The sequence below is a fragment of the Dermacentor albipictus genome, chromosome 2 (assembly GCF_038994185.2).
Source record: "Dermacentor albipictus isolate Rhodes 1998 colony chromosome 2, USDA_Dalb.pri_finalv2, whole genome shotgun sequence".
NCBI classification, from domain to species: domain Eukaryota; kingdom Metazoa; phylum Arthropoda; class Arachnida; order Ixodida; family Ixodidae; genus Dermacentor; species Dermacentor albipictus.
Genome location: NC_091822.1, coordinates 71,325,929 through 71,394,675, shown reverse-complemented (window position 1 = coordinate 71,394,675; position 68,747 = coordinate 71,325,929). Strand labels below are relative to the sequence as shown.

Sequence of the window (68,747 nt, the reverse complement as noted above, 5' to 3'; positions counted from 1 at the left end):
TAACTGCAGCCGCATTTTTTTACTGTGTTTCGTTCATAGGCAACGCCATCAAGGCTGGGGAGAATTCCCTGACCACTAATAAAACTTCGGTTGGGGCTAGTCGATACATGGTATTTTAAAGGTGAAAAATTCAGCGTAAAATCCCGGACAACCCACAAAGAAGAGACGAGACAAGCTTATGCGCGTTGATTTTTATATATTAAGTATATTATATATTATATTGTAAGGGTACTTAAATGCGTTGTCGCAAAAAGAATAAAGCAGTTGTCAGTCAGCCCCAGTGCTTGTCTCGTCTCTTCTTTGTGAATTGTCCTGGGTATTGCGCTGAATGTATCACCATCTCTCACTACTGGCGCTCTTGCCAAATAAAAATTTACTGCGCTACGTGTGAAAAAACAATATGGATAAGTATGAAGTTTTCACATTCGACGATAAGTCTCAGATCCCTTAGGCTGGCAATATAAGTTGCAACTTACATGGGAGGCTTCACAGCTCTGAACATGCATTTACCACAGAACGAGTGGAGCGGCACGTTGTTGCCGACTCGACGACACAGCGGGCTGTTAGTGCACGCGATTGAAGCTCGGTACGTCCGCATAGTGGAAGAATAAATGTGGATAAATTACACGATTTGACGTAACCTTACGTCTACGTGTAACTGTTTATTTCATTGTAGAATATTCATTTCATCGAAAGCTGCAGAGTTCAAAAGAAGGGCGCTGAGAAACGTGCGGAATGAGACCGCGAAGCTTGCTAGGTGTGCCAGCGAACCAGGAAACGGAAATTGCTATACGTAATGCTTACAGCAAAAAAGCACACCAAAGCGCCACAAAAACGCTCGAAACAACGCAATCAATCTCGTGCAGGTGGCTCACATTGAGTTGTCACTGCAGCATTACTACCGCTATAAAAAGAAGTTGCTGCTATATTGCTGTGCGAAATCGCAAGGTATTGTGAAAAATCTTTAAATTGCCATAGTTGGCCAGATTTCGTAAGAAAGAAAAACAACTATGTCGATCCTGCATACTGTTCGAACCAAACCTCTGCGAAGCATTTGCAGCTAGCTAGCTACTCAGCAGCGACTTGGATTATGGAAAGCGTTAGTAGACGATTCAACGTCTTTGTACAAGGCTAGGAACTGCGTGTGTGACGCAAGCGTGTACGTGTGTCGACAGCTGCAGAAGGATAAAGGCGGCGATGACAATACTACAACTAACAATGCAAAAGGACACGTTAGCCCATGATGTCATTGTGTGATCATGCTATCGTTTTCGTACTATCACCGTCGCCGTCTTCACTACGCATCGATGTTAGACTTACGGCGATAGCACGACGAGTGATTTATTTGTGTACTTCAGCGAATAAAAGTAACAACCTGTTCGTGCTCCCGCCTGTGGGAATCGAGAAGGCGGAAGAATGTCGCACTTCGTCTGTGTAGGGATAGGTGCTACGGTAAAAAAAAAAAAACGACTGAGGGATGTAGGCCGATGCTAAATGCTTGGACTCTTAGAAGTATTGTAAGAAGCCGACAAACACTCACACGAAGGACAACATATGGGAAATTACTTGTGCTTAATGAATGAAATAAAGAAACGATAAATAAAGGGAAATGAAGTGAATGAAAAATCTACTTGCCGCAGGAAGAGAATCTGAATTCTGGCGCTGGCTAACACTTCCAGAGTTCTACAGGGAAACATAAATGTCCAAGAAAGTGGACGAGGAAAAGGCGCCACGGTAGCTCAATTGGTCCAGCATCACACGCGAAATGCGAAGGTTGTAGGATCGTTCCCCACCTGCGGCAAGGTGTTTTTTCATGCACTTTCCTTTCCATTTATTTATCGTTTCTTCATTTCATTTATTAAGCAGAAGTAATTTCCCATATGTTGTCCTTCGTGTCAGTGTTTGTCGGCTTCTTACGATATGAATAATGAAAATCGGGCCCCTCGGTTAACCTCCTTTCTTCTCGTTTATTACATAACGAGGGTCTCGAATCCGGCAACATTCATGCCTTCAGGTAGCATGTGTGGTTTTATTGACCGGTCATGACGCCTGCGGAACAAAGGATGTTTCACGTCCGACGCCAAGGTCTGTGAATGGTGGCACTGGCTAAAACTCCCGGGGTTCTACAAGGAAACATACTTACCCAAGGACGGCCTCGTGAAGGTCCTCCTGAAGGAGTGGGCTGAGAGGATAGAGAAGGACCACTTCAAGCAGTTGCTCCCCCCACCCTCTCTTCTATCGCCCCCTTCCCTTTAAACAGGAATAAATAAAGCTTTTCATCATCATCATCATCATACTCACCCAAGTAAGTGGACGGGGAAATGGCGCCGCGGTAGCTCAATGAGTAGGGCATCGAACGCGAAAGGCGAAGGTTGTGGGAACGTTCTCCATCTGCGGCAATTTTTTTTTCATCCACTTTCATTTCCATTTATTTATCGTTTCTTTATTTGATTTATTAACCCCAAGTTTTTTCCCCTATGTTGTGCTTAGTGTCAGTGTTTGTTAGCGTCTTACGATATGACTAATAAAAATCGGGCGTCTCGGTTAACACCCCGACTCTTAGAAAGCGTATCACAGCGCCGGATAGCACGAGGGAGGATACAAAGGATCTGTCACGCTCTCGCATTATAAGCAACTTGTTGCAATTCGTAGTGACCAGCATGAGAGGCAGTGGAAAGTATCTGACCGAACGGAAATTGTCGCACGCGCAAGAGCTCTCGTTCGTGGTACGCGACGTCCCGCGATGGCCAATTTCTCTCGATGATCTATTGGTAGCTCGAACGTATAATCTATACATTCGAGTGTAGCGTAATGCTTAGAGCATCTGGTTGTTGTGTTTGTGGGGAGAAGTGGAGGGGGGGGGGGGGAATGTTGCTTCTCACCGACCAATAACTGAATTTATTTTAGTTGAATCTTCTAACACTGCGAGAAATGAACCGCTACGTCTCGGCGATGAGGATGAAATGCTTCCCAATAAGAACTGCCATTTGTCAGGCATGCTTTGTTCACATTGTCAACATCTATACTCCACACCTCAAGTGCTCACATCAGCCGATCTTATGGACTGCTCTGAACTGGCAGCATGATGTAGATTTAAGCAATGCTTAATAAAGAAAACATCGTGTAGCTAATGTTCCGCAACGACTTCATTGTCAGGTTACACTTGGACTTACAAATAGTAATTGTAAAATATAATTACATAATAATTTTCTTTTTTACCTTTAACGTTGCTGATTACGTCGAAGACGAGTGGAGGTAAACTGATTCTGCAGGTAAATAAACCTCTAAATAAATAAGTGCGCTTGCTCTCGGCATATATGCCATCATCTAGCGCTGATAACACCAAAATTTAATCGCTTTTTCATGCCTGCTAACGGTGTCAGATATGTAGTGCTTTTTAAAGAAGCATCTAATTCTGTAAATATTAGCGAAAATACCTTTATGGCTTATGAAAAAAACATCAAAAGCAACTGGAAGGCTATTTTTTTCTGACAACCCAATTTAGTTCTAAGGTTAATTAAATGGATCGAAAACATATGCGGCAAATCACGTGCAAGAAAAATCGACAAACGGAGCGTAGAGCCACACACCGCATTTGTTGTACCCTCTGTCCCAGGTATGTTTTTTTTCGCTTCACTTGTCATATGTCGTAGCGAAAAGGCCAAATTTCAACGCTTTGCTAGAGGTAAAAATTTTTAGCGAAATAAATATTCTTGTTCTAGGCTTCCGCACAGCTGACTCTGTTCATCTGCTGTACCACGTACTTGCAACGCGACTGTGAAGTGTTCTGTGAAGGAACAGCAGGAGTGATTTGCAGAATTTATAATGTTAAGCACATAACATTACGAGTTTCAGCGCTAAAATTGCGGACGGCATGTAGGCTACCATGAAATGATTGTGTAGAGGGTGCGACGAGGTAAAGCAACACGCAAAAAAAACTAAGGTAAGCATAACACCTTCATGTTCTCGTTTTTAAGACTCCCAAATTAAACGAAATGGATTCAGTCAACGGACGCTTAACGTTTGGAAGTGATTACGCTATAGCAAATGAGGCCCTTGCCTTACCCCACACATTCATTTCCACGTTCTGTAATAGGGACGGACACAATGATTCATAGCACTTAATTCCTGGCTTTGTGCAAGCTTTAAAACACTTCAAACGCTTGCGTACCAAAAACAAAAGAGGCGGCAAACTTCGCGGCGATAAATTAATAGAGCCGCCAACTTTTCCCAGCGCGAGCCACCTAACATGGCTGCTGTTTCGCCGGTTGCTTCCGTCTATCCACCATGGCGGTGCGATTCACCGTTCGTCGGTTTAACTCATTGTCTAGTTCACCGGTTTAAGGCGCGCCTCTGAAATAAAGTCATTGACGTATTTGTTCCGCGTGGACACTTTGACACCTACACCAATGCAGTGACAAAGCTGCTGGAGATATGGGCACACTGCTAATAGCTGCATGTGTTCAATGAGATTGTGTAATTGTGGCGGCTCTGACTCCGCATCATACTGCGACGTAGATGCATCAAGGTGCTGTTTGTGCGATGTAACACATACTGCTACGAATAGTAACTGACCCGCGCGAGGAGGACGTGAGATACAGATGCTTGAGGTTTCGAAGAAACGCCCTTCTACCCATGCGGAAGCAATAGCCGCGATTAAGGATCGTGGTGTCGGCAACGCAGGTATTTTAAGAAGTTTGTCAAAGGTATAACCAATAGGTTACCTGCCAAATTCAACAGCCTCCTCCAATCGCACTCTGCTGCTGCCCACACTGCAACTAGTATGTTTGAGCAACTTTCAAACGAATTAAACTTACGCAGTCACGTGGAGGTTGAGTCTCACACCTCTGTGTGTTCTCCACTATTAGCATGTATGGTATCCAGCCACTCACTTGTACACGTGAGGCTTGGAACTATCAGCAATAGACATTAGAGTTCTCCACTTTCTCCCACTCACTCTCCCAATGAAATCTTGCAATCTCAATTACCATTGCCTCAGCAAAATCCTTCAATCGAATTGTCACGCTCTATCTTTCGGTTGCATTGACCTTGTTTTATCTAGTGCACAAACTTATTCTAGATGATCGTAGACATCAAAAGCCATGGTTTTCGTCACTTCAAAGATTTCCTATTGATAATTTTTAAACATTTCGTTTAGATCGCTCAGGTAGGGGCCGCGGGCTGCTAGCTTTGGTTTCAACAAAAATGTATCATAGCTGTTACTTTTGAACATGTGCGTTCGGAATGTGAAACTTGAGGATCATATTTTTCATTGCCTCGTTGCGCTGCGTGTACAGTGGGTAATGCCTAATTCCCAAAAGAAGTTAAGTGCACTGATCACTTGGTCTCGCTGTTCCGATATTGTTCCAATTCAATGCTGCTGGCAGTAGATTTTAATTCGCATGGCTGTTCTTCGGGAATGAAAACGGATATTTGAAGAAAAAGGTTTTGAAGTGGGGTCCATGAAAAGAATTTCCAATGTCCCAGTTCAGTTCGAATTTTTTTTCTACATGGGCGCTCGTACTATGGGCACTTCTACGTGACTTTCTCTTGTTCTCAGATGTCTATTTCATTCTGGGACACCTTTGAGAATGGAACAAATACCGTTCGCTTACCCATTACCTTTTTAAGTATTGCTTTCACGTCAGGCTCCTATTGTACGGCAAAGACGGTTCATTAATAGTATACTATAATAAATCAGCTATACAATCATGGTTATCATCGTTGACTACTTCCGTTGAGCAATGGCGGGCGGACTCAGTGGTATCGCTTTTAGATCCTGCTATTCAGCCCGCTGAGTTTACGGTATTGTCTGGCAGCTCCCCGCCAATGTCATCTTGGTGGAATGAAGCATGTACTCAAGATAACAGGCGCGGAAAAGCACCGTGGAAAGGTGTCCAGCATGCTGATCAATAAAAAACTAAATGAAAGTTTGTTTCTCTGCGGCTGTGTTTAAACGAACTGTGGCAATAGCTAAAGTTGAAGAAAAAAAAAGCGGACTGCACTCATTTTCGTCAGAACCTGAAAGAATATCGGCACTTTCTAGGTTTTTGCGAAGCCAAAATCTTTCCAACAGTCCATGGGATCACATTCCGCTCTTTCATCCCTCAACAAAGCAGCAGGCTCAATAGATGTTATCGCGAAGAGGCTTGAAGCGCGCTTTTTCTTGCACTTTGTAAAAATCGGCAAGCCGTAATTGTCGGATGTGATTTTAACTACACAAGAATCGGCTCCTGGACCAGGCCACATTCAAACTTCAATGAATAATCTGCTGTTTAAGTATTTCCGCATTCAACTTTACACTACAATATACATAGATTCCATACACTTCTAAAATTGCGAAAATTGTGTATTTACTTAAAGACACGTCAGATATGTCTCGGACAACATTCGGCCAATTTCCCTTTCGTAAAATTGAGTGAAAATAATTGAAAATGTTGTTTACCTCAGGCTCAATAAATTTGCTTCTTCTCAGGATATTGCGTGCTTGAGACAATTGGATTTAGACCTCAATGTGCCGTATGGTAAGCTCCCGTTGATTTAGAAAGCCGCATACGACTGGCAGGACTATAAGGAGATGTCTCAGCAATGATAACTTTAGATTTTCCAACAGCCTATGGCTGTGTCGAACATAAAATTTTGTTTGAAAATTAGCCAGCTGTGCTGCTCGAGACAGTATAGTGGTCTGGATACAAGCGTTCCTTTGTAGTAGACAGTTCTTTGGTTTCTAGGCTGCGGCTACATCGGGCATATATAAACAGACAAGAGGCGGACCACAGAGAATAGGTCTTTATGTGCCTTTGTTTAATATTTCGTTAACCTTCTATCCCAGTTCATCAGAATGTGCAATTCTATCTCTATGCTGATGACAGTGAATTTGTCTCCTATCTATACAGTCATTCAATACATTATGACAAATTTTACAATCATATTAGTCGGAACTTGAGTCTTGGCTGGACGAATTGTCTTCAGCCTGAACGTCAATAAATGCTCCTTGTGTTTCCATTACCAAATCGCGTTTTTATTGGTCTTCCTTACCAAAATGAGACGATACCACAAATTACCGCTTCGAAGTACCGTACTTGAATGTTACCATGATGGTAAGTTAACTGACCAGCAGGAAATCGAAGCAAACGCTAGTGAAGGAGTGAAGTCAATGGAGTTGTTGCGCCAGCTAGTTCAGTAATAAAATCACAGCTATGAGTAGGGCTACGCTAGTGATGATTCATAATCCTTACATCTGTCCTGTTCTCGAATTCAGCTGTGTTCTTTTTCTGGCGATGTGCAGCATGCAAGGTAACACCATTAACACTACTGGAAAAGCAAGCGCTGCGTCTTTGTATTGAGCTGCCAAGTCATATGTCTAATATTGTAATTTATCTGGAGGCTAAAGTTATTCCGCTTGAAACCAGATTCAAGCAAATTATTGTCCCGACTTTCTTGAAGTTTTGCAATGCACCTCTCTTCCGTTATGTTCCGTTTTCATCGAGTTTTCTGATGAAGTTTTCAGAACATTTTAGTCGCATTATAGACAGCCACAAGTTTTTTTCAGGTGCTGCTATAAAAACTTTACCTTTTTCTACAGTGTCTGATTTCTCCAAAAATAAATTTATCAAAATTGAAACTGATCTTTGATTATAATTTTTCCAAAACACGCAATACTTCTTCCAAAGCGTATACTTGCAGATGACCTTCAAGGTTATCTTAGCGAATTCTGTCTCGCCTGGTTATTTCTATGGATGGAACACAAAGTTTAGAGAAAGCCGGAGCTTGCATCTTCCCAAATTTGCTTAACTGGTCTTTTGCTCTCCGTCTTGTTGATTACAACGCCGTATTTCTTCCAGAATTTCGAGCAGTTATTCTGGCCAGAAAAATATTTGGTGCACAGAAATGTAAACTAATAATCGCTAGGTACACTTTCGCTCTATGCACATTTATCATCTAAGAATAGGTCACACCTACCAAGTGTATTTTCGCCTCTTGCCTGGAGAGTTTGTGAGCAGAATGATTTGTTTTGTTCCACGAACACTGAAATCCTTTTCAATGAATCAACTCACTCACTCGTATCATCGTCAGTAAATGGTCCGGTATTAAGTGCTCTTCCTGATTTGTATTATATAAGAGCTAGATTTGAACGCATTTATGCCTACATTGCAGCGAATCAACGCTACTTTCCGTAGATGAAGTTTGGTATCTAAGATCTGCGTGGAACACGAGCAAATGCATTTCACGACAATGCGAAGTGACGTTATCAAGCTTCTGCTGTAAACTCCTCACCTAATTTCCCACATTCGTGGATCTCGTTTATCGATAACTAGCTTCTGCTAGGTTTGTAGAGAACGAGAAACTATTGCCAATTTCTTTCTTTATTGCCGCCGCTTCTCCTCCCTCCGCCAAATGTTCCTTACATTTCTGACTGGCAATCTTCGTTAAGCCCATAAAACAACAAGCGTTTTTTTTTCCTTTGATGCATAGAAATTGGCACAAGCCATGGGTCGGTGATTACTGGTGTTCAAAATTTTATTAAGGCGTCGGCAACGTTATCTGCTTGAATACCCACCATGAAGCACCTTATTTAGTCTTTTTTTCTAAAATTTATTTTTTGGCCCTCTCAAAATTTGTCTTATCTTCTAGTTGCCTAATGCTTCATTTGCAATGTTTGCTTTTACTCCTTTTGGCATTTTGTTGAGTTTATTTGCAATCAATCCAGTGTGTCGAATTCCCTTCGTGGGTACAAGCCATGTTTTGAGGCAACAGCAATATGAACCTCGGCGGAAGAATCGCCCTATAGCTGCGATTCACTAGTTCCAATAAGGTATAGTACGAGGCGGCTGACATGGCTGATGTCCTAGAGATGTGAAGGCGCTGTGGCGTTGAGGGGAGACGTGTGACCGGGGTCACCTTTCAGAGAGCACGGCCAGGGTCGTCGTGTCACGAGAGGAGCTTCTCCGAAAGATCAACACGCAGAGATGAAGACCAAACGAGGACATGAGCAGCTGCTTCGTAAGCCACGTCATGATAGCACTGGCCGTATGGCATTTCTGGTGCGTCTGCGAAAAGGGGATAGGAAGGCGGACAATCTGGCGTGCTTGGTACACTGCGGCGTTGTCACCATGAATGTACTGTGTCGGCGATTTGAGTGTGGCGGAAAGCAGAGTCTCTAAAGGCAATGCAGGCCCACGGCGGAATTTTACGTTCAGTGATAGCTGTCTCCATAGCTGAGCCAATGTTTTGTTTTTCTGTTCAAATGAAGGTCCTTGCACAGAAAGTGCACAATTGCCAAGCATGAAATTGGTAGCAGTGCTGCTTGATTTTGCTTATCCATTGTGATGGTTTTGTGCGTAAGAAAAAACGGTGAAAAGTACTTTAGACTCACCTTTATATTTGTCAAAGTAGGCAACAAGCACAGCAAAATACAACAAAGTCAACACACCAAACTCGAAAACTCGCCCACGTGCTCATGGATAAAGAGGGCTGACCTGACCTGCACAGCTGTATTCGGCGACAACCATACCCTCTATAAGGAGGACCATTATTGGACAACGCAGCATAGCATACATGGTCAGTCCTCATGCACCTTTCTGGCAGCTACTCATTGATTGCGGATCGCAGCCTAGTATTGTAGGACTGTTATTGAAAATTTGGTGCTTGAACCAGTTGAGCCGGACACCATACGGGTGATTAACGTAACTTGAGCAGGATTTTAAGACCAGCTTTAAAGAAAGCAGTAAACCACGGCTCGGTGAAATGAACTACTAATTGCTTGCTTTCATGTGGTACTCTCCTGAGTATTTTTTTTTCATTCCGCAGAGTAATCCGAATAACTAAGTTGAACCACGAAAAATATTTCACGTTTACGTGAAGACCAAGTGAGTTTCGTTGTGATGTAGAAGAGGTTCACAGAGAACCAATCCAGCTTTTGTGATAACGTGCCTCGTGCATGCAGTTTCTTTTTTCGTCATTCGCAGAAAGACCCCGAAATATGAAGAAAAAAATCACATGAATGCGCTGATACGCTGACGTACTGCAGCGCCCTCAACCGAGTTTCGAGCCAATGAGCGTGGCTATCGGTTATTAAAGAAACGCACCGCCACCCTTGATACGCGATTGTCACGCTTTGTTCACTGTAACCGCGCCGTTTTAGAACGTTATCGCAGTTGTCCTTCATTCGTTCCGCCGCTCCCCGCAGTCCCCGGCAAAGGATGGCTTCCCCCTCGGAGCACAACAAATTTAAGTCTAAGGATCTGCTCCCCGCATGCACTCAACCCAAAAGCCGGCTACCATTGCCTTCTGCGAACTTTCTGGTTTGGGCAGGCGCGCGCGCTTATATTGATACTGAGCCTTTCATTAGTCGTACAGGATAAGCCAGAGATTTCTTTCTGGCCACGAATTGAAGAGACTGTACAAGAAATCGGATGTGCATTTCTTTTTTTTCTCCTTTTATGATGGCCATGTGCATGTGCGCTAGCAACGTCATACGTTTGTTTTGTACAAACATGTAACTTGTCTAAACGCACCCTGCACTCTGCAAGATGGCACTGTAACTCATCCATTTTCACACGAGTGTGTGAAAATACCGATACCAGCAACTATGAAAAAGAATCATTTTTAAAACGAAACGACCCATCCATGCATCTTCCCTGAAAGGAAATCAGATGAGGCACAGCAGCGGGAGCACGTCACCATATCTATGCATAAAGTGCAGTAATCCTGCCAAAACCTTGCAGAAGCTGACTGAAGTTGCAGTGGAATATTTTTAAAGAAGGCTGATAAATTGCTGACGCAAAAGCAGTGAGACCGTAGAATAGTGTTTAAGACGATATAAGGTTTGATAATTTGTTAGAGTACTGCAGCACCTTCGAGAAAAAAATTTACAATTTTAGTCATGAAGCTACCGGTATATTTCTCCTTTGTAAGGCCAATGCAGTTGGAACCTTTCAGGGAATTGAATTATGAAAACCATAAGAACATTTGTTTATATTATTTACCATTTGCCGTAATATTAGTGTTACGCCAACCGCCATAACTCCGAAATGTAGGTATGAAACAAATGACACTTGGCAGGTGCGTAATGGGGACAATAAATTATGCTACCAACCGCTATGCTAGCTATTTTGTGCAGCGAAAGTGCGTTATCACCAAACCACAAAAAAAGTGTAAGTCGCGGCAGATTTTTTGCCCAGGACAATTGCCCATAGTACGAAAAGTCAAAGCTAAGTTTTTGGTTATTCCGCTTCATTGCACAGGTTAATGTAGAAAGATACATCACGAAATATTTCATGCAAGTATATTCATTGCAAATCAAGTCATCACTGCTGGCGCAACTATAAGGTGAAAAAAAAAATAAACTGCATTTTCAGAAAAGCGGTTAATTGTGAACCTAAGCTAATGTCTAGGCATTGATAACCCTCTAGTGAAAGATTTTGGTGACTCGAAAAAAATGCTTTTAAGAGCGTTCATAAGGTACTAAAATAAATAAACATTGCCTAATATTTAAAGCAAGCGATACTTCTGATCATTGCTCATGCTTTGAAATAAAAATACTTATCTTTCTATTTTGCATGCTAGCAAGCAGTGTTAGAAAGACATTCATTACTTTTCAGTAGCTTAAGATGGAAACTGATTTATTTTTGCATAATATTCTCAAATAACCAGAGAGCTTAAGATAGTAAATGGCGAAAAACACCATATTTTTTTTTCAGAAATTCTCTTTTTGAAGGTAGTCCCATAGCTTTACGCTAGCCATGGGTTTCGAGTGCCGATAATAAGGGCACAAGAAAGGTAAGTAGGAACGATGGACACTAGGAGACACGCACACTTCTGTGAACAAGCGAATGTGTGAAAAAGAGTCTGAATAAACGAAACATACACGCACGTATGTTCCGCTCATATTCGCCCAACAAGGCACATATCGGCATATAATGAAGCCACACGTAAGTTACACTTATACTGCATTCTTCACAACCGGCGGTACTAAAAAAAATGGAATGATGGAACCAATCACAATACGTTAACCTAACATATTCGTTTTATTCGTTTTGTATTCGTTATTCGTGCCAAGAGAAAGGCTTCGAGGTTGTCGAAGTAAACAGGGAAGTGAGAAGTTGTGGTGGTTTTAAACGAGACGGGATCCACTTCAATTACAGGCTGGCACAAGAAGTGAGCTGGCGACTTGGTGGTCGCGCAGTTGCTTTTTTAGGGGGCCCGCGGGCGCTCAGGAGGTCAGAGTAGATAGTAATGAAGAAGGTTCCCTAGGGGAGCATCAGAAGATCATCGCTCTCGATAACAGAAAAAGGAGGAAAGCGAGAAAAAGAGCTCGCCATGCAATAGGCAACATAAACATGCAGGGCGGCAGAAGAAAGGAAAAGTGGGCAGAGATTGAGGAGCAGTTGCATAGATAATAAATAGGGGTGTATGCGGTTACAGAAACGCACCTTAGAGACTCAGAAGAGCCACCAGTTATTGAGAATTATGTTTGGGAAGGGTGCAACAGAACTAAGTCGTAAAGAGAGGGCGGGGGAGTCGGAATGCTCATCCATCAGGGAGCCAAATGGAAAAGAGTAAATTCACAATGTCAAGAGCATCTTTGGTTATCAGGTACAATGAGTAGGAAAGAAACGTGGCTAGGCGTTACGTATTTGTGTACCGCACACAGAGAATTGCACAGAGAAGAACTGCACAAAAATTGCACAGAGAAGAATAAAGAGTTAGTGGAATGCATAAGCGCTGATATTAAGGGTTTCGGGAATGGTGCTGAAATTGCCCTATTAGGCGACATGAATGCCCACATACAGGATTTAAATGGCTATACCGACAATGATGGGAAGTCAATGCTAGAGCTTTGGGAGCAACATAACCTCGTTATCGTGAATACAGGGCCTATGAGTGAAGGAAAGATCACGTGGGAACTGGGAAACCGCCAATCGACCGTTGATTGCTTTCTGATGACAGAAGGAATTCATGATAAGTTGAGAGAAATGGTGATCGACGAGGAATGGTTTAGCAACATAGGGAATGACCATAAACGCATCATATTGAAAGTGGGATATGTAGTTGGGAAAGAGAGCAAACAGAGCAAAATTGGCAGTCCAACTTTGAACGCTGAACAAATAGCAAATATAGTTGCTAGAGTGCAGGAAGAACTTGGCAAATGGCCAAGTAAAGAGTGGGAATATAGTGAGCTTCTAAGCGTAATAACGACTGAAATACGGAAAGAAAAGCAACATGTTCGTTGGAAAGGAAAAAAGAAACCGAAAAGCTGGTGGTACAAGGAGATACGAGAAGCGATCGCTGAACGACGGAGCTCATCTCGAGAGCACAGGCAGGCAAACAAGGCGCAGTTGCCGCAGGATGAAGTAACAAATAAATAGGAAATATACCGGTAGAAAAAGTCTATGGTTGAAATACTGGTGCAAGCAAAATTAAAAGGTGAACGTGAATGTTGGCTGTCAGAAATACGTGAGAAAAATAAGGCCGCACCAAGAATATTTTGGAACCATGTAAATTATTAGGCAGCACGTCAACAACAATACAATTAAATATCCCAGACGAAGATGAAAACAGAGTTGAAGGGGAAGCGGCAATAAATTGCTTCCGAAAAGTAACAGCCGAATCTTTCCAAGGCAATGATGAGGTTGTATTTGAAGAAAAATAGAGCATGAAAGAGACCCAAGTGGTAAAGGAGCTGGTGCTGACAAATTTAGACTGGAAGAAAGCGGAAGATAAAATTCCTAAGGGCACAGCCACAGGGGTAGACGAGGTTCTGGTTAGGCTGATAAATGAACTAGTACCAAAAAGTAAGGAAGCTCTGTTGAAAGCAGTGGAAAAAACTTTAAAGGATAGACGAATACCAGGCAGTTGGCGACAAAGCAGAATGAATTTAACTTATAAAGATAAGGGGGAGAAAGACAGAATTGACTCGTATAGACCGTTGACCATTACATCGGTAATATACAGGCTAGCAATGCAGGCAATCAAATTAAAGCTTCAAGCATGGGCAGAGAATAAAGGCATTTTCGGAGAGCTTCAGAATGGCTTCAGAATAGGCAGGCGTTTGGATGATAACTTGTTTGTGCTTACTCAGTTCTTACTCAGTGTACTGAAATATCAAAAGCAGGAACTAGACCGTTGTATGTGGCCTTGTTAGACATTACAGGAGCCTACGACAACGTAGACTGCAACATTTTTGGGGATATTCTGGAAGGGGAAGGCTTAAGTAACGATTGTCTACAGCTTTTGAGAGAGATTTACCTAGAAAATACAGTTTGCGTTGAATGGGAAGATATGAGGAGCGAGGAGAAATTTCGTATCAACAAGGGACTGAGGCAGGGGTGCCATTTATCTCCGCTGCTGTTTATGATGTACATGGTGAGGATGGAGACGGCGCTAGAAGGAAGCAATGTTGGGTTTAATCTATCATACAAACAGGCGGGTACAGTAGTAGAGCAGCAACTCCCTGGTTTATTTTATGCTTGCGACATTGTGTTGCTAGCTAACAAGCAAAGTGATTTGCAACGTCTGGTTAATATCTGTGGACAGGAAGGCAACAATTTATTTTTGAAATTTTGTGTTAAAAAAGCAGGTGTTATGCTATTAAATGAAAACAATGAACAGACAGTGGAGATACAGGGCGAAGAAATAGCTTGGTATATGGATAAACGAATGCAATTTATATTAGTATGTATGTTAAATTAGTATGTATGTTAAATTAGTATGTATGCTAAATTAGTATGTTTTCACGATCCACTGAAATCTATTCCTTTCATCACTCCACTGTTTCTTCATTCTCCTCTGTGTAACAATTGCTCTTGCTCTCCTATTCCATACCTCTCAAGTGTCAATTATCTCGGTGTTCATTTCGATTCTAACATGTCCTGGAACACTCACTTGGCTAACGTTTGTGAAAGGCTGCGCAAAATAGCCTGCCTACTGCATTCTATTAAAGCACTATGCCCAATTTACGTAAGGAAAACAATAGCACATGCATTAGCGTACAGTGTGCTAAGATATGGAATCTGTTCTTTCTATTTCTGTTCAGTGTTTTGGCGCAATAAAGTTGATTCTTTACTAAAATCCATAATTCGGGCGGTGATGTATGGTGTGCACATTACTAACAATTCCAGTCTTTTTTCATGCTCGCACATGCCCTCGTTCAGGCTGTTATTCAAAGAAACTGTAATCCTTTTGTATATATGGAACAATGAGTTCTGCCTCCCTTATGTCCCCGCCAGAGCATTACGTACACGTGACCGCTTTACCTTACCAAGAGTAAGGACAAGATATGGCAAACGTGTCCGTGCCTTCTATGTACCTGATGTATTAAATGACCTGCCAGATAAAGTTTTATCTTCCAGCACACGGAAAGAAGTGTATATTTTGATTTGTATGTGTAATTTGGTTTCTTTTCTTCCTTTCTTTCTTTCTTTCTTTCTTTCTTTCTTTAGTTTTATTTTTGAGTTTTGTACATAACTGATTTACTGTGCCGCTCCCTGGCTTGCTCCATTCTGCCGAGCACTGCCCCACAAGCCCATTGTTGGCTTGGGCAGGCTCGTATTTGTATGTAATTTTCGAAATAAATAAATCATTTATATATAGATATATGGAAACACAGAAAAAAATGATAACAGTAAAAGGGAGGAGAAATGCAGCCATAATGAAGCACAGACCGCCATGGGGATACAATAGGTACGAGGTCCTCCGAGGTATGTGGAAAGGTGTAATGGTTCCAGGGCTTACTTTTGTAAATGCGGTTGTAAATCAAGGATACAATCAGGACTCGACGGGAACCAAAGGTCAGTGGGTCGCCTGGCATTGGGCGCTCACGGGAAGGCTACAAATGAAGCTATGCAAGGTGATATCGGCTGGACTAGTTTTGAAGTGAGGGAAGCTCGCAGTAAAATTGAGTATGAAGAACGGCTGAGGAATACGGAAGAAAGTAAATGGGCTAGGAGAGTGTTCAGGTATCTGGCAGAAAAAACGTTGATTCGCAGTGGAGGATAAGAACTAGGGAGCTTACCAGCAAGTATTCGACCTGTAGGATGGGCAACACAGCAACAATGAAGGGTGAAGCGGAAAGTCTGAGTGGCTGAAATAATCTCATGGATGGCGGCAATGAAAAAAGTAACTAGCCATGAGTAACTACATAAGAGCAAAAAACGAAATCAGGAAAGATACCATTTATGATAACTCCAAGGGAAGCTCATTACTTTTCAAGTTGAGATCGGGATGCCTTAGAGCACGCACCTATAAAGCGAGATATAAGAAGGAAGAAGAAGCATGTGCTTGCTGCGGTAAGGCAAGCGAAACGACGGAGTATGTTTTATTAGAATGTGAAGATGTCTACCCAGTGGGCGATTTAGACACCACTGGCCTCCTTGAAGACCTTGGGTTTAACGGGAGCAGTGGTAAAGCAAACATGTCCGCATAAGGCATAAGTAAGAGGCGATTGGAGGATTGGTGGAAGAAAAGTAGGGAAACTACAAAAGACGGAAACCTACAAGAGCACAGTGCGCAATAGGGGATCAGAAAATTTGGTCGTCGTAGTTCATAATGTTTTTTTTTTTTTTATTCTTTAACCTTAGGCGGTATAATAGCAAGAGCTTGGTGGCGCAACTCACCGCCCAGTTCCAAAGGGGATGCTCATAACATCCATCCATCCATCTAGACAGAATTACGTATTTTGTTATCTGAACATCCGTATTTTTTTTGCGAGGAAAACTATGCACGCTGTCTGAATGAGCGCTTGTACTCACAGAGTTTCATACAACGATATTTTATTGAACAGGCGAACTAGGCGAATTGTGAGGAGACGTAAAAGTGTCAGAGCTAGCCTTCTACCAAAAGATGCAATATAAGATCGTGTATTTAAATATATGGTTTCGCACATTCTACCCCGGTCACAGTTAGACGTGCATGCGGGCCTTTCATGGTCATCATATGCGCAGATATGTGCAGTTCGTACTAGATTATATGCTGTTGAGTTGGAAAAGCTACATATGAATATGTATTTACAATATTTTCAAGAGAGACAACAATGCATAAACAAGATGGCTCTCGAAACCCATCCCTCCTCTACGCATCAAATCTTCTGACTGGCAACACTCTTGGTTGCGCCGGCGCATAACCCCCACCAGTAAGGACACCATCTCGGTGCTAACTATAAGAGAGGTGAACTCGCGGTCACGTAACACTTCATGAGAGACTCATGCACAGCGTCCGTGGGGACGAGTCCAGTGGAGCGATGTCGTAGTTGACATCGCCAAGCTGACGCAATATCGTGTAGGGCCCTGTGTAGCACGACCACAGCTTTTTAGTCAAGCCGACGCGGCGACATGATGTTCATAGCTGGACAACGAATCCAGGACTAAATCAAACGTGCCGATGTTGGCTGTCGTACCGGGTTTTCCGCGCGGCCTTAGACTCAGTGAGCCAGAAGCCGGCAATCTGGTGTATCATGCGAGCCCCGGCAAAGATACTTTGAGCGTCTTCAAAAGAAGTGTTCGTCGAGGAAAGAAGTTGTGTGTCTCGAAAGGCAAATAAAGGTGGTGGCCCAACAGAAGCTAAAAGGGTGAAAAGTCACCAGTCTAGTGACGGGAGGAAATATAGGAGAATGTCACGAAGGGTAACGTGCTGTCCCAAGCAGTATGGCAGTAATAAACATAAATAGGCAGCATTTCAGTCAACGAGCGATTGAGTCGCTCCGTCAGTCAGTATTGTCTGCAGGTGGTAGGCGCTAGAAGGCTTGCGCTCGGCAGCACAGGAGTAAACTAGGTCTTCAACTACTCGAGACAAGAATGTGCAGCCACGATCAGCGAGAAGCTGCAAGGGTAGGCCTTGATGGACGTCATGACGTCATGTAAAACGAAGTCTGCAAACTCAGTTGCACAGCTTGTGCGCAAAGTTGGCACAAAGCTGGCATGTGCGCAAGCCGGCGTACGGGATAACGTAATCAGTCGCGACAGCGACCCACTTATTTCCAGATTACGATGTCGGAATAGGGCCGAGCAGTTCGAAATCGACGGGAAAGAATGGTTCCGAGGGCACATCGATGAGGTCAAAGCGTCCCACGGGTAGCACAGCAGGTTGTTCGCGGTGCTGAAAGAGCGCACAGGCTGCAACATTGGTGTACAAGCCTGGTTAGTACACTCTTAGCTAATGCCGGCTTAAAACAGGAGATCAAGATTTTAACGCGTATAAATGACTCACTTCAAGTGGCCTACTGAGCATGCGGCCTATCTGATGCGGACCCCAATTAGACGGCCCTACCCGTTGAAGAGAAGCGGCACTGTGCGGGGATTTCAGATCAGATCTGTCTGGCATTAGCTAAAATATTGTACGGCCGAACGGGCATCTCCCATGAAAAATACTTTTCTTTTATTGAGAGGTACCACCCAGGGTCGTCTTCCACGAGGTTTCGCACATATAGCTTAGAGCCACATTATAAGAAATTGGTAACTCTCATCACACAAACATGGTAACACATCACACAAACATACGCACACTGGGAATCTTGCCCGGGCACGCCGCGCGAGAGCCGAACACTCTTAACGACTACACATCACCACGCTGACAAGGAGGATTCGCATAGATATCCGTACATACATTTGTGCTTCCAAGGCTGCCGTTCTATGCCGATTGCTCACCGTCGACGATCGCTTGTGGTAACATATAGTTTGTGTAACTGTTGCACATCCTCACGCGGTGTGGGATTGCAAAAGATGTACGTAAATGAGTAGAAGTATACGACTACCGCTTTCAAAAGCTCCCATCTGCGGCGGAAATGCTAAAAGGCGTAAGCTTACGCAGCATGGCAGCTCAACGAAAAGGAAAACTGCTTCCTCAGGCGAATGTTTTCTTCAATGTTTTGTCTTTATTCGCTATGCGGCGGATTGTTCGCTGCAGTCGCTGTTTAACCGCGAACTTGGCTTTGTCTGATAAATTGTTAACCTCGCTCACAAGGTTCAGTGAAATATGATCCGCCGCCAACGTGAACACATGCAGCTATGGGTAACTGCACTTGCTTCGAAGTTGCGACGCCTCGACGGCATAACAGCAATACGGCTCCCCTATTCTCAGACGTCGGATAAGATGCCGGCACGTTTCAGTTTATTGAACCGGCAAATATTTCTATTCACTTCCGCTGGCCGCAACAGGGATGCGCCGTCTGTAAGACGGACAGATACAGCTTTCGTGAGTACAACAAAGATACCCTCCAACTATGCTTTTTATTCCGATGCGTTGTGTTTATTGATTTAGTGTTTATTCTGAAGCAGCAAGGCTTGGTAGTATCTCCATCCGCGAGCCTGCCATAACAGTATTGCAAATATTGGAAGCATTACTGCTTTGCACACGCCAGCTTGCCCTCATATCTTTAGCTGCCGGGCACATGTCAAGTTCCGAATTGCTACCGGGGCCATACCTGCAATGCCGTCGAGGTTAAAAGAACGAAGGGAGGAAAGAAATCGGGGCATGGTAGGAGAATTGGTATTGTGGCACTTAGCATCCGGAGGCTGCTGTGGATTACGAGGGATGCAGTAATGGAGAGCTCCTGAATAATTGTAACCACCTGGGGTTATTTAACGCGCCCAGAAAGAATAATACAACTCTTTTTACATTTCCGTCCGAATTCTGCAAGCGGGGCCGAAGCGCTAAAGCCAACAGGTTAGCGCGGCGATTGCAGTCAAAAGAACAATTCAACTGTTTGAAAATGGCGTGATTTTGCCGGCTTTCAAAGCTGTCGACCACTCCATTTCTAGCCTTAGAAGTCGATGGCTTCGACTCAAAATGAACCTGGAATAACCGCAATTTGCCTATTTTGTCTTTTGCTACATTTTTATGATCAGCACTACTGCAATAAGCCCTTTCTGCTATCTGTAATGTAAGCAATTCTCCATGCGGAAGACGAGTCGTACTGACGCACAAATTACTGTAATTAGGTTCATATATCAAGAAAAAAAAAGAAAACGTGCCGACTTATTAAAGTGGATGCGCTGTCCTAAGCGGGCCCGACGATATTGTGCCGCGTAGCAGCCAAACTAAGGCGTGCCAGGAAGTGGTTGCAAGCAGGTGAGATGGATTGCACGCTTGTGTATTTATTTTCTTAAAGGAGAGATCGAATTCGCATTTAGGTATTGTGTACAATAGTTGAGTACATCTGCCTTCGTTACAGCAACTGCGCCCATATACATCTTTAAAAGCAAAAGTTTATTTTCAACCACCTGAAGTATGCTTTAGCGAAACATCCACTTCATCAGCGCATGAAGTCAAAAATCATGCTGTACATTCATGCAGACTTAGACACAAAACATATTTTTCAAAGGCGAATGAGTTATTTAAGATATAAGAACGTGCAGCATAGTTTCACTGTGGGTTCTTAACACACAATCAGGACATGCAAACCAAGCTCTGACAGTAAAAAAGTAAACGACAAATTGCAACAGGAAATACAATAGTTTTTGCGTCTACAGCTTTTAAAATGTGAATCAAGCATAACGAATGAAATTGCCTAAACTTCGTGCGGCTGTCACCAATAAAAGTTGGGCCTCTCATTTGGTCGCTTTCTTGTTTATTAAAAAAGTTTTGTTTATAACGAAATTATTTAAAACAGCAGAGAAGTGCATTATCAGGAACAGAACACACAAACGTCCCAAACTTAGTGTAAGATTCCATTTTCTACAGATAGTTAATCTAATCAGAAATTTATACAGCGAAGTGCTGACAGATAATGAAATGTTAGCTATTCATGACTAGCATGAAAAAAGAAAGAAAGTGCTGCAGGATAACGTAGGTATTGGAATTTAAGTACTTTTCTGAGAGCGAAGCAACATAAAACTATTTTGTCCTGCAGAGTACTCTCCGTAGACAGTCGCAGTGTTTTGGTGAATGCAGATAGATGCAAGTGAACTTTTTATGTGTGCATTGTCAATAATAGAAAAAGAAAGCCTTTTTAAATATGTGTTTCATTTTGGCATAATTGCTTTGTCATCACAAACACATCACATATCATTCGTATATGTTCAGAGTTATTTGTCAGGATGACTCCTGGACCTCTAGGCGATTGTTGTACCTGGATAGAAAAAGAAATTCAACTGAACGTTAAACAATCCCACTAACTGTTTCAGCTTGCCCTCTTAGGGCTATGTTTTGTCCAATAATTGTTCAAGGCCAATGTAGCTGTTATCTTGCACTAAAGAGGTCTCAATGCTAACCGTAAATATCTGAGGCTTCGAGTTAACGATCCCAGATCTCTTATGTGACTGCCCTCATTATGGTGTGACTAGAAAACCAAACTCGACTGCACGTTTTTGCGCCTTCTTGGGGAAGAGAACCAGTGTCCAGACTGTGCTCAACACCCTTGCGTTGCCTTGCTACTTCGAATGTGGGCTGTTGCTGCAGTGCATTGCATCTCATTGATGTCCACATATTCTTTTCTTTTTTATTTTAAATCTCGGCACTCCTGTTTTCTTTTATTGCCTTTGTACCCCTTTCCAAGCACAGAGTAAGTCACCTTTATTTACACTCGCTAACCTGCAGGCATTTCTATCGTTATTCCTCCTTCCTCCAAAAGCAAGTGTGAGCATTACGAAACTGATCTGATCTGAAAGGCTTGAAGACGGTGACGGACAAGCTAGTCAAGCTAGTCTAGTGAATCTAGTCAAGATGGTGAAACACAACATTGCTTACATGTGCTAGCTGGACCTTTTCAAGAAGTCCTGTCCGTATAGCGCCGTAGAGTTTTCTTAACCTTAGTGAACGACCCGAAGAGGCAGGTTACCCACAACTTGTGCTTGGTGGGTAACATCATTGGGTACGTGGTTCCATCGGACAACGCAAAAATAGGCAATAAATCGGTAACACAAAAATGAAGAAGTTGGCCTCAAAGAAGAGGAGTCTGCATAAAGGTAGCCGAACGTAATGAAAAATGTTAAGGCAGCAAAATGGAAACGGGGCGCGCCTTGAGTCAGCAGGGTTGAGCTACATAAAAGTGAGGAATGAAAAGTGAATTGCGAACATTTTACTCAATAGTTAAGAAAATTTCGGGGATCATGAATTTCCACATATTATTGTGACTGATCGAATTTTCTTTGTGTGCGACCCACTAGCACTCTAGCACTAAAAATCTAGCACTAAAAAATGGGATGCTCCATGTTTTCGCCAAAAAAAAAAAACGGGACACCGAAGACGGGAGATGAACATAGAGAAATGTTCGCATAATTTCGCCTGAGTGTTAGTTTTATTTTTCTCGCGATAACTGCGAAGTCTTAGACTTCTTTGCCTTGTTATTTCATTGTTGAATTTCTCACGCTGCATTGAGGACTGCTGAATTGAAGCAGAATGTGCACTAGAAGTTGTTCCCAGATTAATAATGTACGCCAGAAGAGAATATTGACTGAAGTTTACTGTTCTACAAAGTTTAAGATATGCCGTCTCATTTACAGCATTTAATGCAAAATCCAACTTTCATTGTATTTGTATCCAATTTTGCAATACATTGAAGCTATTTCATTTCACTTAAATGCCATCTACGAATGATAAACAACATTATGAAGGCGCAGAATGTTATTTTATTTTATCAGGCTCTTTCAAAGTCGGAAAGTTCTACAACCACATTAGACTCATTCTTGGTACTTGTCGCAGTCGCGATTTTGTCGTGCTGAAACACAGGAATGCATAGCATAAATAAACTTCGCCTTTTCTCTATAGTACTGCCTAAGCCATAGGAGTAAATATATATTCGCAACGCTTCTGCAGCTAGCCTTATTTGAACACGCACAGTCAAATTTTTAATGAACATAAATGTTACTTGTTACTAAGCTACATAAATGTTACTTGTTACTAAGCAATACACATGCTTGTGTGCCGTATTTACTAACCCACTTGCTGAAGGTGTAGTACATTACTTGGTGAAGACATGTAAATATTTATTACAAGTACTGCAATATTTACAAGTTTTCTCTCAAAAGAAACATTGAAACAATTGAACGTGTTGTTCAGAAATATAGTAACTTTCCTTAATGAAAGTCCAAATCATTGTAGCTTCAGAAGCACGCCTATTCCATCGCATGGCTCGCACACAGTGGTATGCGTCTGATCAAAGTTTGCGGCCTAAATTCACTTACAACATTAAGGTCTGGCGAGAGAAACTGTCCTGTGTTTGCCTGTGCTTTGGAAGGGTGTCATGCGCATGTCAAAGTGAACCTCTCTTCGCTTCTTCCACACACTTTGCAGGTGTTGGCTCATTGTTGAAGTCTGCTAGCTGCTGGTGTTTTGCAGGAATGGCCGGCGCCGAAAAGTAGCAAACCTGGCGCAGTATATATTGCAAACTGAGGAGGCTCGCAGCGGCATGTGGTGTACGTCAATGAGGACGTGAGCGCCGACACAAACTTGCCATCGTGGTCACGCGATCGTCGTTGTTGTATCGCTTCCATTGAACTTCGACAATTTCTTCATTATCATGACATCGTCATTGTTCCACCGTCTCCACTCGGTGGTAGCAATGGCATTGTCATCGTGTTCTCAGTACAGATCCGTCGTCACGCCGTCATCATCAGTATGTCGTTTTATTTCTGTCTTGGTTATTTCATCGTCATGTGGTTTTGTCATCATCATGTTCATCACGCTGTTGTATCATGCCATCGTGGCCGCATCATTATCGTTATTTCAGTGTAATCCCTCCATTGTCACGCCGTCGCCGTGATACTGTCACCGACAATCAACCATTGCTATGCCATTGTCGTTATGCTGTCGTCATTATACCGTGGCCATCAGACCACCACTATGACTGTTCGTTCGCCATTGTCATCATAACTTTGTCGCGATACTGGCCTCGCTTTGCCATCGCCATTATTCCATAGTCATTGAATCGTCTTCATTGTGTCGTTACCATGTGTAGGATGCACATGGTCGAGTGCCCCTTGTTCACCGAGGCGTTTTCCCGGTGAAAATGCTAACCCGCCGTGGTTGCTTAGTGGCTATGGTGTTGGGCTGCTAACCACGAGGTCGCGGGATTGAATCCCGGCCACAGCGACCGAATATAAATGGGGGCGAAAACACCCGTGTACTTAGAGTTAGGTGCACACTGAAGAACCCCAGGTGGTCAAATTGCCAGAGTCCCCCACTACTGCGTGCCCCATATTAAATCATGGTTTTAGCACGTAAAACCCTATAATTCAATTCCCAGTGAAAATGTGCCAAACTTCGTCGCATGCTGCATCCAATGGTACAGTAATAAGATGCGCTTTCTTTGCAAACGCCAACGAAGGCTCGACTTAAGCAATTTCCGAATGTTCTTTACCTCCACAAACTTTTATTCTTTTCCACGATGTTAGGTGACTAAGCTGTTCGGTGCGCTGTAGTGAGCACGTGTTGAGGGACAACAAGTACATCTAATATCATGATAATGCACACATAAATGCACATTCAAAAACAGTTTAAATACCAACAACCTAGGGCTAACCAAAACGCGCTGTTACGTTTGTCTTCGCCAGTATGTGTATTATAAACATAATTTCAACTTATATGCTTAATGTGAGGCCTATCGCATCTTTGCCGACAAGATAAGTACCTGCATGAGGCCATTCTCTGCGACCCTTGAAACACACATAATATTATATTTTCTTTAGCGTTCCAGCTTTCCACGACTGTGTTTCACTAGGGCAGATATTGGTTTATTCAAATGACGGATTTTATATTCCATATATCAAGATAAGTGCTATCAAGCTGTCAAGCTAGAACCAAGCTATCAAGCTTGGTTCTTGTGTCTGTTTCCGTCACTTACATAGAGGGCGTTTCAGCTAACACGCATCAAGCATTTCAACAATTTAAGTTCACGCTACGGGACTGCAAACAGCTCTGTATCGTGACAATCGTCGGTAGCAACCACATGTATCTCTTTATTATAGCAGCAGGCACAAATAACACAATTACCAACTTTTAAAGTATCCCGTTATAACAATGCTAGATCTTCTATATAAATGGTACAGACCGTTAAAAAAAGCAGCACTAACTCGTACTAACTCACAAAATGTTTTTTTTCTTACGTCTCATTCGCCCTCAGCCTCGTCAAAATTCCACTTAGCAAGGTGCACTCGGAATTACATTCACAAAAATTCTACTCAGCCGGGCTCACTCGGACTCATGCATCGATTTGAGTCTGAATGAGTCTGAGTGAGTGGACTCATGAGTGAGTTTGTTGACCTACAAATTCAACCCAAGTGCTGGATTCCATGTGCAACGAAGCGAAACTGCAGTTCAGCAGTATGTACGAAATTTTATACTAATAATTATGAGGTGCACAATTGTGTTCAGTTTCATACCATGCAGTGCGCAACATCATGCAATGTGTATGTTTATTCACCGTAAAAGTAACGATGATTTCGATCTCATGCAATTTTATTTTTTATTGTACGACAACGCTTACTATACATACCGACAAAAAACACCAAATAAGGTAGATGCACAGTGTGAGACGTCTACGCAGCGATGTCAAAGGGACAAAGGCAATGTATGACGCTTGGAGAGAGAGAATTGTGATTGCAGGTTTATGTAATCACAATACGTGTCGGGCATGCTTCCGACACGTATTACAAGGTGGCTCGAGCGCGACTCCTGGTATCGTCCTGGCCAAATCGTGTTCCATCCTCATGTGGACACTGAGCATGGCCTAGCGTACCTTTCGTCTATGATTATCATCAGAAGCCCCTCCCGAAGAATTCGCACCATTCTGGTAATGGACATCCGCAGAGCGTATGGCCATGTGACTCAAGAAGCAATTCTTGGAAATCTCCATTGACTTAAGTTCCACAGCCGCGTCTGCACGTTCGTAGAAGCCTCCCTGCATCTTCGCAACTTCTCCATTCACCTGGTTTGACTAGCAGCAGATCAGTTCATCGCACATCGGGTATCTCACAAGGATCTGTGCTCAAACCAGTCCTTTGCAACATTGCCCTCCTTTCACTTGCTTGGAAGCTAGCGACGATACATAACGCAAATTACATCGTTTTTGCAGATCACATCACCGTTTTGTCAGTTCATCCTCAAGTCTGCCGCCAAGAACAATTGCTTCAAGAGGCCCTAAACATGATGTTGAACACGTTTGCCCAAGTAGAGCGTCAAATTTTCAATGGCAAGACGATGTACCTATCAGTATAGAAGAATTACGGGCTAAGTTTACTGACATTCCGGCCCCTTTTGTCAATTCTGGATTAGCATCCACTACACGAGGCTTCAAGTCTCCGTATTCTCGGCCTTAAAATGGGTTCCTCCCGATCTGGAGGACTAAGGGTCCAGAATGTAAAGCAACAGGCCGCAGAAACGATATATTTGATACGTCGGATTGCGGAAAAATCTGGGGGAGCGAGCTTCCACATCGCTCGCCTTCGTTTCTGTTTTGTACTGCAACCACGACTCATCTACAGAGCCCAGTTTTGCCATCTCACGAAGACAGAATTGGCTCGCTTTGATGCCATTAATCCCGAAGCCATCCGAGCGGTAACGGGACCACCATGCCTCATTCTGCTTCCAACCTTACAGGCGGAGTCTCAACTCAACACTAACGACAGACTGGTGCACTGACGTTGATGCATGCGCGCCATCGGGCCGCCATAGTTCAGCTCGTCTGCTGCATTGCCCCGGTACATGAAACATGAAATGGGCAATCCAGCTTCTGTGACATCTGACGTAGCTCCGTGGAACAAAGTACTTTTAAATAACCATAAGCCTCTTGGGCGTCGACTGTCGTAGCATACAATGATGCTAGTGTTAACGGCACCACCATTAACACAGCCCTCGTGTGCGTATTCATACCAGAAGCAACCCAGACGTGCTCGTATATTGTTGATCCTTCACCACCGGCCTATATTACCGAGCTTACCGCCATATGAACCCGCTTAGCCGCGTTGCCCCTTCTGTTCAAGCTACTCTATATCCTGAGCTCATCATTCACACCACCTTAATTCACGCCATCCAAGACATTCCTAGGGTATCTGGGTCCTCTCTATTCTCGGATAGCATTTACCGTCTTGCTGCCACTGCGAATTCGTGATCCGCGACCTGTGGACGCCTCTTGCAGCTAGGTCTCGTCTCCTGCAAGCGGATTTGCGAAACCACCGATTGATTATAACGTACCCACTTCCGAATTTTCCTGAAGACGCCTGCGGACAACTGAACCTGGAAAAATAAAGCCTACGACGTACCACACGAGTTCCTATACATCCGTGTAGGTCTAACCTCCCTCGTCTAGTAACCCGCCGACAGGAAGTTACGATACGGAAGCTGCGTGCCGGGGTCATGCTCACCCCGTCTGTGGCCGCTCTCTGGCCATAACAGCACCATGGTCCTTACGATACATCGTGTCTATTTTTTTACAGAAAAAATCCAAATTGTGGCTGTGACACACATAATATTGATGTGCCCAGGACTTCACCTAAGCTAACTCCACCACCTCCAGGCCACAGGCCCTCTGCCTAGAGGCTCACCCGATCTTGAACGTTGGATTCATGGACCATATAACCATTCACTTCTAGATTTTCTGCACGAGTCAAATCTGTTCATGTACTTTTGAGATGCTTTGTATTATGCCTAAGGGCAAGCTTTCCGAACTTAAAAAAATTCCTGCGCAACGCCATTACCATGTGACAATAGTTAGGAACAGGTCCGCAATTTTATCAAAATAATTACCTGACACACCACGCAGTGATAGTTTCCTTACGAAAAGCTAATCCCTATATTTTCTAAGGCATCGAAACTTGCTGATAATCGCTTTACTCTAGGTCACCCGGCTATGTATATTATCTTTCTCGCTAGCTGCCGAAAACTTATGAGCATGCTTGTGTTTATTCATAGTCGCACGTTATCAAATCAGAACTGGCTGACGTTTCCAAAACAGACTCGGACATGTGCATCGCACCTGTTCTCTCCAGCACAGGAGTGACGGAGCCAGACACACTTTTCCATAGTGGCACAAGCATTTGTGATAGGCAGATTATCTCGGCACCTTTCATGCTCCCCTCGTGCGGGAGCCTTGGCTTATCGGTCAGTGGGGAGCAACCAAGCCGACGATCTAGTTAACCATTTTCTCCACGTGCTCGCGGCAGAGCTAGTTTGTCGTGCCTAGCGTTGATCCTCTCTAAAGAGATGTGTTAATAACTCCTGGACTCGTGAGGATTATACATTTGAGGTGAGTTTTCTAAAACCTAAAATATTCTTCTACTCAGTTTCTAAGAGCCTTCCAAGAACATTTTAGAAAAATCGAACTCCTGTGGAACACCTTGGCGCATTTCACAGTCAGGTTTCAGTTTTGCGGCACTAGACCTTGTATTTCAATTGCGACTTTCGTCGACAGTCATTGGCAGTCGTTGTCATTGAGGTTTTGTGCATGCATTGGTGTACTGTAGATAATCATACTGCTGAAAATTTTGATGTGGCATAGAGTGTCGCATATTTACCTGTTTTCTAATTATCTTCTCTAAGTCTACCTTCACTCTTCTCCTCTTAAACGTGGCCATATTTTATGGTTGTTCATCTCGTTGTCGGGCTATATCACTGGGCGTGTCGTAGTAGCTTCATGGTTTCGTAGCCCAAGAACTACATGAAAACAAAACAAAATGGCAATTTAGCGATGTTACGTTACTAGTTGCCAACATTTACAATCTCTAATAAATAAATAGGCAAATCAAGAGGGTGTATTGAGACTAAAATTTTCTCTATTGCGGGTGTGCATATTATGCTGATCAAAACATACGAATTACAAAGACGCAAGGGCGAAGAAACAAAAACAAAAGTAAAATCAGCCAAGACCGGAAGTTCTATGAAACAAGTTCCGTTGTAAAAAAGATAAAAAAGGCAGCTCATCAGTTAGAGTGGCAATATATGGCTGCCAAGTATGAATCAGTCCCTGTTATTCTTGTATTGTTAGTCTTGTAGGCATGCCAGATGCGTGTGCTTCGCAACGTAAAAAAGTGTTAGGGAGGTCTAGTGAAGATCTATGTTTAGCGCACTAACCTAACTATATGTCGGCGCTGTTCTTAAAGAAGTATTCGTTTCAATTAGAGCGAATGCCCATGTAACGCTTTGTCAGACCAATTCGAACGCTGAGGAACAAGTTTCACTTTATCAAAACAACACGGATATTGAAGGGTGCCGAAACACTAGTGTTCTTTGCGGAGCACCGGACATTCCGAAGAATTTCATGTTTTGTTTCGCACTAAGTATTAACTTGAAGTGCTTGTATTGAATATTCACTTCGAGAAGATGCGTAGCTAGGGATGCGTCCCTAGCTAGGGCGTAGCTAGGGACGCATTTGTGTGTTGATGCTCAAGATTCATGTAAAACGTTTAATCTTCTTGGTACTACGTACTGCAAGTACATCTTTTTTAGCATCGTAGGGTAGCCAGGGTCCTTATCACAAAAGATTACTATTTGGAAACGTGGAAATACGTGCAGCGGTCATAAAATGTAGTTAGTAAACAACTCACTGAATAACTCTGCCACAGCTATTTTAACTTGAATTTCGTGCTAAATTAAGGCTGCAGTTCTACAGTATGGTTTATCTTTTTGAAATTCATTTCCTCATTTTCATGGAAAGCACACGGAATTTCTTTAATTTTTCACACATTCTGCACACTTTAGTGTGCCGGGAACGCCAAAACACATACCAGATCTTTCAGATAGATAAACGTCTTACAGATCATAACACGCCTTTATTTCTGAAGTTATTAAAGCGGGCAGTCTTCTAGACCACAACTTTGACGGTAATGAAAGTTCACAACAATGCAGGATACCACCAACTAGAAAAGGTCTATCGACCATGGCCGCCCATTACAATATATCAGAGCAGCCACCAGAATTCCCTTGCAATGGTGACGTTGCAGGAAGATCGGCTGACCATTTGAGCGCTACAGCCTCCCGCAACAATGCCAAAGGTACCGTCGAAAACTACTGCTTTAATGCGCGCTTTGGAAAATTGCAATATTCACTGCCTAATGGTGAAAAAGTGTTACTCGGTGCAATGCACCGCACTGTGGTAATGAAGCAAGGCCGAGTGGAAGAGTTCTCATGCTTAAGAGATAAAAAAACTGAGAGTATCTTAAGTATCTCTACTTGATTTGAATTCAAAAGCATAAGAACTTGTGTCAGTTATCACCTTAAAAATTCCACGTTATCCACCTTAATCTACCTTGCTCTAATTTTCACCACCCTAATGCGCATTAATCCACCTTTATCCACTTTAACCCATCCTAATCCAATTTTGGAAGTTGACCACGACATTCATCCAACCCAGTGGCTGTTTAACGCCAGATATTGCAATGCGAGCCTCCGCAGGTCCAGTGCCGTGAAAGTGACGTCATCACTTCGTCACAGGGGTTTCTTGTCATCCGATTAACTTGCGACGCTCGCCAGATTTTACGCTTCAAGGGGCACATATAATTATAGCCTTACAAATGTGATGTATGTTGTGCACAGGGGCGCTACATGTGCTATAGAAATATTCCACCTGTCAAAATGCTTCCATTTAAAATTTAAATAGTTGAAGATGAGAAAAGTGCTAGCGACGTCGCCGGGAGGTAGACTGGATTTACCCCTAAAACTGAGTGTGCGTGAATGGATGAAAGTCATTCACAATGAAAGTACTGAATAAAAAATGGGAACGTTTCGCCCGAAGGAACGAACGATTTATAATTTTAGAGTTGTGCTGAAGCTCTTCAGACTGTGCTCAGCGAATGCCCGGAGAAGGGGGGGGGGGGGGTGTAGCCAATATGCTGCCAGTTACACGACACGTGAGGCTGTTGCTGCTGTGCAGCAGAACGAACGCCCGATTTCTATTACGCGTCTCGTACATGAGTTGCGACAAAACCGTGAGCGTGGGTTAGGTTGAAGTGGCCAGTCCATATTGCTCAGACCACTCTATGCAACAGGGCGTGGCTTGCGCGCAGCTGCACAGCAGGACAGTTGGTATTCGTGCGCGTCTTGCGAGCCGCGCAAAGTGGAACACTGCGTTCCCTTCACTGAAAAGCCGATTGAGCGGAGCGCGAGGGTGCATTTACTTGGCTTGGTCGTTCTTGCAACAAAGCGAGCGGAGTGTCTCTCGGGTTTCCGGACACCTGAGCCATGCGCGGCCCAACACAGCGGCGGCAATGGCACCTATGGTGCTAACGCACATTGACTGCCCATATAATTGTTTTAGCGATAAAAGTACACAGGAAAGAGAGCAAACACAGCTTACCTATCCTCCCGGTGCCCTCTACCCATCTGGCAGTGGTGGAAGACGGCTCCGACGGGAGAGGATTATGGCATTCGCATTCCAGCGCCTGGGTTTGCGCTGTTTGAAACATGCCAATTGCGTTATATGCAAAGGCATTTATGCTGTCGCTGCAGATGTACTGGTTAACAGGTGCATTTCTTTATGAAAATACAGAATAAACAAACCTACCTAAATGTTCTCGCTGTAACAAATATTTATCATCAAACCGATCAGTTATCAATGAAGCGAATAAAACTCAAGAAGGGTTCGTTTATTTTTTACTACTTGTAATAATGGTCAATGGCTTCTGTACAACATTTTTCTGTTATTTCGCGCGCTCTTCCCGCTTGAGAAAATTTTTATTCGTTGTCTTGGTATCTTGCGTGGCCACCTTTGTTCGCTTTATAACTTTAGCATCTTAATTTTAACATGTTAAACATATAGCAATGCTATTGCGAGACCATTGAAACTTTTGAAAACAACGCAATCTCTCAATTTTATCGTAGAACATTGTGTTATAAAGAGAACCAAAATATTTGTGCTATACAATACGCTACAGATATTTCATCGTCGGTGCGTGCTTCTGAACACAACTACCAACGTCAACGGAACTGTGTTGCTTCACACGCCACTGCTTCGCAAGGTATCTCAGCATCGCAGTGATCCAACCACGCCAAAGGTTGACATATCGTAAAGGAGAACCACCACTGTGCTGATGTAGGCAGCTTGCACCGCATCGCTGCTATCTCCCATGGCCGTTGCTATTCAGCCCATGGCCGTTGCTCTACCCTACAAAACAAGAGTGGCCGCACTCAAGAGATTTCCCATATCTTCGTGTGACAATGGATAACGGAGAGATTTGCCGCAGGCTCAAAGCTACGCCATGTACTCTTTCCCGTCGCATTCCTTGTGTCTTGTGTGTTTTCGCGCCCAGTACCCAAGATGAATTGCGACCAACTCGCTCAACAAGACGTCCTTTTAAGCTGTTCAACATTGGTGGGCAAAATTTGGAGTAACTCTAATTTGCATTCTTTAAACATAATTAACGCGATAGCATCGGCCACCCGCGTCGGACACCATTTCCGCGAAAACAATTTGGAACCACGCGTACCCAGTCGCTCCATGTGGCAGAAGAAAGTTACTGAATTGAATTTCTCAAGCTTAAGCACGTCAAAAAATTGTATAGTACGACTTACACGCAAACTACATACATTATAAGCATCGGATTGTAATTTAAATATGTCAGAAAACGTAATTCTATTAGCAAAAATTTTTTAAAAATTTAGGAAAACCCCATGCCCCATTCCCAGCGTTTGTACTAGTCATAGATCAGCCATGTCCTCCCAGATTTGCGGGTGCAAATCTCAAAGGCAAGAAACCCAGACGCCCGGTTCTTTGCAACACCTCCAGATGGCGCTCGCCTCCGCCGCTTCACGGCCCGCGCAAGAGGCAGCATTTTTACCAGCAGGCTCGCCTTCGTGCATCGCGTTCGCCGCCAGTGTTTCCAGGTAAACATTCCGCTTACATAAGCTGCAGTTGCCGGAAAGCGTGAGAAGCAGTCATGGTTTATTGAATGCTATCGCGTTCCACATTTAAAGGCGAAACTTCAGCGTCCTCCAAATTTTTGAACATACACCGAACGCTATAGCTTGTCGGCCTGGGAATAGTGATTGCCGATTAACGATATAATTAGTATCATTTTAAAATCTAATTTCACTTTTCGGCTGCCCTTACTCTGTAGCAGCCCAGAAAACGTATTTGCAGTTAACATGGAATGACACACCCATTTTACTGCCTATCCTCCTGGATGGATGTGAGCCACGAGGTGAATGAACCACAACAGCAACCCCTTGAAAGGCGTGATATCTCTAAGCGAGTGCGACATATTGGTGCGACACATCCCGCAAGTTAACTCCTGTTGACTAGAAGGAACAGCGCCCTGACAGCTACGAAATGTATCTTGCACGTGTGAAATCCTTAAGGGAGTTCTATACGCCATATCTATCTATCTATCTATCTATCTATCTATCTATCTATCTATCTATCTATCTATCTATCTATCTATCTATCTATCTATCTATCTATCTATCTATCTATCTATCTATCTATCTATCTATCTATCTATCTATCTATCTATCTATCTATCTATCTATCATACTTGTACATGTTTCAGAAAAAGTAACCGATTATATTTACAATCACTTCTTTAAAAAATATATTTCATTACAGTTACCAATTACTACCTCACGAAACTATAAAAGGTAATCGCTTATTTAACGTTACTTCCGTGCCTAATTTTGTTAGCATTGCACAACTAGTAGGATCGGCTGGCCTGACTCTTTGAATGCGTGCTCTGAAGCCCTTCATACGTTGCTGATCTTCACTAAGAATCGCTTTTCAAATTTTTTTCGGTAATTTTCACTTGTTTTTTTTAAAGACATCTTCAGCGCCGCTGAAAACTCGCTTGATGAGCGCGCTGGAGACAATGGCTGTGTTTTAGCGTATGAACAGCTTCCTCGCAAGGTTGTGCTTGCTCAATGGAGCGATGCTCAGTATGGGCCCTTTGAGAAGCGCAGAGCTTCATTGTTGTCGGAACTAGGCAGGCGATCAAAATAGGGAAAATACAAAGCTGAACATCATCAATAGGTGCTTCTTTAGCCTAACGTCTGAAGTGCCCATCGATATCGAGCTGCAGAAGCGTCGTTTCAATTTATCGGCCAACGTCTGGTAGTCCTCCTCCTGGCACCCCCCTTCACTCGTTATCGATTTCGACTTGAACGACTGATTCTAATGGAAGCCAGCAAACGTTCACCTTCTTTGAGAAGGTAGCTAAATCTATATGCTAGTTTTATATGAATGAGCCTATCATTGAGCCGTAAATTACCGTTCGTTTGTTACAATTGCAAAAAAGGTGTACATGAGCGAACGTGCGTATCAGAGACATAGACATGCGTTCGTTTAACGGCAATATCCTTCTGGCTATGTCAAAGAAGTCATTGAGTGCACTAAGCAAAGAATACCAGAGCAGCAGCTCTTACCGCCCATGAAGGTCGCTTAAGAACGCTCTATAGTAGAGAGCGCGGGAGCGCGCAACTTAATGTATGAAAAAAAGTCAGATGCCTGCGCGGCATACGCAGCACAGTCACGGCGTAAGCCGGAGGAGCTCCTTCGTAGGAGCTGCATTTTGGGCACCACGCACTAGAGGGTTCGTGCCTTGCGAGGAGGTGCCTTAATGTGTGTGCAGTAAACACAGGCAGCGAGACAGCCCGGCTCAGATGTCCTATCCCGTGACCCGTGGTACGATACGATTCCGCTGCTGAAGATATTCACTTACTCGAATCTCCTTTTAAATGAGGCGGTGACCAATAGTCACCTAGCCGGCTTGAGTTGACCAGATCCAGCTACGTGCAACGTACAGATGCAACATGAAACGGCTACATGTCGTGCTATGGAGTAATAATAAGCAACTGCAATGCAAATGTGCACATATAGACGCTATGCGACGCGCATCTAACATCGTGTGACAAGTGGCCCGATACGGTGGTAACGATGATGACGGTTTATTGGCTCCCCCATTGGAACTGGGCGGTGACCAACAGTCATCTAGCCCCCTTGATTTAATCAGGTATCCTATACGTGCTTTTCATTCCAGCATCTTTTGTGTAGATCTCTTTAATATTCGCTTTCTTCCAGAAACCTTCTCCATCTAGATTGTACCCCTATTCACAAACTTCTACATGGCGTACCACCTCGTGTAAAAATGTGCAACTGCAATGCGAAGTGTGCACACATCGGCGCTACGCGGCGCGCATCTCACATCGGGTGTCTTCTGGCGCCCTTGAAAGCGTGTATGGAGCATAACTTTTATACAGGCTAGGAAGCGCTGCCTTGTCTCAGTGGTAGAGTAGGCCCGCGCAGGTGGTCCCGGTTTGATTGCGGCGGGAACTGCGATTTTTCTCGCTCATGCCCGGTGATAGCTGCGGCGGCCACAGTCGCCAACCAAAACGATTATTATAATAAGGCCATAACAGCTTTCGCTGTAAAAAGGAGCTTCCGGCGCCTAATGGCTAGAGTGTCGGGCTACCAGCCTTTGCTCGAATTCAATCATCGTGACATTTATTTACCTAAATGCTTACATATATATATATATATATATATATATATATATATATATATATATATATATATATATATACATACATATATACATACATACATACATACATACATACACACACACACACACATACATACATACATACATACATACATACATACATACATACATACATACATACATACATACATACATACATACATACATACATACATACATACATACATACATACATACATACATATTGACAGGTGTACTTGTGTATCTGTTCCGGGGGACCACTTGTCTCCTCCTAACAAATGTTATCGCAGCGCAGGACGCACCTGCATGTGTCGGAAGTTTCTGGCATGTTATCGATGGTTCCATCCGATCGCTGTCAGCGACCCTTCTGTAATCTGATTGTATGTATGCGTGACGCGAATAGTGTAGAACTTTTTTGAAGACATGGCGGGTCCCAGCGATTACTCTGGAAGATTCGACGACTGATTTATAGAAGCCGAGGCGCTTGAGCCACTGATCAGATTTTCGACGATCGCCGAGTGTGTTCGCCACAATCGTTGTTCTTTGAGTGCAGCCTGCTTTTGAGGGCACAAGTTCACCCAGTAAAACGCAAGTTTCGTTAATCACACTTTTCATGCCTACTTCACAGTCTCTACTACGTGTTATCTGGTGGCGGTGCTTTGGTTCATGTACCGGACGCCCCCGACAAGCCGTAATCCAAGCACGGACCGCAAAGATAACACCAACATTGTCTCGAAACATCAAGCAAGCCGCCGGCTACAGCAGCTGCCACCGGACCACGGACTGCTACTAGAGACGACCAAGAGGATCGTCGCACCTGCGCTATCCTCCAACAGTGTTCACAAGACGTCATTCTCGTCATGGACTTCCTGAACCAACATGGCGCAGTCATCGACCTGCAGTAGAAATCGATAACACTGTCGGAAGATAAAGCGTTACCACCGGAGAGCTCTCGTAGTTATAACGCCTTGAGTGTGCTCGAAGATTAAGTGAGCCTGCCCCCGCGCTCAAGCATTATTATTTCCATCAGCACCGAAACACCCGGTGACGCAGAAGGCGTCATCGAGGGTGACCAACGTCTCCTACTCGACAATGGTATTTGTGTCGTAAGTGGGATCACTGGACTGCACGGAGGAAAAATAAAGGTGTTGCTTACAAACTTCAGCGAGGAGTTAAACACATCAACAAAGGCATGAAAATCGCGTACATCGAGCAAATTGTGGAGACCAGCAATGTGTTTGTCCTCTCCGATTCTGCCTCATCTACCCTGACGACCACAGTTCCCGCACCAGACATCTACATAAATCCAAGTCTCCCCATGATTAAGCCGCAAAAGCTCAGAAGTCTGCTCCGACGATAGAAAGGTTCCTTTTCGACGTCATCGAGGATTCGACAACACCAATCGCAAAGCATCGCATAATCACCGAAGAGTGGGCTCGACCTATCCGCCAGAGCCCTTACCGCGTTTCGACTCGAGAATGTGAAGCTATAAGAAAACAAGTTGACGAAATTCTGCGCGACGATACCATCCAGCCGTCGGAAAGCCCATGGGCATCTCCTGTACTCTTGGTGAAGAAAAAGGACGGAACCCTACGTTCCTGCGTCGATTATCATCGACAAAACAAGATCATGAATTCATTATGCAAACTAGAAGTGAGGCGTGCAGACAGGACACAAGAGTAGAGAAGAGTAGAGTAGTGAAGCACAATAAGAACAACAGTTTTACAGAATGTCGTATGGGTGTGGTATATCAAATTCCCCTTAGCTGTGGCCAGTTCTACGTAGGGCAAACGGGACGGTGTATCAATCAGAGGCTAATCGAGCATAAAAGGTCGTTAACCGGTGGATCGCCTTCTAATCTTTCGATACATTGCCGAGATTGTAACTGCAAGCCAAAGTTAGATGAATGCGCGATACTCTACAGGCATAAGAATGAAGATACGCGTCTTATGGTAGAGGCATGGCATATCTATAATGGTGGAAGTGCGTGCGTGAGTCAGCCTTCGATTACTTTACATAAGGAAGAGATTAAGTGTCTTAACAGTTATCTCTCACGTAGACCAGCACGTGTACCCGATTGACACGTGGTGTTACCATTCCTGAGCATGCGCAGATGAGTTTTGTGTCTTCTTTCATTTTTCGCCTCAGTGCTCCCTTCAGTTGATAGTCGGCGTTCGTGTTGTCCACTTCTCTAGTCTTGTGTCCTGTCTGCACGCCTCACTTCTAGTTTGCATAATGAATCCTTACCAACTAGCTCAGCTTTCTGTCGTTCTAAGATCATGAAGAAGGATGTATACCCCCTTCCACGAACAGACGACGCATTCGATCGGTTCTGCAACGCTAAATACTTCTCATCGAAGGACCTGAAGTCTGGCTACTGGCAAATAGAAGTCGACGAAACAGATCGCGAAAAGACCGCCTTCATCACGCCCCACTGCCTCTACGAGTTCAGGGTTATGCCATTCTGACTGTGCTCGGCGGCTGCAACATTTCAGCGCGTCATGGACACGGTGTTAGCAGGACTGAAATGGACGACGTGTCTTGTTTACTTGGATGACCTCGTTGTTTTCGCCGAAAATTTCGACGATCACCTTAGGCGGCTTGCGACCGTATTAGAGGCCATCAAGTCATGATAGCTTACTCAGAAGCCGGAGAAGTGCCGCTTCGCTTACGATGAGCTTCTGTTCCTAGGCCACGCCATCAGAAAATCTGGAGTCCGCCCGGACCCGCAGAAGACAGTTTCCATAGCAAATTTCCCGCAGTGCGTCAACAAGAAGGCAGTGCGTAGATTCCTTGGCATGTGTGCCTACTATAGGCGCCTTGTGAAGGACTTTTCACGCATCGCGGAGCCGCTAAAAGTCTAACCAAATGTCATGTCGAGTTCAAGTGGGAAACGCCGCAGGCCGACATATTTCAAGAACTCAAGCGACGCATGCAGTCGCCACTGGTACTTGCACACTTCGACGAGGACGCTGATACCAAAATGCACACTGACGCCAGTAGCCTAGGCCTCGGTGCCGTCATGGTCGAAAGAAAGGACGGACTTGAAGGGGGGAGATGTTATGCTAGCCGGTCTCTGTCAAAAGCGGAAAGCCTCTATTCTGCGACTGAAAAAGAATGCCTCGTCATCATTTAGGCTAGGACAAAATTCCGCCCTCACCTATATGACAGGCCTTTAAAAGTAGTCAACGACCATCACGCGTTGTGTTGGCTAGCTAAATTAAAGGACCCTTCAGGACGACTGGCGCGGTGAAGCTTCACACTGCAAGAATATGACGTAGCGGTAATCTACAAGTCCGGACGAAAACAATTTGACGCCAACTGCCTATCACGCGCCCCCATCGAACCCCCGCCGTAAGACGACGAGGACGACGAAGCCTTCCTTGGAATAATTGGCGCGGAAGACTTCACTAAACAGCAACGAGCAGACCGGGAGTTAAAGGCCTCGTCATGTATTTGGAAGGGAACACCTGCGTTGACCCTAGGGCATTTAAGCGCGCATTGTCTTCGTTCACGCGACAAAACAACCTGCTCGTGAAGAAGAACTTCTCACCAGTCTGCGCCAACCACATTCTTGTTGTTCCGTCAGCGCTGCATCCAGAAGTACTGCAAGCCCTATATGACGATCCAACAGCTGGGCACATTGGATTCTTCCGGACGCTGTCCAGGATACAGGAAAGGTATTACTGGCCGCGTCTGACCGTCGACGTCGCCCGTTAAGGCTGTTTCACATGCTGCGACTGCAACGACGAAAATCGGTGCTGTCGCACGCGTCGCAATGCGATTTTTAGAGGGCTCATTTCATATGATTGCGATTTCAACAATGCGACTGGTGCGACGCCCAGGGTTTCTTACTGCCAGGTTTCGTGGCACACGCTGCATAATTCTTTTATTGTAATGAAAAAAACGTTTACATTTTGTTCTTGAGTTTTCTTGATTAGAAGCAAATAATATGTACGTTTACTAATTTAGAAAGGTTTGTTAAGATTTGTCTTGGAGTGCGCGACGGCGGTTTCGGTAGTTCAGTGCGACATGGCGCACGTAAACAGCTGTTCGCAGGTGGTTCTGCGCCGTGTGTTGTCTCATCTGCCTTCTATGACCGTTTCGTTCTGCCTGCGCTACGAAAATCTCCAAGATGACCTATCGACCAGTTCGTATTGCTACCCTCACCGCATATGCAGTATTCGGAATTCGGCTGCCACGAAGTCGTCGTGTCAGCCCAACAAGATCCTCGAGCTACCCATGCTCAGCGCCAGCTTCTGAAGAAATGATGCGTGTATATTGCCCGTGATTGCGCATATGTGGTGCCTGCTACTAGCCATATTAAATACAGGGACACATTTTCGAACCTCTTGGGAAGTCGGAGAGAGACTGCTGCACGCGCACTCTGCTGCTAGAGAAAAACGACGTCACTATCGGTCTAGCCAATGGCCCACCACACCTTCACTGCGAGATAATAATGACGTCATGATCTTGTCTTAACCCCATCCCTCTCTGTGTCCCTTCCCTGCAATAATACGCAGATAAATGTATGTTTGAAATGCATAAGCATTTCTATGTCTACCCAACACGAAATGTCTTCGTACATCATGGAAGACGAATGCAATGGCTCACACCCCCTTAAACAATGGCTCATACCCCTACACTAGGGTTTTTGGGATCGGACCATGAGTGTTTCGCCTAGGCATACACAGCTTCACTGTAAAAAGAATGAACACCTTTCTGCTAGAGACCAAGACAATCATGAGGTGTATTAACAAATGAAAGTTTATTGAACATGCCGAGTAAATGCTGTTCGACAAGCAATAAATCAAATTTACAGAAAAAGCAGAAGCAAGATCTGATGTGTGTCCATACAGATCCCAACAGGAAACGCATCCATCTCTGAAAGTGTAACGGCGACCATGCTGACACAAGATTCTCCCAGTGTCTGCATCTACAGCTTCCATAATTTCTCTAGGCAGCCGATCTGCACAGAATGCTAGCTTCCTCTACAATGCATTCTCCACATCTGAGCGTGCATTGTAGAGGAAGAAGCTAGCATTCTGTGCAGATCGGCTGCATAGAGAAATTACGGAAGCTGTAGATCTAAAAATGCTGGGTTAATCTTGTCAGCACGGCCTCTGTTAGAAATGGATGCATTTCCTGTGAGGAAATGCACATGAATTTTTGCTTCTCCTTTTTGTGTATGTTCAGTCTATTGCTTGTCAGTGAGCATTAACTCGGTGTGTACATTAAACTTTTGATTGTTAGATCAACTCGGTTTTCTTGTTTGTCCTATGTGTTCTCTGGTGCCGGTGCCATTTGCAGCGAGGCTATTCGTTTTTTTTATTTTTAGACTGCAACAAGTCACTTTAATGGCCCTCATGAGACCTTATAAAATCTTTTGTTTGGCCAATGTAGCAAGAACGTACAGTGTGAAGCAGTAAGAACAGGTTATGCTAACTTCTCATTAAAAGGTTTATTGTGAAAATGCAATGATCTATAAAGGTTACCACAAAGTAGTACAACAATAAAACCTGATAAAGACTAGTGCTTGATGAAACCAAACATAAAAGCAGGAAAGGGAGAAAATATATATAGATATACAAGTCCAGGGAAAAAAACATTGTGATCACCAAGTGTGCATGTGGCTACCTTCCAGGAAAGTCATTTTTTTCCCAATGGCATGGAACTGGAAGAACGTGCTTGCATAAGCAAGCTATCAGTCTGTCTATTGGAATAACAACAGTGTTTCTTGAAAGGTGCTGGCATGCAGGATTGGCAATTGTAATGATTTTTTCCGGCACTTGGAATTTTTCTCTGTTTTCTTTCTCTAGCATTTTTATTTATGTTTGGCTGCATCAAGCACCAATTTTTATGTATCTTTCAAAGATGTCTTTCTTTTTCTGGGGAAAACTCGTGGAAGGCAGGAGATGGAAATTCAAGACGATGAGCAACATGAGAAAAAGGTGAAAGGAGGAGCCAACGTTTCTAAACGTGGACCTTGAAGAAGACAAGTCCACTAGTCGAGACGTTGGCTCCTGCTTTCACCTTGTTCTCGTTTTGCTCGTCGTCCTTTCTTTTTCTGGTAATTTGTATAACTCGCAACATTTTTACAAATGAACCTCAGTTGAAAGTTAGTCCTCATCCATATCTAGTGTCATCCTGTTGATACTGCCTCATGCTATGCACTCTTGCAACATTTGTGTGCGTGTGTGTGCACACATGTGGATTTGGATGTGAGATCGGGCCCTTGGGCAGAGGTATCATGCTTCTCCTGTGCAGCCTTATGAATTCATTACATAGTGCAACAGAAATGCAATGGACAGGAACGCAGTGAACACACAGAGCGCTTCGTTCTTGCCTGTTGTCTATCTGGTGCACTTTAGTTAATAATGAATACACACAAACTCTAGTTTTCAGTTATTATGTCAGGCTTATAAGCCCGCTTGTTTCCTGGAATATTTGCATGGCTATGTATCCTGTAATTTAGTTTCTGGCCATGTGCTTGCAAGTCGCGTATCAATCTCCTGATTTTCCTGACAATCATGTGTGATGTGCAGGCCCTGACAGTTTCTGGTGAATCCGTGCAGGGTGTTGTGCAGGGTGTAATCTGCAATACAAGTTCTGCTTTGATTGCTTTCAGTTCAGCTTTTCTAGGTGTAGGATGACCTGGAATGGTACTCACTTATATGGGGTTTAGTTTTATGTAGTGTCATACTACTGTTACACTGCTATTGCCAGATCAGTGTACTATATGTGCCTTATAGTTTTCTTACATCTTCATGATTAGCAACCTCCCCTGTCGTTTTGGCACTTGCATATAGTCTCCTGGCCTAATTGTTTACCCCCTATTCCACGGTATGGGCCTGTTGTGTTTCAAGTTCAGGTACTCCCGAGGTTGTGTTTCTGAAGGGAGGGGTAGTCGTCTTTGCATCTCATATGCTAGCTGGCATAGTATCTTGGTACGAGGTTCTGAGCTCTTGAGACAAAGAATTTGTGCTGCAGGCAGCAATTCTACTCTGTGTAGGTGCTTGTTCGTTAGCTCTTTCTCATAGAGGTCTTCAAGCATGGTACAGTTGGAAAGACCTGTTATTACTACCCGATGCCTGCATTCGATGAGTTGTCTTTTTTGTGTGCTGCAGGTAATTCATACCGTACCATACCTTGGACACAAGCGAAGCATCTGCGATTTTCTATAGTATCCACTCGTCCACCCCCATTATTTCGAGATTATTCTTTTCACCAGGTGTGGAAGTTGCGTCTAGGCATTGCATAATTGTTTCACCCACGTGCTGGCTCTGCCATCATGGGCTTACACTTGCTGAGGATTTGTGGACGTTGACCTGCGGGCATACTTGTCCAGCTATGTGGATCACAATGTGCATACTGGGGTAGTTCTTGATTCTAGTCTTTCTTTTTTTCCGACGTCGATATGAGCTGAGTTATCAGAAAGCTAGAGGACAGACTGGCCAAGAAAGTCTGCAGTGTTGTCGAGGGCTTGTTGCATCATTCTTGATTTCTGTATAAGATAGCTTTAACATAGACTGTAATACGCCATAGGCTGTAGTGTTTCTTGTAGTATGCCCGTGTTGTTGGTGTGTGTGGGCCAAATGTACCTCCAACTCTGACCTGGAATTTTCTGTCTTGCAGAAAGTTACTGTTTAAGTGCTGTACCAGAAATGTTTTTCATCATCGTTCCTCTTATTAGAGCAGCATAAGGTACTGCTGTTAAAGGCCTCTTCACTCTTTCATAAGCGGTATTACACAATGTCCTGCGATAAAGTTTCTGCTGCTTATGGCCTACTCATAACTGCCAGAAGGGACAACTCTTGAAAAAGGTTTTCTTTGTGCTATGTGTGCGACGTAGTATGAGCATTCATGCCTTGACATTTATACATCTGTAGAACCAGCTTCCTGACACAGTACTTGCTATACCTGATCATGCTTATTTGTGCAGTGCTGTTGAACAATACATATTGATGCAATGAATATTTACACACTCGAATTATCACGAAAGATGGTGGTTTTACAATTTTGCCCTCTGCTTTCTATTGCTTTTTTATTGGTGTTAGATTTTGCATAAGCATGCCCCCCTATGCAATAGTATTTTGAAGTCTAAGGGTTCAATAAAAGGTGATGAACTAAATCTAACTGCAAGAGCTTTTTTTTTTCACCTATGACTCCCATCGAAATGCGACTTCCATGGCTGGCAAATCAACCCCTCACCTTGTGTTAGCAGCAGAATGCTATAGACACAGTGGCAGGTGAACAAATTGAAGAACAATATTTCTGTCCATAATTTTTTTTCTTGCCTGTATGCAAGTAAAGTTTAGAATAAATTTGACATTGCAAAAAAAGCCCAGTTTGTGGTCCATTATTGAATAAACCACATATTGTGTATTGTTGAAATGCAGAAATTTGTTCTAAGATCCTCGGGTGATATATGTTCTTGCAAGTAGCATGGCATTTCATTGCTTATAAAGATAGTAATCGCAGCGGATATCGTTATATGGGTTTACACACTAATATATGTGATCACAAACTTATCAGAAACTTACTAGAAACATGTAAGGCATGAATGTTTCTGCACACTTGATCAGCTGTGAACGTGCAAGAACTGCTTGTACTGGCTGACTTCACTGCACAGTTTTGATTTTTCTTCAGCGTGTCCTTTTATACTGTTTTATCCCCACAAGAACAGGCCGTTTGCCTGCTTTTCGCATTGTTGCACGAGTTCTACATAATTGTGCAGGAGGGTACGTTGTCACTGTGCCACTATAGCAAGCAATTTACTTAATCTACTAGCTGTACAGTTAATTACCTTGAAGAGCAAGTGTTCATACACATGCAATAAGGATACAAAGTCCGCAACATAGTCAATGTTTATTGGTTTTTGTGCAAGAAAAAAAAAATTCTCCAGAGAAGAGGTGCAACTTAACGTGCATGTAATATTTTATACGAGCCACGGATTTAATGCTATCGTAGCGAATTCATTACGATAGCCTACACTTCTGCTCTGTCAAATTTAATAAGAGGCAAGATGAGCTTTCAAGATGCATCGGAAAATTCATGCTTGAAAACCGACAAGAAAGTGCAACTGAACGGTACCGCGTTCAGCGCAACGTTGAAATTTCGGGTACTTTGCTGTCTTGTCATTTGCCCTTGCCGAGGTTGAAATAACTCAAGCTGCTCCGTAAGCGCGATTTTTCCATGCTACTCAACAAAACATTGTAGGGACCTCGTCGTCTGCTGGGGATCGAACATCTCTCGCTAGCACTGACAACTCGCAAAGGCGTACGAAGCAAACGTGAAAATGCACTTCATTTGCTGTGTAGCGTGCCAACAAACGCATAGAAATCGGAGAATGCAATCTGCGGTACAAGTTTTTTATTCTCCCTTTGCGTACGTACCGAATTCGACGATCCACGTCTCCGCGCATAGCACTTGTCGGGCGAGACGCCACTTTCCAAAACAAACCGGCGAAATAGCTCCGTTGACAGCTCTCCGCGCAATTTCGACGGAAAATCGCAGCGATCGGTGCGACGGTGCGACTGTGCGACCAACCGGTTGGTCGCAGCCGAAAATCGGGGGGTCGGCACTGCGACTGCGATTTTCATCGCAAACGACGGAAATCGCACTTCCGGTGCGACGAAAATCGCATCATGTGAAACAGGCTTTACGCTAAGACATGCCGAGACTGTCAGCGACGCAAGACACCACCGACAAGGCCAACAGGATTACTACAGCCGATCGAACCTTTTTACCGACCATTTCAGCAGATCGGGATGGATTTCTTAGGTCCATTTCTGACGTCAACATCCAGAAATAAGTTGATCGTCATGGCGACGGACTATCTCACGCGCTTCGCTGAAACTAGAGCTCTACCGAAAGACAGCGTAGGTGAAGTTTTTCGTTGAAATAATCCTGCTTCGACATGGTGCCCCAGAAGTACTCATCACCGACAGAGGAACCGCCTTTACAGCGAAGCTCACCCAAGCCATTATGCAATACAGTCAGACAAGGCAGAGGAGGACAACGGCCTACCACCCACAGACGAATGGTCTTACGGAGCGGCTGAATAAGACCCTCGCCGACATGCTAGCAATGTACGTCGACATCGAACACAAGACCTTGGATGCCGTCCTGCCGTACGTAACATTCGCTTACAACACGGCGGTGCGAGACACAACGTAGATCACGCCGTTCAAGCTGGTTTACGGCAGGAACCCGACGACGACGCTCGACGTCATGCTGTTGCACGTCGCTGACGAGGAGAATCTTGACGTCGCTACCTACCTCCAGCGCGCCGAAGAAGCCCGACAGCTCGCCCGCCTGCGGATCAAGAACGAGCAGAGGACCGACCGGCGACACAACAACCTCTGGCGACGCTTCGTCGAGTACCAGCCCGGCGACCGTTTTGGGGTGTAGACCCCGATACGCCGACGAGGACTCAGTGAGAAACAGTTGCGACGCTATTTTGGACCCTACCAGATCATCCGACGTATTGGCGAACTGGACTATGAGGTCGTGCTAGACGGCATTTCGCATTCACAGCGGCGCCGCGCACGACCTGAAGTGGTCCGCGTGGTGCGTGTTAAGCCGTTTAACGCACGCTAGTGAACTTGCATAGTTTGTTATTTCTTTGCTAAGGGTGTTCTTGTTTATTACTTTTGTTTGTTTGCAGCATAGGGTCGATGCTTTTTATGCAGGGGCTATTGACACTCGTACTTGTTTATCTTTTCCGGGTGAGCACTTGTCTCCACCTAACAAATGTTATCGCAGCGCAGGACGCGCCTGCATGTGTCGGAAGTTTCTGGCATCTTATCGATGGTTCCATCCGATCTCTTTCAGCCACCCTTCTGTAATCTGATTGTATGTATGCGTGACGCGAATAGTGTAGAACTTTTTTGAAGACATGGCGGGTCCCAGCGATTATTCTGGAGCATTCGACGACTGATGTATAAAAGCCGAGGCGCTTGACCCGCTGATCAGATTTTCGACGATCGCCGATTGTGTTCGCTGCTATCGTTGTTGTTTAAGTGCAAGATACTTTTGAGCGCACGAGTTCACCCGATAAAACGCTAGTTTCGTTAATTACAGTTTTGCTGTCTTCTTTACTGTCACTCCTACGTGACAATATATTTATATATAGGAGTGTGTGTGTGTGTTTGTGTGTGTGCGTCTGTCTGTGTGTACTGTAAGGTACGATGTGCAGAAGGCAGCGCAGGCAAGGTAAAACAAAGGAGAGACAGAAAAACACGAGAAGAAAAGGCGGCGTTGGTAGCATTGGCCGTTTGTGTGCTGCTCTCCATTACAATGACGCGGCCTCGTCACTGCACTGGGTGATCGCCATGTTTGGCCGTACAGCAAATTATGCCTGGTTGCATCAAAGTGACTTCGCTGTGGTGCCAAGGCAATATACACGTATGAAACCGCCAAGCAGCGGTCCTGGCTTGTATAGAGTGCGTCTCTGACAGCTGCTTTCAGTTGGCTCTCCCCTGTCTCCGGCCCGTACGACGAGCACTGTCTTCGGACGGAGCTTGTGTGGAGCATCGCGTCGATGCTGCTGTTTTACCCTGCAGCCACACGACAGACAGGTTCACAGGCCATTTCGCATTATACACCAGCCGAGGACTGTTGTTTCCGCTGCGAGTCATCCCACACCTCACAATCACTGCCAGAAACCGAGAGCGCTTCCGAACCCAGATATTTGGGGATGCGGCCCTTAGTGTCGCCATCATTTCTACCCTTGAAGCGGCCAGCTCCTCTTACTTGACATATAAACAATGCAGAAACCCTACCTATCCGCGGACCCGGGCAACAAAATGCTTCCTGATCCATGAGAGACTTATCCTATGATGTCAGCGCATCACTGGCCGTCACTCGCCACGCATTGAGGGAGGTGTCCGGAGAAGCAGCCATGCCGACCAACACCAATTAAGTCACATTTATGGAAAACCTACCCATCGGATCACTTTTTCATCAATCTACGTGCAATGACGACTCAGCAGGACGCGTTTCTCGGCGTTTTCTTTTTGTTGCAAGCGCAAGGCATTGCTGACAGTGCTAGCGAGCATTGTGGCAGACGCATGTCACGTGAACCTTGTGCTTCACGTCTGTTGAAGCGCCGCCCGCTCGCGCCTAAACTAAAGAATAACGTGCGCATGACATCATACGTCTCCGAGCGCGACCCAAACCTTTCCCGAAAAGCGATCAGTGAAGCAGGCACATGCATAAGCATTCTCTCGCGGCAGGCACAACGACACCGCCTGTCGTATGTCAACCGCTCCACCAGCTGCTTGGACAAAAACTACTCCAAGAGCATCGATCGCAGCGCAACCATCTATGCCAATTGCCAGATAAGCTGTTTGTGTGCTGGACGACTCAACGACGACAAATCACTTGTCCACAGCCTAAAAGACGACGACATTCCCAGTCTTGACGGCTGTGGTTTTCATCATTCGCGCACCCTCACAACCACCAGAACAAACATCAACGACACCATGTGCCAAGTGTTTGCGTCCCAGGTGACGAGCCACACCGCAAACTTGCAGCGTAACTGAGTGTAAAAGATGGAGCTCAGAAGGGCGCGTGACAAAGGAAAAAAAGAGCTACGAAAGAAGGAGCCACAATTAAAGAAGGCGTTTGGAGAGTCAAACTCTTGTGGAATTTTCTACATTAAATACTTATGCATACACTTGCGTGTATGAACTGCCCCTGTAGTGCGGCAAAAAGTGCATCGGCCAAACGGGAAGTTGCGTAAATGACAGGTTGCGTGAAGACGCAAATAATGTGCGAGCTGGAGGAGTAGGGCATCTGGCTTTTCACTGCAGAAAACATGGGTGAAGTCCCATTTATAAACAGTGCATGGTGATAGGAAGAAGCCCAGCGCAAACAACACGTGAGGTTACTGAAGCGGCGAAGATGGCTAGTTTAGGGAGCTCTTGTGTTAACGCGCCTTCAGTTCAGTTCAGTTCAGTTTATTGTCCTTAAAGACCCCCGGAGGGGGTATTACATAAGGGTTGGGTTTAACATAAGTTCCACATTTGGTACACTTCATAAGCTATATTCAAAGTGATCAATCACACGCTGTAGGAATGAAGACAGGCAAGTGATGCTAACAATGTCAGCAGGAAGGCCGTTCCAATCTTTAGCTGCTCGAGGAATGAATGAGGCGGAAAAATGAGTGGTTCGGGCACGTGGCCGTGCGACTTGCTGCGGATGACTGGTGCGGTGAGAGATGCGTGCTGCAGGAACGATGTATGGCGCATGATGACGGGTACTGAAAAAGAACTTGTGATAGAGCTCAAGACTAGCAATGTGTCGGCGATTAGATAGTAATGTTAGTCCGGATTGTGTTTTAAGTGCGGAAATACTGACATCATATGAATATTATGAGTGAATGAACCTAGTAGCGCGGTTCTGAACAGATTCAAGTGAGGTGATAAGATATGTTTGGTGTGGGCTCCAGATGGTAGATGCATATTCAAGTTTTGCCCGAACAAGGGACTTGTAGGCAAGCAGTTTTACGTTTTGAGGTGCCAGGCGGAGATTACGTTTTAAAAAACCAGGTGTTTTATTTGCCGATGATATGATGTTAGAAATATGTTTATGCCAGGATAGATCATTGCATACAGTGACACCTAGATATTTATAGGACTCTGCTAGTTCGAGAGGCATGCTTCTAATTTGGTAGGGAAATACCAGGGGATTACTGCTACAAGTGAAAGACATAACTTTACATTTTTGTACATTAAGTTTCATTAACCAATCGTCACACCATGTTAGTATGTTGGTGAGGTCTTTCTGCAGGGCTGTTTGATTGCTGGTGTTACGTACAGTTCGATAAAGGATACAATCATCGGCGAACATTCGGATATTACAGGACACATGTGAACGTAAGTCATTAATATATATTAAAAATAATAGAGGGCCAACAACCGATCCTTGAGGGACGCCTGATGTTACTGGCACAGGGTTAGATAGGTGATTATTTTTAATGACAGATTGGGAGCGGTTGCTAAGAAATTCAATGATCCAATTCAAAACATCAGGATGCAAATTACGTCTTGTAAGTTTCAATATGAGACGTTCATGAGGAACTTTATCGAAGGCCTTAGAGAAATCCAGGAAAATTGCGTCAGTCTGTATGTTACTGTCAAGGTTAGTGTGAACATCGTGCAGGAGAATGGCCAGCTCTGTTTCACAGGAGAAGCCTTTGCGGAATCCGTGCTGGGCGGGATGGAAAAAGTGATTCAAGTCAAGAAAATTCATGATAAGAGATATTCAATAGATATTTCAAGAAAAGAATTCGATTTTTCAAACGTGACACAGAGGGTGGCCTGTGGAGAATACACTTTAATCTTGCATTTACAAAAAATTTTTGGGCTATGCATGGTCATTCATTCATCTTTGACATCATCTTAACTTTCCATCACACATGTCCCGTTGCTGTCTCCTTTGACTAGAAATTAGTACATATGCGCATGCGTACGGTGGTGTGTGTTACCTATATATATGTGGACCGCTTCGGGGAATTAAACAATTGTTGGAAGTTAGCGCTGTGTCGGCGTCTTGCCACTGTCTTTTGTCCCTTTTCGTGCGCTAAACAACCTCAGTTATGGAATACCAACACGCCCTAACCTACGCTCTTTCATGACAGCTATACTAACAAGTATACACAGTAGTCGTCAAAATATACTACAACGAGCGACTGCCGACAATAAATGCACTACATTTTTTGTAATTATAACATTTGAGTTGTGTAATCCGCCTCGCGTTCTTCAGCTCACGGAAAAAGAAAGCCCGAGAAATTCCATAACGATAAAGACAACACGTTTAATATTTCATGTAAAATATTACGTGAAAGAGACACAGCCATATCGTAAAACATGAAATCCAAATCAGCGCATTGCAAGAGAACCTCCAATACATTACGTTCCTGCCCACGCTCTTTGTCTTCTATAAGAGAGGACAGCTTGACGTTTTTCAGTCAGCGGCCCCTGTATTCATAAGCATAGGCCCGATTTTTGAGTACTCAAGAGATAATGAATCGTTACGAATTCTCCCATCCCACTGCCATGCTCTTAAAATTTGAAACACAGGCCAGGGAGAAATGCCCACCACTACAGACAAGTGCTGGGGAGTGCCACTGTCGTTGGCGGGTGCCGGATTCCTGGTCGGTATGCCTTGGTCGTGGTTTGGGCTCCTGCTGGTGTTTTTCGTGGAGAAGTTCGGCATTACCAGGGAAGAGGCTTCCTGGCCGAAAAGCGTCGCCACTACAATCACGAACATCTCAGGCAAGTCGTTTCGAGCGCTGAGTACACGTCTGTTAACTCAACAGTACCTCAAATGGAAGCTCCGCACCTGCATGTGAGCTCGAGTAAAGCAAAATATTCCTTGGAACGTGTATAAATCCGCAGCTTTGACTCCACTGTAAACGTCGGTTGCTCTCTACATGTGGCCTTTCAACGGTATTTTCCTCTGTATATGCTATCTTTCATCTCGTGGACCACACGGACTTACTGATTGCGTAGGCGATGGATGACGACACGTATGTGTGCGAGCGCGATTAAAATGTATTGAACTCGAGTATGAAAATTACCGGAAGCTTGAAAATTACTTGTATTTCAACAAAATTCTCCTCACACTAACCAGCTTCTCCCATTTTCCTAGAATGGTTACGGGAGTTTACAAATAACTAGGTTTGCTCAGGAAATCGCTGGTTGGTGTTGTTTTCCTGTGCGTTGAAAAAGGCTAACCTTGTTTCATTCAAGCCTTCCTTCCAATCAGGAAAAAAAATGTCACTCTGGGTGAGCTCTGGACTGTTACATGGATTGTCAAGCTATTTGGAAGCAAACTCGAACGACACCTTAGACAAAAGGATAAGCGGGAACCAGTCTATTGACTCGAACAGAAGGTCTCTTGTCATCAATCCCCCTCGTTCTTTTGCCTATGGAAGCATTCATTTTCTGGTAAAGATTGCGGCAGTTTTATCCTGTTATTGTAACACCACATTCCATGTAATCAATCTCCATGGTCTCATTTGCGTCCGAGAAAATGCTCACCATCACTGTGCGTTCCGAGTTCCGAGGAAGAAATGGCGTTGGGCAGGTCATGAATTGCTTAAGGCAGAAAATATTAGCACTATTACGTTAAGAGAACAGTTGCCAAGGGGAGCGAAGCGCAGTCGATGGCGCCAGGAATTGAGGGGTGGTGATCAAACTGGTAAATATTCAGGCGCAAGTTGTAATCAGCTAGCGCGACGCAGAGGTAATTGACGAGGAGAGTAGTGAAAGCACCTGTTCAGTGTTTCTTACCTTGCTGTTGGAATTATTTAAGCTATGTATTATTTTACTCAAACTTCAAGCGGCGTTTCAGAAACCTTTCAGAGTTGAAGAACGTCAATTAGATCATAAGTGCCCGCAGCAAGCCGTGTTTAACAAGAATCGCAACGTTCACCCAGGCATTCTCGCTTTTCTTAGGAGTATCTTTGCATAGTTGCTAAGATTTCTGAGTCTGTGCCTGTCTGTTTCCACCCAACCCTCAAATTTACCCTCCAATAGAGAGGATCGCGCCGTACCTGCTCAGAGAAGCATCAACCGTGCCTATTTCATCCAAAGTTTTTTTTATTGGCAGCCGCCTGTAGTATAACTCAAACAGCTTGCTACAGGCTAGCAAACTTGTCATTATTTTCGACAGATTGCCTTTCTTATTTACGTGCCAATCACGGTAAACATCCTGCAGTGGAACCTATTGGACAATGCACGTTAGTTTCAATCTTTACAATGAGCAAAATGCCACGACGACATCAAGTATAGCTCAATGCGAATTTATGGCAAATACTCATCTCTTCTTCTGCACAAATAGGAGCCAGTATTATGCATCCGGGAGCGGTGTTTGTAGACTGATCCATTCGTAAATTTCGCGTTTTCGCAGAGCCATACTCAGAAGTGTAATACTAATGAAAGACTTCAGATATGTTTGACTGGCAGCAAAATTCAGCGCAATGTAGACGTTTGAAGCTTACGTTTAGTTTTCTTTGTCCTTAAATAATGTACCTTCATTGCATCACCACTTGCAGGTCTGGGCGTCTAGGCACTTCAGCGGTACATCAACACATACCACGTCGTGCTTCTTAGCACCATACTAACATCGGTAGCCTTTGTCTGCGCAGCCTTTGCCCCAAGTATGATTTGGATGACCGTTACCGTCGGAGCGATGCACGGTGAGAAATACTGCTCTTCTCGTTAGCTTTCCGGCCGTCACTACTAAGTTCGTGCATTTCGCTTACCCATAGACTAGGACTTTATCAGTACCCTGCTTCTCATATGTCCAAACAGTTGTACGCTATTGGAAGCTGCGCACATCACCATCATTGAGCACGCGCACCACATGCTCTATTACGCACTATTCAATGGCGTTGTAGGTTGTCAAATGCAAATCAGGTCAATATAGCGTAATTGATAAAGTGACAGCCACAGAACCAAGTATAACAAGATTGTCCGGATCTCTGAAACGCTGTTTGCAATATCCTTTCTTCCTAGAGGTAAAGTACTAGTGATAAGTTAGTTGAGGTGTCAGCATATCAAGCTAAAGAATGCAGCAGTCCGATAGGAATGTGTAGGAGCCGGACCCTACTTTTGTACTTGTTACTGTACTAGCGCAGAATCTACAAATGCAGAAACGCTCGAAGGGAAGCATGGATTACCAAGTAGCCCAGAAACAACGTTGTGCTAGTTCTGTAAACTTTCTTTATGGGCTATGTTTCGCATATTCTCTGCAATGACCTTGTCTGTAACGTTCCTAAAGGCATGAGGACAGTGTAACAAATACAAGTAGAATGTATTCCTAGCAGAATGTTATAGTAAAATAGCTTTTTCTTGGCGCAGGCTTGGGACACGGAACGTTCCTGACGGCGTCAGTCATATATACACTCCATCACTTCGACAAATACCGCTCTGTCGCAACGTCTTTCATCTTTATCTCATATGGCCTGTCAGCCATTGTGAGCAGTTCGTGCTCGCGGGGCTCGTGGACGCGTACGCCCTCGAAGGAGCACTTCTCGTCTTCGGAGCAATGCTTTTAAACTCAACGGCATTAGTCATGCTGGCCAAAACCCCTTCTCCTATGCGACTGGGTTGGACACGAAGTACAGTGCACCTTCCGCAGAATGGCGTCAAGAAACCAGGGTGTTATGGTTCCACCAATATCGAAAACTCCGCCTGCCAAATCAGGTAAACGAAGCGACATCATTTTTACTTATGTTGTCTACTGATTTGTCTTTGCCGCACTAACGTGCCCATAGAAACTGCACAACGGTAATAGCGCAGAGGTAATCTTGCGAGCATGGAAAAAAAATGACACTGTTGACACTGAAACTACTGCACAATTTAAGCATGCTTGCATGACATAATTGGGTCATTACACGTCAACTGTCCCCACCGAGGAACTCGAGCAAAATTCGTTTCTCTTAGAAGAAGTACAAAATCAAATATACGTGCATACCACAAATAATGTGTGTTACTTGCAGAGCATTCTCCTCAGATATTTTGAGCATGAAAAAAAATTTGGGCTGATGAAGGCAATTTGAATTTCTCGAAATGGTGGAAAACAAAGTGCTAAGCAAAAATTTGCCAAAAATATACCATATTCTGCATTCATTCAAACTTTGCGTTATTTACGTTGTCCTCTCATTACAAGACGGTTTAACAAAATGCTTTCAAGTATTTAAATTCTTAGCTCCTTGGTAAAAATGCGCACATTATAGCTTTTGGGGGAAATTTTTCATAAGAAAAGGTACCGGAAGAAACCTGGAAATATTTTTTTAAAAAACTGTTCCTTACCCGTAATATCTTCTAAAAGATTGTTTTCGCCAATGTACAGCGCAAGGGCTGTAAATAAAAAGCCTGTCTTTGGCTAATATGCTATTGTGGCCTATGTTGAGAAGCTTGTAACACACTAAGGTGGTACATGGAAAAGTACTCAGAAAAGCAGATGTAATTGACAAGCATGACAACATTCAGCACTGAAATGATAATCGAAGTAATTTGCGTTTTCACCGGGGAAATACATTTTTGAATTTGAGTTCCATCATTACAATGTTCCGGTTTGCGTTTGGATTTCAGCTCATAGCATATTGGCGGGACACACAATACATTAAATTTGCTGCGGAAAAAAATGGGTCGTGCATCTGCAACATACGGTTTTTGGATAGTTTGTTTCGTACTGTATTCTTTGTATCTCCACAGGATGATCATATTTAAGTTTTACGTTATTTTTAAAGGTCGGCTGTGCGAGACAGCATAATTCTTGTCCATGAGCTGGATAACTTATAGAGGTGATTATTACAAGCACTACACATCGAAACACATATTCAACTAATTAACAAAACTTCCCTACTCAACTTCTTAATTAGGCAGTTTAGAGCACTTATGGAAATTTACAGATCGTAGCCCGTGATCTTGCAAGACGTATCCACTTGAAATGAATTTCCAGGGGAATCTCAAAAATGTGGGAACATATACGTAGGCATTCCAATTACTCCTGTGCTTCAATGCATAAGGGAGTGTTTCGTTAATAAAGTGAGGGGAACAACAACGCATTATTGCAGTGAGTTTTATGGCACATATCTCTAAACCAGTGCCATTGTGCAAATTAATTCGCAGTTGATACGTGCGGTAAACTAACTGGTTAGAATTCGTTTATTGCAACATGTGCTGTAATGTTGCTAATTTTGAAGCAACTAGCCGCGGTGGCTTAGCTGCTATAGTGTTGCGCTTGCGAGGACGCGGCCGCGGGATCGAATCCTGGCCTCGGCGGCCGCCTTTCTCAGTGGCAGAAATGCAAAACCGCCCGTGCAAAATCCCCCACTGCGGCGTACCTCATAATGAAATCGCGGTTTTGGACGGCAAACCGCAGGATTTAGACATAGTTATGAAGCTAAGAACTTTTGTTAACTAGATAAATAAGCGTTGTGACTCCCCTTGCAAGTAATGTGCGCCTCTCTGTTTAATCCCCCTCAAGAACTGTAATTGATGATATCTGCAACAGCCTAGCAGTTAATTAAAAACCCGGAAATCTGAAAAATAACCCCCTCGTACATAAATGCGATAACAAACACAGTCACAAATCTAACAATAGCATTGGCTTAAGTACGACAATGCGGCCAATAATAAACAGCTGTACTTATTTTTTTTTCGGGCTTGACATCACAAAGGCCCTGTTCTGCGTGTCCCAACAAAAACTTAGTCGACAACTCTCTGTCTGGCCCAAAGTAGCTGGAATAATAGCAGGTACATATCCCGGAACTAGACAAATATGCTCAGTAAAGCTGCCTATGAACAATACTCGCCAAATCTATTCTCTTTTTTCACTGGTTCTAAGGTGACTGAATGTGCGTCATGCAAGTGGTGCTCCAGTTCACGGTCATTAAAGCGACCTGCGGCCTGACCTACCACTTAACGCGCAATCAGCCGCATATTTCCAGCAACTCGAAAGGGCCCAACGTCGATCTGCATTAAGTAGGCACACCTTCAGGATTTAGCCGATTAGGAAGTTTTGGTGATCACAGACTTGATTCCTCTCGGCACGCGTCCATCTGCACCAACCTGGTTTGTATTTTCAGGCAATACGCTATGATGTGAAAACGAAGCGCGAAGCAAAATAGTGCAGTGGTGAGACTCACAATAATTTTTTTCTCGGTAAAAACGCAAATCAATTGGATAAAAATCTTCGTGGCGAAAGTGGTTCTTCTCTTCGACATATTCCACCTTTCTACGTATTTTTCTACGGACCACCGTAGTGTGTTACCAACCTCTAAGCACAGGCTAAAATAGGACTTTTTCCAAAGCAAGACGTTTATTTTACAGCGTGTATGCAGCACATTGGCGAAAACAATATTATTGCGATATTTTACAGGATAGTGTATGTTAGGGACAGTTCTGGAAAAGAAATCGAGGTTTTGTTCTGTGAATTATCTGTGTGAAAAAATTACCAAGTACTCTCCAATTTCAGCCTTTTCTCCTCGTTGTAATGGGTTCAAGAACAGAACGTATTTTGGAAAGCTCTTTTACAGCGAACCTGGTGAGGTCTGCTTTCCCCTGGATCTGTGTGTTAACGCGTATCATCATCACTATTGGCTTCGGCGTCGTCATCTTCTTTCACAGCTGGCTCGTTGACGCCCTTCGGGGCTGCCGCGTGAACGCGCTTGTGCTAGTGTGCCCGCGTTCGTCGTCGTCATTAGTTAATTAATTAAGTAAGTAAGAGACACAAAAACATATCCAATTGTACGGCGAAGCTGTAAAGGGCTAGTTCTCCCAGGATCGTGCTCGTGAGTCGACACAACTCCCCATACGTGGGCCAATCCCGAAGATATTGCAAAGCCGGGTCGACCCGCGGTGAAGGTGAAGCAGGCGTGGTGGCGGTGGATGATTGGTAAAAACTTTATGCTCCTGCAGAGCTTTCGCGGACGATGGCTTAGCTCCCCCACGTGGGGACGTCGAGGTGTCGCCTCGCCGCCGCCTCGAGGGCCTGCTGGACGGCCCAGAGTTGGTCGCCGCGGTTGGGGCTGCGCAAGGCAGCGGCCCACCGCGGCGGAAGGGTTCCGGAGTTAGCACCATGCGGGTTTCTTTTACAGTGGTGATTTTTTTTCCGATTGAAGGAAAGGAGCAGAGGGATAGAGGAGGAGGGTGCTACGCACTGTTATCCCTCTCAAACCTCTCAGCCCCCCCAAGGATAACCTCCTGGATATCAGGCCTGCTGCTGCACGAGGCAACCTCCCAGTGCGCCTCGCTACCTAATAATCCACGGAGGCACAAGTGAGGGGGGTGCTTAGGGCGCCCCCTCATGATGTGGTTATGATTGTTGGTTGTGGAGAAAAATTTACAGCTAGTGGAGGGGTAGAAAGAGAAGTGGACGAGGTAAAGGAGGGGAAGAGAGGGAAACGTGTGAGTCTGCACCTGTCGCCACAGCACCTCAAACCTGGCCGCGGATCTGTTTATTGGCTGCGGGCGACCTAGGCTGCAGTGGCTACAGATGTCGTGAAAAGTTAGAAGGCGATCTCGTGCAGCTTACGCAACTGTTGCCGCAACGGAGTCTGGCTCACGTAATGCCTGCGCCGGGACGGTAAATACCAGGGCGCTGGCGCGAACCGCTTCGTTTCCGGCAAGGCCCGCGTAAACTTGAGTCCATATTAGACGGTATCTTGTTGGGAGAGATTGGCAAAGAGGATGGACAGGGTTGGTTTGCACATCCTACCCGCTTTAAAGCCGTAGATGGCAGTTTTATTGTCGCTGACAACGACCTAATAATTTCTAATGAGAAGAACCAGAGGTATGGTAGTCTCTTCCGCCTTCTCAGAAAGGAAGCAAGAAGGGAGGCGGCAGTAGCTATCTGGCCTAGAGAATTGATAACGGCCATAGCAAAGTAAGGACCGCTATTGTATTCTGCAGCATTGACGTAGAGCACTTTAGATTTCGGAAATCGTTTCCCAAAAGCCTTTGCACGCTGCCGTCGCTTCTGCTCGCAGTGGACGGTGTGCATGTTCTTTGGGAGGGGTGGAATACGTAGACTTTCATGCATGTGGTTAGGAATAGTGTTTTGGTTTTTGCGATGGAGGTTGGCCTTATGGTGAGAGTGTGTAGCATGCGTCTTCCGTTTTGTGTATTGGAGAGTCGGGTATATAGTGGCGTTAGATGAGCTTCAACGAGTTCGTTTAAGGTGTTGATTGTGCCTGTCTGCATGAAACGTTCGATGGATATCCGGATGGGAGTAGCAGGAGTGAATTTATAGATTTTGCGTAAGAGGGTGTTGATTTCATTCTTGTTTCTTTTCGGGAGGTAGAGGTAAGAGATGGCATGAGTAACCTTACTGAGGACAAAGGTTTGGAATAAGCAAAGGAGTTCTGCCTCGCTTAGCCCGCCATGCTTATTAGATATGCTGCCTATGAGCCGTAGATTGTGGTCCAGTGCTGTATGAAGTATTTTGATGTTGTGTGTTGAGCCAATTTCATTGTAAATGTAGTCCAAGCACCCTGAGCCTGTCGACTCTAGGTACGGGTGTCCTGATCACTGTTATTGGTATATCGGAGATATGGTTTTTAGAACCACGATGGGCGGGAAGCACTGAGCAGGGTAGCTGACAAGATTCAAGAGTTTATTACAGACTACCACCTTGTCGGCGGCAGTCTGCCTGGCCTCCTGAATGTGACCATCTGAGATTACCGCCACCTAGAGGGTGATGTCGTCAGCATAGAGCAAAAATACGAGATCCGGGATGGATATCAGGGCCCTAGCCAGCAGCACAATGGTGATATTGAAAAGGAGAGGATATAACATTGACCTGGAGGTGTTCCGAAACTCCCCAAGGAATAAGAGGGAGAATGCTCAGACCCAATATAAATAGTAGCCATGCGATCGGAAATGAAGGTGGCGATGTAATTATGGCCTTTTTCGCCAACTCCTATGATGCTGAGTTCACTGAGAACGGCGAGGTAGCTGATTTTATAAAAGCTCCGTAAAGGTCGAGGCCTAGAACTGCCTGAGGGACTACGCTAGTGTTAGGTGTAATGATGTCATGCTTTAGGCGAGTTAAAATATCTTGGATGGAAAGGGATTTACGGATGCCTACCATTTTGTGGCGGTACATGCGATATTCTCTATATTATTGAGTCGGTTGAGCAGCGTCGAACACTTTTGCTTTTTGATTCTGGCTTTTTGATTCTGTCGAAACCTCAGCAGTCATGGAGGCATTACGGAATCAGGGTGTAGACGAACCGTAAGTAAAAATACTGAAAGATATCTATGGTGGCTCCACAGCCACCGTAGTCCTCCATAAAGAATGCAACAAGATCCCAATAATGAAAGCCGTCAGGCAGGGAGTTACGATCTCTCCAATGCCATTCACAGCGTGTTTACAGGACGTATTCAGACACCTGGACTGGGAAGAATTGGGGATAAAAGTTAATGGAGAATACCTCACTAACTTGCGATTCGCTGGTGATATTGCCTTGCTTAGTAACTCAGGGGACCAATTGCAATGCATGCTCACTGACCTGGAGGGGCAAAGCAGAAGAGTGGGTCTAAAAATTAATCTGCAGAAAACTAAAGTGATGGTTAACAGTCTCTGAAGAGAACAGCGCTTTACAATAGGTAGCGAGACACTGGAAGTGGTAAGGGAATACATCTACTTAGGGCAGGTAGTGACGGCGGATCCGTATCATGAGACGGAAACAATCAGAAGAATAAGAATGGGCTGGCGTGCGTTTGGCAGGCATTCCAGGACATGTACAGCAGGTTGCCATTGTCCCTCAAGAGAAAAGTGTATAATAGCTGTGTCTTACCAGTACTCACCTACGGGGCAGAAACCTGGAGGCTTACGAAAGGGGTTGTACTTAAATTGAGAACGACGCAACGAGCTATGGAAAGAAGAATGATTGGTGTAACGTTGAGGGATAAGAAAAGAGCAGATTGAGTGAGGGAACAAACGCGAGGTAATGACATCTTAGTTGAAATCAAGAGAAAGAAATGGGCATGGGCAGGACATCTATTAAGGAGGAAAGATAACCGACGGTCATTAAGAGTAACGCACTGGATTCCAAGGGAAGGGAAGCGTAGCAGGGGGCGGCAGAAAGTTAGGTGGGCGGATGAGATTGAGAAGTTTGCAGGGACGACATGGCCACAATCAGTACATGACCGGGGTTATTGGAGAAGTATGGGAGAGGCCTTGGCCCTGCAGAGGGCGTAACGATGCTGGTGATGATGATGATGATGATCATGATGATGATGGTGATGATGATGATGATGATGAACACTCCCTATGTGTGGACCGCTCCCGAAGATAGTGCAATACCGGGCCAACCTGCGGCAGGTGTGCAATTCGGCATTAAGGGACCCCTACACAGAGCTTCACTGATCATACTTCTTCACAGAGTGGAAGGACACTTAGTTTTTATAATAAAAGCACAATCTTCAGAAAATGAAAGAACGCAAAGTTTCATAGAATGAGCGAATCGGTCACTTTTTTGCAAATTTTCGCTTCGCACCAGCTTTTCCACCATTTCGTGAAATCGAAGGACCTCGCGGGTGCGAAAAAAATTTCCCCTCAGAATATTTTGGGAAAATACTGTGCAAGTAATGCTTGTGTACGCGAAATTCTTTTCTGAGTTTTTTTGGTGAAATTGAGATGGGTTGAGCGCCACAGTTGGGACACTTGGCGTGGAATGAACCAATAGCAAATATACCAACAACAATGATGTGTTGAAGCTTCAACATGTAGTACTTACAAAATGCATAACTAGTGATGCCTATCTGTAAGCCTTTGTCGAGTGGTTCAGTCATTGTCTAGAAGAGAAGACCCACAGCCTTATCATATAGGAATTAATATTTGTCGATTTCAGTTATTGCACCAGTTCGATGTCTTGATATGTACATAAACTACGGCCTTATTAGATTGTACACTTTTCTAAATTACTGGTATTCAGAACAAAACTTCTTGTACTGATTAGATATGATCCACATCTAGTGATTTTTGTACTATACCTGATACAGGGCTTTTTTATATAGAGATAATCTTATGCTTTACCTGCACGCTAGTATGTTGGATTCACTCTGCGTTAGCGCCACAATACACATTTTTTGCCATTGTTTCGAATACGGATTTCTACCACTTCTGATATCTTTTATTTCTCATCGCAGCATTCAACAAAAGCAAAGACCACAACCAACGACAAAATTGGGGCTTGAAGAGAGCGCCTCACTGAAAGACGTGATGACGATCTTCACCATGCCTTCCTTCTACGTTCTCCTCGTAGCAGTAATCGTCGGGGACTTCACGACGGTCGAAGTCTTCGGAACCATGGTGGATTACAGTCTAGACAAAGGCATACCAGTTGAGACTGCCAAACACATGATAACGCTGTTCTCAATAGGTCAGGTTGCCGGCCGCACAGTGGCACCTTTGGTAGCCGACTGCATGCCCTGGACCCGTCGTCCTTTGTACTCTATCAGCTTCGCGGTAGTCAGCGTGTGCCTCATCGCAATGCCTCATGTGTCCAGCTTTGCGACCTTCGTATCACTCTCGTTGCTAGTAGGAGTGTCTCAAGGGTACATTTTGTGCATCAGGTACGTGCTTACCGCGGAATTCGTGGGTGTCCAACGGACGGCGGCTTGCAGCGGCATCATCGGCGTCGTCATGGTGCCTGCGTACCTTGTCAGCCCGAAGTTAGTAGGTAAGCGAAAAGAGCCGCCTACTCCGTATGCATGCTTAGTATGTGGCATCACTGGCGTCGTCATGGCGCCAGTAAGGTTTGTTCTTTCTCCTTTGAACGCGGCTATGTGTCTTGAAGGTATTCATCGGCTTTGATAAATGAAAAGAGAGGTTAGAAATGAGGAACGTGGAAATATATTTAACTCAATATATTTACGAAGTGAAACGCCGAAGTTTGCAGAACAATAAAGAAGATGAGCAAACAAGTAGACAGCGCCTTACTGTTCTGCTTTTTCTAAATTAGAGCCTAAGGTAACGGTCACTACATGCGAAACACTGAGTATCACTGTTCGGCCATCAAATGGTTACGACTCACACTAGCGGTGCGTCTGGCGGAGTGTTGCTGATTTATCCGCTTTTTGATTACAGCCTTCACTGAATTAAATTAGTTCAATACAGTTTTTAATATATTTCAGTAAAAAAATAAAACGGGGTGACGGGAACTGCTGGCCCGCCCTGACATTTCACTAGCCAATGACGTCACAAATAAATTTAAGCCGCCACCTACTGAGTCCTATCTAATCTCCTTAGCAAAGGAGCACTTAAGCAAGCATTGGGCACTCTTTCCCATGGTTGATCTCCCTCCCTCTCCTATTCCAATGCTTTTAGCGATTCCTACCTGGACGGGTGCCTCTAATTCATGTCGTCCCGATGTAATCGTGCGCACCAGTTCTCGACGAATAAACCGACATTTGCGCGGCAACTTATTAGCAATCTGACGAAGGAGCGTTCATGTCGCCTTCCACGCTCTCACTTCACGTGAACTCTACGAGAGTTCGACGACTGGGGAGTTCTCCCTTTGGGGACTGGTTAGCAGCGTCTCCGCGCAGGTCAGAGATCGCTGGATTCATTCTTGCCATTGCGGTACCTTTGCCATACTTAGACCTTTCAATAGGAAGGGCGCATGGTAAGTAATCACCTCCAACCTTTGGTGACGGTGGCACCGCTCGTACTTTCATGGCTAGGAGTCAATAGGTAATTACACCTGTAATAGAGCGCTGAAGCCACAGTCAATTATATTGCAGAAAGAGAGTCGAGAAAGTTCTTTTACACAGTTGCATGCCACGCTACGTAATTGACACATTTGTAAGACGAATGGCTTAGCATAACATCTCTGGCTTGCCGCGGCAAATACTTATGAAAAAATCTGCAGCACTTAATTTTAGGCTACAGTCAGAAATGTGCGATAAGACAGATTAATTTGGCACTCATTACGTGGACGCTGCAACCGTTGACTGCTTCTTACTGTTGACTTTTTTTGCCTAAGCTCCGTATCTCTCCCTTGTGAATAGAATTCTTTTTTGCGTCTACATATAGCCTTCCTAACCGCTTCTAGTGTTGTGGCGGGTCGCTCGCTAGTTTGGCAGTGGGCCGGCATGTATGCGACTCCTTAATTACCATCGGTATCTCAGTAGAGCAGGGGAGTTTTATACTTTCTATGCTCCCGTTCCTCTCCAGGACGTCTCAATACCAAGCCCTGCTTTTAGATTGGAGACATGCTCCGACGGCACCATATTGGCTTTCACCTCTACCGCGATGCCTTCAAGCGTGTACGAAAACAATCGCGATTTTTCTGGCCATTGTGCACATTTTCCCCCCAAAAGTTGAAATTTCGTATAAAGAAGTGATAGGTTTCGTAAAATATTTGCAAGAAAGCATTAAACACCAAAGCAGGTATTTAAGAGGATGCTTTATTCACGAGATCTTATCTAAATACATCTGCACGGACAAATCGTTTTTCTTGCCAACCATTGCACCTCATTTGAAAGGGTTTGTTGCTCATAAAATAGAAGTAATACAGTTACTATCCTAGGGAATTCATCCACACGCGCGCACGCACAAACATACGCACACATGCACGCGCAGACACACACGCACACGTCACTCACAAACACGCGAAACACGAACATATACATCCATGCACACACACATAGGCGCAAATACGCGCGCACACACATAAATGACGTGTTATGGCACTGCAAGATTGCCATTTGGATGACATATCACGACATTCATGACACGAATGGCATGCTCGCAGGAGATAACGTGCACGACATAACAACATAACATGAATTACATGTAATGGCATGCAAGACCACACGCACATACCGAGTCGCCTTAGATAGCAGGGCATAACATGATTGAAATGGCGTGATCTAAACATCATAGAAATGTATCTGCACATGTCATTCAGGTCGTTGTTCATGCAATTCATGTCAAAACGTGCTTGCCATGAAATTCAGGTCATGCATGGCCGATATAATGATTGGCTTTATTTTAGGATATTCACGTCATATCATACATTCATGTCATATATATCCGATGGGATCATGTTTAAGAGATAAAGACAGCACACGATGGCGTTAGAGCCTAGATCGCTTCATTCATGAAATTGATGCAATGAATATCATGTCCTGCCATGCTACCAAGTGTATATCACGATTAAATTCATTTAGGGCGATTTAGTTAAAGAAATAACCACGACTACGTGAGAGGCTAGATGACAGTAAAACAGACAGACTCAACGTGCCTAAATTAAGCAAATAATCTTTCGCATTAACTGGAACAGCGGAAGAGGCGCACACACTCTTTTCCATGTTCGGCTCCTGCGCGCGCGCGATAACTTGCCGAACCGCATTGCCTTGGGAAAAAACTGACACAAGTATGCGAAGCGCCGCCCCCTTTGGGGGTATATCGAGGGTCGATTGGCACCGTATCACTGTCAAATTCGGTGCGCAATCTGTCCTCGGTATCGTGGCATTCTGCATTTCTTGGTGTTTCTGACGGCTTGTCAATGCTCGCTACGCCTAATTGAGGCGAATTTCGGACTGTAACGTGCATATTCACCCGCCGTGGTTGCTCAGTGGCTATGGTGTTGGCCTGCTGAGCACGAGGTCGCGGAGTCGAATCCCGGCCACGGCGGCCGCGTTTCGGTGAAGGCGAAAACACCCGTGTACATAGAATTAGGTGCACGTTAAAGAACGCCAGGTGGTCAAAATTTCAGGAGTCCTCCACTACGGCGTGTCTCATAATGAGAAAGTGGTTTTGGCACGTAAAACCTCATAATTTTTAACGTACATTTTCAGCGCAGTTTCTAAAGTTTTAGCCATATGAAGCCGAGTAGCAGCCAAGTATTTTTCCCAACGTCCCCTCAGTACTTTTACTATGTTGTGTACGTGTAGACGAGCCAAGGCGAATCTGCGTGCCATAACATAGACATGAAAATGCGCCGGCATTCCTGTATGCCACAGGTATAACTGAGTAGTATGTCTAATAAACTAAATATAAAAAAACCAATTACGTTTCTCGCATTCTAATTGCCAAAAAACCGAGTTGCAGGGCAACGCGCTATCAAACGCATTAGGCGACGTATTCGAGAGTCGTTCGGTGAGGAACAGAGATACAATATTGTGTGGAGCTCACGCTCTGTATGAATAGGTTGATGCAAATCTTTCGCGTTTTCCTGGAGCACTATGTTTGTATTGTGCAGGCCAACCGCGGGCAACCCCGAAAAAGAAGGGGGGGGGGAGACAGACAGGCAGGCAAAGAACAAAGTTTCGCTTTAAGGGTGTTACTATAATAAGTCGAGTCCTCTGGCACCACCGCTACCACATGGCCAACGATGATAGTTCAAGCCAAGTTTTAGGAGCAATAGTGCACAACACGAGCGCAGGTTTAATGCGGGAGCTCATTCCTTTGTGCTTTTGACCTTGTCCTTCGTGCTCAATTTTGTTTGTTACCGTGAATCGAAGCGAACCAGCGCATCTTGCAGTATTTCTACAGTGCGGGATGCTTTACCGCTTTTGTTACATCGTTTATTTCTTCCCACCTTGCTTAATGCCGTGTGCTCTTCGTTACTGATAACGCAGGTATCTTCCGTGACGCAAGTGGTTCGTACGACAACTATTACCGCACACTGGGAGCCTTCAGCTTAGCGGCCGCCGTTCTCTTCGCAGCGTACGATGCTTGCAGCCGGATTCCCACGGAGCGCACAAAACCGGTCAAGGACGAAGGCGGCGTGAAGTACAATTGTCGAACTTAAATATCGACTTCTTCAGGTTACGCCATCGCCGATTTTTCAGTGCTTGGGAGACGCAGGCAAGGGCAGAGGTGGAACCCTTGCTGAAGTATTCATGTGAACTCTAGGAAAGGGGACGTGAACACTGAAGCTAAAATTCAAGCATTCACCCATGAAATGTTCAGAGGTTTCACAAAGTGACTTTATAGCTAACGTTCTCTATTTACATTGGTAAACTCAGCCAGTGTTTCAATGGCTCTAAACAGTTTTGTGAGGCCTCAATCTGACCAATCAGTCGGAAACCAAATTTACTAGTTCAAATTTTGCGTAACTTCTGTGCAAGGCGCCATGTTACAGTACCTATGCTATGGCGCCTTGCACAGCTGCTACATCTAACTTTCAGTGTCATCAATACTACTTTCTCGCCATGATAGAAATTGGACGGGTTGTTGCAGCTTCAGCTTCACTTATCGAGCCTCGCCCCACTTCAGAGCATCGTCCCACTCCTTAAGCTAGTTCAATGACACGGCACATTCACGCAATCAATAAGATATTCACCCTAATGATCCAATATACGTAGGCTTGATTATTGTTTATGTTAAAGAGCTCTGTTTATCGATAAAACATGAAAATGTGTGATTTAGAACATGTAAGTATGTTTAGAGTGTAGGAACAATTGTTTTATAGATTAAACTCTCTGCACGCATTTCTTATCAAATCATGCATAAAATTTAGGTCTCTGCATATAGCGCTGCACATGCTGCTACCTAAGATGTTGTTATGCTGTAAATACCAGCATCGAACATGGCTTCTCTGAAAACAATGTTATCGGCCCGTGCGCATGCATCGTGTCCGAATTTGACATGTGATCACTTGAGACCGACGTTTGGCTTGGGTTGTTTTTTTGACTTTTTTATTGCGATGCGGCCAAAATGATGTTAGCCCATGGGTAATATTTAATGAACCATTTTCGTCACTGAAACACAACATAAGGTGGGGGGGGGGGGGCTGTATGTACTTGAGCAGGTTTTATGGACATGAGTGTTTGACGGCAAATGTGTAGACAGTCAGGCTATGCTTCATATTACCGTCAACTAAGGTCGTAGTAGGTATTTCTCGTTTGTTTGTTTGTTTGTTTGTTTGACCATTGATTGATGAAGCTGTATGCTTCCAAGAAACAGGGTCGCTATGAGAGACACAAGCTTTTTGATTGCTGTATAGTTTTACCACCTGGCTTTATTTATTTAGGGTTTACGGTAGCCTGTGTATCTATTATTACCGCGCGAGCACGGGCAGTGCGACACGTACGTAGGGCCCTTGAAATGGCTAAAATGCTCTGGTCGGCGATAGTATGAGCAAGAGTGCAAAGCACTCTTGCTTGTGCGAGCGTCATCTACGCTGTTCGCTCCGGGGAGGACACCCATCCAGCTAGAGTTAGCTGCACTGTCTGGTTTACAAAAAGAAAACACTGAGAATTCATTTTTGACTACGATGCGTTATCTGCGGTTCCTGTTTCACTATTTGCAGCTTACTTGAGGCCACGCATGTGTGACAGAATTAGGATAAAAAGAAGAAAGTAAATTGATGAGCACTTGCGAGGTATTACCATTACGCAATCACCGCAGATTCTGCCCCCTTGACCGAATAACGTCGCACAAGATCGCGCTGGCACTCCTACGCATGCGCAGATGGTTCCGGGCAAATCATACGCGTCTTAGCGGAGCGCGAGCACATATATGTGTTCCAGACAGACAGACATCCGTTTCTGGCTGTCTCGCGTTTCGACATGTCCAGCTACGCAGCTACGGCGTGGTAAAATCAACACTCACTCAGCTAGATTTATTTCATGCGAGAATGTGCTTCTTTGCTTTTACGCTGATCTAACAGATATAAATAATAAAATTTGCCTATATGAATATTTGAGCATTTTGAAGCACTGTATATAACCAATTACGAGACGATTTCTGTGAAAACACTATTAGTGCTGTAAATACGAGTTTGCATCTACGAGAACCGTGCGCTTTCTCGCTCGGTTTTCGTAGATGCAAACTGACAGTCACTGCGAGGTGCGGCAAACGCAAGGCGCACCGGCGCGAGCATTCACGCGCCGGCAAGCGTACGTGTAGTTTGGCCTTAAGGCAGCGCTGGAGACTGCTTGTTGCAATGATCCGCAATGTTGCAATGATCCGCCCTTTAATGATCCGCAAGACCAATCCGGTGCCAGTCGACACTCCCGTGCATCGGGCCAGCCGCAGGTTCAGGGGTCTAGCCCCGGAAGTCATCGACGCTACGCCCACCACTTCATCCGGTATTTCCAGCACTTCCACTCTACCCGCCCCAACCAGTACGCAGAGCATGATGTTGAACCGGTATGCACTTGAGAGCCCACACGTTCCGATGACGTTCCAAGGCGCAATGTTCGAAGATGTCGAAGACTGGATGGCCGACATCGAGCGTGTGGCCGCCTTGAGCCATAGAAACGACGCGGCAAAACTGAGACACGTCGACTTCTACCTGGAGGTTGGCGTGCATACTTGGTTGCGGAACCATGAGGAGCAACTGACGTCATGGCGCGAATTTCGCCGTTGGCTTCTTGAGACTTACGCCACGAACGAGCGGAACGGGTCGAACGAGCGATTGAGGCCCGCGTCCAGTTGCCAAACGAAAGTGTGACGACATACATCGAAGTCATGACGCGCCTCTTCAGACAGATTGATTCAGGAATGACGGCGGAGAAGAAGTTACGCCATCTGATGCGCAGGGTCAAGGAGCACCTGTTTGCTGGTCTCGTGTGAAGCCCTACGAAGACGGTCGCGGAGCTCTTGTCCGAGGCCATGAACTCAGAAAATATGCTCCTGCATAGGCCCTACGAATATGAGCACAGCATGTCTGGTGCTGACATTTTCACGACCATCGGAAGCAACAGTGACTGTCTGAGATAGCTGATCCGCTCTGTAGTGCGTGAAGAGTTGCAAAAGGCTGGCGTCGCACCAACACCGCTCCCTACCGTAAGCTTCCTTACAAGCGTAATCAGAGACGAGCTGCACCAGGCCCTCCGTGATTACATGCCACCTGATAATGCTCTGTCACGACTTACTGAATAA

The 68,747-nt window shown here is 44.5% G+C and overlaps 1 protein-coding gene across 4 annotated transcripts; it reads left to right on the top strand.

The window, feature by feature from the left end:
* Positions 1–19,048: 19,048 nt before the first annotated feature.
* Positions 19,049–67,561, top strand: LOC135908195 (monocarboxylate transporter 12-like). Of its 4 annotated transcripts, none has more exons than XM_065439945.1 (7): positions 28,040–28,174; positions 29,773–29,918; positions 50,465–50,659; positions 52,444–52,587; positions 53,252–53,596; positions 61,055–61,587; positions 65,495–67,561. In XM_065439945.1, the coding sequence occupies exons 5-7, from the start codon at positions 53,439–53,441 to the stop codon at positions 65,665–65,667; spliced, it is 864 nt and encodes a 287-aa protein (XP_065296017.1). In that variant the 5' UTR covers positions 28,040–28,174; positions 29,773–29,918; positions 50,465–50,659; positions 52,444–52,587; positions 53,252–53,438; the 3' UTR covers positions 65,668–67,561. The 4 variants fall into 3 exon arrangements, with proteins under 4 accessions (XP_065296018.1, XP_065296016.1, XP_065296017.1 ...); XM_065439946.1 differs by lacking the exons at positions 28,040–28,174; positions 29,773–29,918 and adding an exon at positions 19,049–19,188; XM_065439944.1 differs by lacking the exon at positions 29,773–29,918 and having other exon boundaries at positions 28,034–28,174.
* Positions 67,562–68,747: the final 1,186 nt, after the last annotated feature.

What these genes read in the sequence shown, in the direction of transcription:
- LOC135908195 (XM_065439946.1), top strand. Translation starts at nt 53,439, where the DNA reads ATGCTTTTAAACTCAACGGCATTAGTCATGCTGGCCAAAACCCCTTCT. An exon ending in AACTCCGCCTGCCAAATCAG is followed by an intron (nt 53,597 to 61,054) that starts GTAAACGAAGCG and finishes TTCTCATCGCAG; the next exon opens with CATTCAACAAAAGCAAAGAC. An exon ending in TGTCAGCCCGAAGTTAGTAG is followed by an intron (nt 61,588 to 65,494) that starts GTAAGCGAAAAG and finishes CTGATAACGCAG; the next exon opens with GTATCTTCCGTGACGCAAGT.